This window comes from Dendrobates tinctorius, unplaced genomic scaffold (assembly GCF_039654945.1).
Source record: "Dendrobates tinctorius isolate UK_male_01 unplaced genomic scaffold, ASM3965494v1 ptg000001l, whole genome shotgun sequence".
Classification (NCBI taxonomy): Eukaryota; Metazoa; Chordata; class Amphibia; order Anura; family Dendrobatidae; genus Dendrobates; species Dendrobates tinctorius.
The window spans coordinates 16,428,002-16,500,090 of NW_027361669.1; the positions used below are offsets into that span (position 1 = coordinate 16,428,002).

The window sequence follows — 72,089 nt, forward strand, 5'->3', positions numbered from 1 at the left end:
CATCAATGTGCACACAAAAGTGCAAAATGCATAGAAATGACTGCAGCTTATTTTTAGCGGTTTTATAGTGAAAACCGTGGTAAAAACTGCTAAAAAAACCGCTGTGTGTGAACACAGCCTTACAAGGAACTAAACAAGTTGGTATCTTGTCTGCCTGACCAGTCCATAAGAGCCAGTGATGACCTGATACCAGAGAGTCCAAGAATAGGGACATTCTACATGATTCCCAAAATCCACAAATCTGGAAATCTAGGAAGACCAATTATTTCACTGAGCAGGTATCTGGATGGGTAGAGGGTATTCTTAAACCACTGGTGAAGGATACACCTAGCTACATTCAGGACACAACTGACCTATTGAATAAACTAGCAGCAATAGGTCCTCTACCAGAAGGAACCATCCTGGCCACCATGCATGTGGAATCTTTGTACTCTAATATCCCACACCAAGATGGATTAAATGCCTGCAAATTCTTCATGGAAAACACAGGGACTGATGCTGATGCTGTGGTGAAACTTATAAAATTCATCCTCACCCACAATTACTTTGAATTTGACAACAAGATCTATCTACAGGAGACTGGCACAGCTATGGGAAGTAAAATAGCTCCACACTATGCAAATCTTTTCATGGCCAAGCTTGAAAGCAACTTTTTGTCATGCCCCATCAGGCCCCTGGCCTACTACCGCTGCATTGATGATATTTTAATCATCTGGACGGTGTCTGAGCAACTAAAGAAGTTCCACAAACAGTTTAATCAATTTCAACCCACCAACAATTTAACACTCAACTACTCCAGCACTGAGATTAACTTTTTGGACACCATCATTAAGCTAAAAAAACAATGAAATAGAGACATCCCTGTATCAGAAGCCAATCGACCGTCCAACATACCTTAAATGGGACAGTTTCCATCCAAAACACATAAAGAACTCTTAACTATAGCCAAGCCATCAGACACAATCGTATATGTTCCAACCCCATGGATAGAGACAAACACCTTGGTCGCCTCAAAAAGACCTTTTTGAATCAGGGCTACCATCCAAGAACAATTGAAAACCAAATTACAAGAGCCACCAGAATGTCAAGGAATCACCTGCTACATTACAAAGCTAAAGAAGAAAATAACCGGGTGTCTCTAGTAGTCACCTACAACCCAAATCTGGAAGTGCTAAGGGGAGCTGCACGGAAATTACAACCTTTACTACAAAAAGATGCCCGATTACAATCCATTTTTCCAGACCCCCCCACTACTGTGCTTTAGGCAGCCCCCAAATCTAAGAAGCATCATTGTCAGAAGCTCCCTATCCTCTCCAATAGCTGGAGGAACCTTTCCTCGCAACCAGAAAAAATGTAAAACCTGTCCATCTATAATGACCACGGACGAGATAAAGATCCCCAATTCACATCAAGACTACAAGATCTCAGGTACTTTCAGCTGCATTACATCTAATGTGGTGTACTTAATTGTTTGTACTAAATGTCCAACTGGGGGTCTGTATGTGGGGGAGACAGGGCAAAAGCTTAGAGCAAGGATGAATGCTCATAATCACACAATAAGAGAAAAAAGAATGGATCTACCTGTGGCAAAACATTTTTGTATGATGGACCACAACACCAGGGATATGAAATTACTGGTATTGAAAGGTAACTTCACATCTCAGAGAGAGAGAAGAGTCTGTGAGTATAAATTTATGACGACCTTTGACACTCTCAATGCTGGAATGAATGTGTCGCATGGATTTATGTCTTTTTTATATCAATTAAGGAATTTGCTCCTAAGACCTTGTGGGGCATCACAACACATTAGAAGACCCCAATCAGAGGACAATAAAACATCTGGACTCCTTATCTATGGACTAGAGCAATATTTATGTTTCTCCCTCTCCCATAATCATAATTCTGCTTCACGTCACTTGTCTCATCTATTGCATTTTTTCTGTGCTGTATTGTGCATAAATATGTGACCCTTCAGATTTTGTATTAGTCTCTGTCTGATGAAGAGACCTGAGTAGTCTCGAAAGCTTGCAATGTGTTACCATCTTTTCAGTTAGCCATTAAAAGGTATCAACCACTGAGGATTCTCAATTCTGAATATTTTTCTATCTACTGGCTAACACGGTACAAAGATATACATCTTTCCTGCATCCAATGAATGACATCTCAAATATTCTGGATTGGAATCGGCCCATCTTAAAGTCGAGTCTGAGTCAGATATGATTGGTTTATAATATATAATTGTATCATCCTGTTAATGGATGGAGACACCCTAATTGGAGACTCCAGAATTTCTTTCCACTCCTCCTTGTATATCAGGGATGAGCCTTTCCCATTTCCCTCTAACTGAATTCATGGCGGATTCTGCCCCTACTGACAGCATGTATGTATACAGAGAGATGAGACCCTGAGAACTTGCAATTTAAGGATTCCTATCAAGGGAAGAGATGAAATACTATTGTCTATACCCACACACCTCATGTGTGACTGAAAGGCTAACCTTACTTGCAGATAACGGAAAAATTGGGATCTCTGGACACCGCATTTAGCCTGTAATTGTTCAAAAGACAACAGGGTTCCATGGTTATGCAAGTCACCTATCGTGGAAACATTGTGTTGAGTTCAGAATTCGGCGGATGGATGTTCAAGCAATTCTGGAAAATAACCATTATTCCATAAGGGCATTTCTGCTATAATGTCCCCAAATCCAATCACTTTTAATCTGTCTCCACACTGATTGCGGGAGACATTTATTTTTTCCATTTCCAGAAAGCCCAGTCCGCAATTGGCACGTGCAGCATGAAGCAGGTGATTCTCAGAGATAGGGAGATAATCACCGGGTATCCACTCATAGCTCTGGCCTGTCCAGCCAGGTAATACAGAAAAAAGTCCGGTAACGCTGCCCCCCCCCTTCCTTTTAGGTCTTTGCAGGGTAGATAGCTTGAGTTTGGGTCTGGTTCCCCCCCACATAAAAGACGTAACTTGGGAGTTTAAATTCTCAAAAAAGGACCTAGGCACCACCACGGCACTGTGTTGAAGAGAATAGCTAAGCTTACTGAGTAATATTTTAACTAAGTTTATGCGTCCGGCTACAGATAGTGGGAGTTTACTCCAAATTGTGAATTTTAACTTTGACTATCTATAGCAATGGGTGTATGTTAAGCTGCAAATCAAATGTGCTGCTCTGAGAGACATGAACTGCCAGATATTTAAAACTGGGTACAATGTGCAATGAGAGAGTCTTAAGTCATGGCATCGGGGCAGATTTCTCCCAATTTATATACAAGCCGGAATATTTACTGAATTTATTTATAGTGGATATCACTCTTGTCAGTGTTTCCTCTGCTCGATCCTGCAAAAACTGTTATAAGTGCAAAAAATTAATGCATACGATGAGTACATTAAATGAGGTATTGGTATTTTGGCCAAAATAGATTAAGCCTGCAAGCCACGTCACAGCTCCTCATATTTGCGAATCTTAACACTAATATCAAAATGGCTAACCTAGAAAAAATTCAAAAAACCCATACCACAAGATATGGCGTCCTAAAACCCTGTCTGATGACAAATGCACATATAGCAGGATGCAGCAGGCCTCCACTAATAAAGGCAAGGTGCAGCACAGGTGCAGACTGATAAAACAACCACCCCACACCTACCAGACCATGGAGGGGTTGGCTGCCTAGTAGAAAAAATGCACAGATAAGGCTTGCATAGGACGCCAGTCACACAGGCAAGTGTAATGCAAAGTATCTGGCTTGCAACCTATATGTACTGCCCCTCAAGGAAGCCACAGCAAAACGCGTGTTGGGGCAACTGCGCTTTGGGTACGCATCCACCATGAGTAAGCACTGCATGAGGCTTTTTGGGCATTAGTGATATGTTAATTCTGTACTGTTTGATCATTGTTTAATGGGCACACTATGTGGGTCACTATATTTACTTAGCCCGAACAGTGCAGACACTGTGATTTGTTATCATCCTATCCTTTGTGCATTGCTTATATGGACACATGTTATATAAACATATAAATGGCAATGATGAATTGCACTATGCACTTTTATTATCTGTTATTTCATTGTAAATGGACAATTGATTGGTCCATTGTGATGGTGCTAACCATTATTTATAGTTATGAAGCTGCCCGCCTATTGATTGTACTGTATACATTTTTACCACTTGTGAATTGTTTGTACTCATGTAATTTTGAATAAAGACATTGATTTTTCTATATCGGTCTTTAATTATATGTAATTAAGTATTACTGATTTTTTTTGGACTTAAAAATGACTCTCTGGTAGTCCTTTTATGCATGATTTGGCATTTTTGAGAATATCCTTGTAATGAGGAATATGCATTTTGTAACCCAATTTTCCCTAAATGTATTTCTATATAGCAGGATGCAGCAGGCCTCCACTAATAAAGGCAAGGTGCAGCACAGGTGCAAACTACTGATAAAACAACCACACCACACCTACCAGACCATGGAGGGGTTGGCTGCCTAGTAGAAAAATTGCACATAGATAAGGCTTGCGTAGGATGCCAGTCACACAGGCAAGTGTGATGCAAAGTGTCTGGCTTGCAACCTATTAATGACGCCCATAGTATTATCAGGTGGGCTTCTCCAGCACTATAATATGCAACACACAGTGACAGATGCCCCAATAGACCAAGCCAACAGAAAGAGGCCCGGCTGCATCCTGCAAAAACTGATATAAGTGCAAAAAATTAATGCATACAGTGAGTACATTAAATAAGGTATTTGGTTAGTATTTTGGCCAAAATAGATCAAGCCACGTCACGGGCTCCTCATATTTGCGAGTCCTAACACTAGTATCAAAACAGCTAACATACCCCCCCCCCCCCCCCCCATACCCTCTTCTCTTTCCTATACCTATCTCTTTCTTCCCTCTTTTCTCTTTCTGATCTTCACTCAGTCTTTCTAGTTAAAATAGTTTCTATAATACTATTTTGAGAAGTCTTACCATGACACGGTATAATCTGAATTGATTTGCTTTCTCTGTTTTTTCTGTTTTCTTGTCGTATTTTACCATTCCTATCTTGGTAAAAGTATTCACAATACAGTGCTATTTGCCTGATCCACATGTTTGAATTAACTTTAACCGATGTACATTTACATTTTATATGTGATATGAGCGATACTTTGTTCACTTTGCCTTAAACGTAATAAAATTATTTACTGAAAAAAAAAAAAAACAGCTAACATAGAAAAAATTTAAAAAAAACTCATACAAGATATGGACTTCCCAAAACCCTGTCTGATGACAAATGCACACATAGCAGGATGCACCAGGCCTCCACTAATAAAGGCAAGGTGCAGCACAGGTGCAAACTACTGATAAAACAACCACCCCACACAGTCTTATAAAGTTATCAAGGCATAAACTTCTATTTTCCTATCGCCACAACAGCACCCAACGAGAGAGGGGATCCACCCACCATCAGGACAGGAACCTACATGTTAGAAGGGGGGGCGGTCCCCCTCACCTCCTCAGTTGGGTTCCTGTCCTGATGGGAACCTGCGGGAAAGCAAGACTTACCCGGGTCTAAGCAGCCTCTGTGTGGTGTCTGAGGGAACGGCAGAGACTGGGATGCCGGAAGCAGTGTTAGGCCTCTTTCACACTTCAGTTTTTTACAATCAGTCACAATCCGCCAGGTTTTGAAAAAAAACGGATCCTCAATTTTTTTTTGAGGATCCGTTTTTTTCCCCATTGACTTGCATTGATGGCGGATTGTGACGGATTGCTGTCCGTTGCATCCGTTTTTTTTGAGGATCCGTCAAAAGTTGGTGTCCGTCATCATCCTCAAAGATTTCAAAACGGAGCTTGTAACGTTTTTTTCTCTGGCGGATCCTCCAGACACTGATTTAACCCGAAATTCTTTCTGGGTGCTGGACAAAAAAAAAAAAAAAAAATTCTCTCTCTCTCTCCTCATCCCGGCCAGCGTTTCCTTTAAATTTCCTGATTTTCAGGATCCGTCTCAAAACTGATCCTGTGCCATCCGTTCACATCAGCTAAGAACGGATCCGCTTCTCTGACTTTTTGGCGGATTTCAACTGATGCAAAAAACTGAAGTGTGAAAGAGGCCTTAGGGGTGCTCTGCACGCAGACCCACCCCCCCATCTGGTGGATGGATGTTGCGATCCCAGGGTCCGGGGGAGGCCGCCCTGGGTTGCGCGGGCGCAGTGCAGGCAGAGTGAGGCTCCCTGCATTCATCCGCAAAGCCGGTCGGCACCGAACTTCCGGCAGCAGGAATAAAGTGCCTGTAACCCGGAAGTGGAAGGAGGTACTTCCAGGGGAGACCGGAGAGGATTCATCAGAGGAGGCGAGGCCGGGCCTTCTAAGGCCGGCATCAGATCTGCAGCAAGCGTGCAAGCAGAATGTCCTCTCTGGAGGATATGGAGCACCTACCAGTCACAGAGGTGCCTGAGCAGCACAGGAAAAGCAGAGGTCGCTCCAGATGTGATACTACCGAAGGCAAAGTTGAACGGGGGCGACAGCCTTCAGGGTCCCAGATGTTATGTGCTGGATTCTCTCCTCCGGAACCGGTACTCCGCTGAACACAACTTCAGGTGGTGAGTTTCGTTCGGTCACCTAGTATCTGAATTTTCCCCTTGTTTCCAGGTTAAAAAATTGGCAAAAGCTAAGCACAAGCAGTGTGCCTTGTGCACATGGGTCAACCTCCCAGGGCTGTGGGGTACTCGGTACCGGGCCAGTATCAGCGGGACTTGTCACAGCAGCGGTAACCCAGACCGTGGGCCTGGGCGTCCAAGTAATAGGGGAAGATGTGAATGGTGGAATGTAGTTAGATGAATAGTTTGTGACGCCACCTGTGCTGTTCGGCAAGGAAGGTGTTAAGCCGACGCTGCAGACAGATCCTCTGGGACAGATGGTGTAGTGCAGCAATGATGTTATAGCCCTCCACAGGCAGGGCTGTAGTCCCAGGGCAGGATAGGTGAAGAGACACTTAGATGGTGTAGTTTGGCGCAGGGGATGTAGAAGTGCCAGGCGGAAGGACGCAGGAAGGAATGGAGGACACCAGGGCATGTAGTTCCAAAGCTTTACTCACAGTCTGTAGTGCCCGCTTCTGTGCTGTGTCCTCCGGGTCAGGGACTCAACCTCCAGGCAAGATGGAATGCTCCCTTCCACGCTCCGCCAACTTATGTGCCTTTTCTGATCGTCTCCTCTATAGCGCCTTTAAGTGTGAAGATCTCCTAGTACTAAGTTACACTGGAGTTCCTGCTGACAGATGTTCCCAAGAACTCTACTTGCACGGCAGACAGCTGTAGCCTACTTCGGGGACTCTCTACTCCTAAGTCCCGGCTCTCTATCCGTGTTGCTGTTGTGCCCTCAAGTCTTAGATGGGAGTAGTGCATTTACAGCCCACTACTCCACCGGTGTCTGCTGCAGAACCATTAGTGTCCATACAACCTCGGGGACCGGGCCCTGGCCTTGCTCTTAGAACTTCTAGGCAGGGTTCTTCCTCTAACCCACGTCCTCTGTGTTCCCTTTTACTCCTACGTTCCATACTTGTCTTTCTCTCCTATGGAAGCTCAGGCTTCAGTTCAATGTCCTTCTCCTTCTTTCCTTTCCCGTCCCAGCTGGCTCAGGTCACTGAGGCAGCTGCAGCACTCCTTCCTCCATCCCTCTTCCAGGTATCCCCACTCCTCTCCGAGTGACTTCCTCTCTCTGACTCCCCGTCTGACTGACTGACCTGTAATCCTAAACCATCCTGCTCTTTTATGTATTCTCAATTCCACCCACCTCCCAGCACGTTTAGTGTTCCAAGCAGGGAACCACCAAAGGTGCTCTGCTTCTCTCTAAGCAAGGAGCCGCAATGTGGTTTTGCTGAACTACTCTATTGTGTGGGGTGTGAGTGTTGGAGCGTGGTCAGGAGCCCCCAACCTACCTGGATGGTGGGGCACCACACCTTAGGAGAAGGTGCAGTACCTCTGTGGCGACTGAGCCTCAGGGGCGCTACACACACTGCCCTTACCTGACAGCTATGGTAAAAAGCTCTGTCAATCCAGCATATGTCAGACCCTGGAAGAGGAATCTCCTTTCCGTACATCAGATTTGCAGGCTGTCATCAGGGAGGAAATTAAGAGCTTCCTTAGGGGAGGCCATGGAAGAACTAGCATTGAGAGATTGACCTCAGGATCTAGTCTGTCAGTGGGGGGTCAGCAATTTGAGCCCTCAGTCCTCTTCATCATCATTATCCTCGGATGATAGACCGTGTTTCCCTGTGGAAAATATGGTCATGTTGGTGAGATCGGTGCGAGCCACCATGGGGGTCACAGATAATAAAGAGCCCAAATCGGCTCAGGACCTCATGTTTGCAGGCTTGTGTCAGAGAAGTCGCAAACCATTTCCAGTAAATGACAGTCAAAAATCTCATAAGGCGTGAAAGGGATAAGCAGGATAAGGGATTCCTGCCATCCGCCGCAAAACGTAGATACCCATTGGACGATGTGCTGACAGAGTGGGTGAAAATTCCTAAAGTGGATGCAGCTGTGGCCTCCACAATCAAAAAGATCTGCACTGCCCCTAGAGGACGGGGGTCTTAAGGATCCGTCTGACAGGAAGGCGGATATGCTCCTAAAGCGGGTATGGGAGTCCCCGTCTGGAGCCTTTAAGCCGGCGATTGCAAGTACCTGCACCGCAGCTCCATGATGGTCTGGCTGGACCAACTGGAGGAGCAGTTGCGTTCCAAGGTTCCTAGAGATAAGTTACTGGAATTCCGCTCACAAATCCACGGAGGGGCGGTTTACCTAGCAGATGCTTCAGTGGAATCTCTACAGTTGGCCGCCAGGTCTGTTGGCCTGTCGAAAGCTGCCTGCCGCGCAATCTGGCTGGAAAGGGGATGCTCATGCTAGAGCAAAATTGTGCCATTCCAGGCCGGGGTACTTGTTTGGCCCCGTGCTTGATGACATCCTCACGAAGGCAGATGATAGGAAGAAGGGGTTCCCTAAATTTAACCCTGCTTTCAAGAACACCTTCAGGAAGCGGTCGTCCGGAGGAAGTATGCAGAACAAGATTGGGAACCGGAGGACCCGAAGAGGAGAGGTGCTTACTTCGGTGGGGCCTCGGCGTCCAAGCGTAGACGCAACTATCACTAGCCCTGTCCTCCCGGTGGGAGGTAGATTAGGTTATTTTTATAATCAATGGGCTAAGTTAACATCCAGCACCTGGATCCTGGGTATCATATCATCCGGGCTAAAATTGGAGTTTTGGAGAAATCCTCCGGACTCCTTCCTGTTAACAACTTTGAAGGGTTCCCCAGACCAGCAGGCCCTGGAAATAGAAATTCTGCAGTTGAGAGAAATGAAGGTCCTGGTGGAAGTGCCTAGGGGCCAGGAAGGGAAGGGATTTCATTCTCCCTTATTTCTAGTTTCTAAACCTGATGGTTCTTTTAGAAACATTATAAATTTGCGGAAACTGAATAAATTCCTGCAGTATCGTACCTTTAAAATTGGAGTCCATCAAGTCTGCAACTAAACTTCTATTTCCCAGGAGTTTCATGACAGTTCTGGATCTAAAAGATGCCTACTACCATCTGTCTATTTACCGGGACCACCAACAATACCTCAGAGTGGCGGTACGGCTAGTAGACCAGGTTAGACATTTTCAATTCGCTGCTATGCCATTCGGTCTGTCTATGGCACCACGGATATTTACCAAAGTAATTGCGGAAGTGATGGCCCATCTGAGAACAGGATACCCTGGTTATACCATACCTACGATTTCCTAATACTAGGGGGGTCCACCATCCAGTGTAGGACCCGCCCAGGTACGGGCTGGGATTGAAATTCTGCCCTGGCATTTGCAATCACACAGGCCTAATATATTATTACCCTGGATGGAGGAAAGCAAGATTTACTACAAGACCAATATTTCTAATGATACCTGTGGCCTGCTGGGGTAAGTGACCGAGCCAGTGACTTTGTGCTCCATCACAACTGTTAACAGTATGGGTGTCTTGAGATCACCGATTCAGTTAACAATGTAGCAGACAAGGCAGCCCTCGACCAGACAGGCCCTTCTGGCATTTGCCAGAATTGCCAGTCCGGCCCTGCATAAATCGTATAATATCATCCCTGCAGAATCTCGGGTGGCTAGTCAATTTGAAGAAGTCAAGGCTAGTCCCCTCAACTCATTAAAGATTTCTCGGCATCCTCCTGGACTCAGAAGCCCAACAATGTTTTCTGCCGGAGAAGAAGTTGAGCATCATTCGCAGAGTCAGAGGAGTAAGGAACAATTCAAGTCTGACATTAAGAAAGGCAATGTCCCTGCTGGGTTCCTTAAAGGGAATCTGTCACCCTTTTTTTGGACTATCAGCCGCCGGCATTGACATCAGGGGCTTATCTACAGCATTCTGTAATGTAATGCTGTAGATAAGCCCCCGATGTAACCTGAAAGGTAAGAAAAACATGTTAGATTATCTTCACAGAGGGGGCGGTCCAGTCCAGCGCCTCTCATCTTCATACGACACCGTGCTCTTCTTCCTTTCCTGTAGTGGCTCCGGCGCAGGCGCACTGCTCTGCCCTGTTGAGGGCAAAGCAGAATACTGCTGTGTGCAGGCGCCAGACCTCTCCAGACGCCTGCACACTGCAGAGCAGTGCGCCTGCACCGGAGCCATGACAGGAAGGGAAGAGGACGGCATCGTATGAAGATGGGAGGCGTAGGAACAGACCGCCCCCTCCGGTGAGTATAATCTAGCGTGTTTTTCTTTCAGGTTACATCGGGGGCTTATCTACAGCATTACAGAATGCTGTAGATAAGCTTCTGATGTCAATGCTGGCATCTGATGGTCCAAAAAAAGGGTGACAGATTCCCTTTAAAGACTTGAATGTTAGCCGTTCAGTGGGTTCAGTTCCACACCAGGATGCTGCAGAGCGAAGTACTCAAGGCAGAAAAAAGGCTGCAAGGCCGCCTGGAAGGAAAATATGATTGTCGGTAGCCATGGTCAACAATCTAGTCTGGTGGTTGGACCCGCTACATTTGTCAAAAGGGGTGCTGTGGGGGATAAGACCAGACAATATAATTACGACTGATGCCAGCCCCCTGGGGTGTGGAGCCCAGGGGAGAAGGACGACCAGAGAACCACAAGGTTCTTCAAATTTAAAAGAGCTCACGGTGGTGAAGTATGCGCTTCTTTAATTTCTACCATCTCTGCGGGGTTCACACGTGCGGATACACACCAACAACACCTATTTAAACCATCAAGAGGGGACAAGGTCACAATCACTGATGTCCACCGCAGATGAGATACTTACCTTAGCCAGGACCTCCATTCCCTGTCGGCACTCCACATAAGGGGGGAGCACAATGTTCAGGCGGATTATCTCAGCCGACACTCCCTGCACAAAGGGGTATGATCCCTGGACCGACAGGTCTTCAGGCACATAGTATGCTTATGGGGCCTCCCAGTTATAGACCTTTGTGCCACAAGGAGCAACAGGCAGGTCAGGAGGTTTGCGTCACTACGGGTAGCAGACCAACCAGAGATGGGAGTGGTGGGATTTTTCTCTGGCGTATAAGTTTACCCCCAATGTGTCTGATCCCACTGGTCCTCAGGAAGAGGAGACAAGAGTGATACTAATTGCCCCTTTCTGGCCCAGGAGGCCATGGTTCTCATGGCTAATAGCGATGTCCGTGACCGGCCCTTGGATGTTACCAACGAGCCAAAAGCTTCTTTCTAAGGGTCCCTTCTGTCATCCTCAGCTGGAAGGTCTCTACTTGATGGCGTGGAATTTGAGAGAGAGCTGCTGAGGCGTAGAGGGTTTTCGGAAGCTTTGGTTACTACTTTATTAAAAAAGTAGGAAGGAAGTCATTACAAAGATTTATTGTAAAACCTGGAAGTTTTTAATAATCCATTCAGCTCCCCTGTCGGACCACGTTCCAAATTCCGGCGATTCTGGAGTTCTTGCGGGAGGGTCGAGAGTTGGGAATATCAGTCAACACCCTTAGAGTTCAGGTGTCAGAATTGGGGCCATTATACAACTATTATGTGGCAGGGAACAGGTGGGTCACTAGGTTCATCAAGACCTGTGAACACAGTGCATATTGCTAGATTGCTGCCATGAGACTTAAACCTTGTACTAGACGTATTGACAGGTCCCCCTTTGAACCTTTAGACTCAGCCTCAGTGAAAGTGCTGACCCTTAAAACAGCTCTGTTGGTAGCCTTAACTTCTGTAAGAAGGGTCAGTGACATCCAGGCGTTATCAGTAGATCCCCCTTTCCTGATGGTTTTTCAAGACAAGATAGTTTTGAAACCAGATCCAGCCAATTTACTGAAATTCGCTTCTAGATTCCATAGAAGCCAGGAAATCTATTAACCATCCTTTTTATGATTACCCTGTTACAGCTGAGGAACAAAGGTCCCATACACTAGATGTTAAGAGAGCGGTACTAGAGTACTTAAGCTGGAGTCACACATAGCAACTTACCAGCGATCCCGACGTTATCAACGTGTCAGGATCGTTGGTAAGTCGCTATGTGATTGCTGGTGAGCTGTCAAACAGACAGCTTCACCAGCGATGCCGAGCGCGCGGCAACGCTGTTCGTTAGCGCTGATGCCATGGATCCATGTAAAAAATAGAATTAAAATAAAAAATATTGTTATTCTCACCTTCCGACGTCCCGCGCAGCATTCCCGCCTCTCTCCACGCTCCGGTCCCAGTAATCCTTTGCGAGAATGACCGCAACGACGTCCGTTCTCGCAGGATCGCAAAGTCTCGCGGTCATTCTTGCAAAGGATTACTGGGACCGGGAGCGTGGAGAGAGGCGGGAAGACTGCGCGGGACGCCGGAAGGTGAGAATAACAATATTTTTTTTTAATTATTTTACAGCTGATCGCTGGTCTCCCGCCTGTCACACGCAGCGATGCGTGCTGGCCAGCGGGAGATCAGCGACGAAAAAAATGTCCAGAGGTTTCTTGCAGCGATCAGCGATACCGGCAGGGGGGGCCGATCGCTGTCACACACAGCGATCTCGCTGGTGAGATCGCTGTTGTATCACAAAAGTTGTGACTCAGCAGCGATCTCGCTAGCGAGATTGCTATGTGTGATGGGGCCTTTAGGAAGGACTAACAGTTGGAGGCAGAGTAGGGCGCTGTTTGTTTACTTCCACGGTCAAAGAAAGGGGTCGAGTGTCACAAAGAACTCTATCGCCCGATGGGTAATAGATGCGGTCTGCCTATCCTATTCGGTCAAAGGAGAATCTCCACCAGAGGAAGTAAGAGCTCACTCAGCATGAGCCATGGCGTCTTCTTGGGCAGAAAAGGCGGACATCTCCATTGATCTAATTTGTAAGGTGGCAACGTGGTCATCACCTTCCACCTTTTATAGACCCTACCGTCTTGATTGGTCAGCCACCTCCAGTTTAGGCTTTGGGCGATATGTACTTAGTGCTGTGGTCCCTCCCAGGTGATAGTCTCTGAAAGTCTCTCGTTGGGTGCTGTCATGGCGATAGGAAAACCCCCTGTAATTAATCACTGGATTTCCTGCACGCTGAAGGGAAGTGAGTTATATACATTTCACTCTATAGTGGTGATGGTATATTGTTATATAAATAGGATTATTGTGTACTAATGCAATGGGCGGTTCCTCTCATACTCTGAAACAAAACTGAGGAGGCGAGGGGAACCGTCGCCCTTTTAACCTGTAGGTTCCTGTCCTGATGGTGGGTGGATCCCCTCTCTCGTTGAGTGCTGTCCTGGAAGCTGTAGAATCCTATTACCGGTACGTAATAACCGGTTTCTAGTGTGAGGGAGGGCCAGGGACACCGGGACCTCTGTGCCCTGGCCTCCCATCACATGAAAACAATGTCCATTAGTCAGCATACCTGTGACTTCAGGTCCAGCATCATCAAGATCCCTTCTGCGCCACTGAAGGTTGTCTGAAAACTGTTTCACATTAAGTCACAGTCCATTTCAACTTTCAAAAGGACAACTTTACTGTATTTGTTTCAAAGCACATCCAAGTTTTTCACAGCATTAATCACATGTTCCACATTACACATCTCTTCCTCTTTCCCTGTACATCTCTCAGTCACACAGCACATACCCGGGCCGGACCGCCTCATTCGCTTCCTCAGCATCCTCCCAGTTTAGCTCTGACATGGTTAGACACTCCTCTGCCTGTTTCTCCCCAGACATAAGATCATCTGTTCCCGAAGTCAGTTGCCAAATGGCGAGTGATCTGCCCTTCTGTCTCCTGCGGTGACACAGCATCCTCCCCGTCCAAACTTGCTGCATCTGGAAGTTCCCTCAGCCGTTTCACCCTGGATCTGAGAGCATCAACCCATGCGATAAGTTGCCACATATTGGAGCCACCTGCGTCCTCGTGTTGCCACTGTTTCTGCCTTAAGCATCTGTTCCAACGCTGCTGTGATCCTCTGCTGTTCTGGCCTGTAGCTATGGATGGCTGGGCTTCTCCTTTAAACATTGCGTGGTCACTGCTACAATTCTGGGCACTTAGGTCCGTGCTATAATTCTGGGCACTTAAGCCTGTGCAGGCGGTTTGGGCACCGTGGTCCGTCTGTCTCCTATCTGGAAGTCCTCCCTTTCTTAGCTGCAGTTGACCCCTCCTAAATTAACTAGTTCATATCTATGTACCTGTCTCTATAGTATCTTAACATGCCCCCTCTAGTGGATGAACTAAGAACTGCACTTTCCCTTCATAACTATATACATATATATGGCAGTACATTTAACAGCATAAGGAACATCACATTATAATCAGGACGTATTCAAGGCATCAATATACATACAGCAACATATACATTTAAATACCAAATGAATGGAGCATTACACGGTGCCGGTACACCCCTTTCATCCCCCTATCTTTAATTATGGTCATCCCTGACCATAGCCCGAGTAAACTTTATTCTGTACATATTATACTCCACGCAGGGAAACAAACACATTTTACATGAGACAGAAATATTCCATTGGCTCACTATGAGCCAAGTCCTTATGCCGCCGCATAAGAGTCCATGCTCTTAAAACGAAATGCCTGGCTCACAGTCCTCCAGGTTGGGTCCATAGTAAGGTCCATTGTTCCTGGGAAGAGGTCTTCCCCCTTCCTTTGTGAAACGTACGGTTCCATATATTAAGACCAAACATTTATAAGCATGAGACCTTTTCCTTAGGGCAACAGTCCTCAAAAGGAGGAAGCCGTCCCCCTTCCTTTAGAGTGGCACTGCCTTTAATTATTAAACATCATGTGCATTGTCTGTCTGGAGAACAGTTTATTACAACAGTACACACAGTCCCAGGGCAAGTTCCTGCTTTCCAGCAGAAAGGGTGCAACAGACGTGTCCTTTGTGACCCGGTCTGGTCACATTACGCCGATCCTTGGGGTGATCAGAGCTCCTTTGCCAGCAGGGATGTGGAACAGTCCCGTAATATTGACTTCCTCATGGTGCAACAAGCACAATTTTTATATAGCAGAGCTTGTTTTTTTTTTCTTCTTACAATTCAATGGCACGTGTCCCATGCTGCATTGTCCCCTTTAGGACTCCATGTCCGGTTTCAGGCTTCTGCAGCCACAGGTGTCGCTGTTTGCCAGGAGACAGCAGAGGTAGTGTGGGTCTGAGATCCAGAAGGGGCATAGGGCACTGAACATTCCCGACCCAGGCCCGCATGAAGTTCTTTTTCTTCCTGCGTACACAGGGTTACTGCCACCGCAAAGTAATCCCTGGGATAGTCTTCTTTGTAAAAGGAGATCCAGTCCCCTTCCACTAGGGATCTCCCAAATTTCAGAGGCGGCATTTACATATATTTTATCGTTAGTCCCAACTTCCCTTATGAAGCTGTACCCCTAATTAATGTTGGTGTGAATGCTGTAATGCTGTAGATAAGCCCCCGATGTAACCTGAAAGAGAAGAAAAATGAGTTATATTATACTTGTTTTTCTTCTTTTTCAGGATACATCGGGGGCTTATCTACAGCTTACAGAATGCTATAGAAAAGCCCCTGATGGCAGTGTCGGCAGCTGATAGACAAAAAAATAGGTGACAGATTCCCTTTAAGATTCTGTTCCAAGTCTGCTGTGATTCTCCGCTGCTCTGGCCTGTAGCTATGGATGGCTGGGCTACTCCCTTAAACGTTGCGTTGTCACTACAATTCTGGGCACTTAAACCCGTGAAGCGGTTTGGGCACCGTGGCCCGTCTGTCTCCTATCAAGAAGTCCTCCCTATCTTAGTTGCAGTTGACCCCTCCTAAATTAACTAGTTCCTAACTATGTACCTGTCTATGAAGTATAATAACATGCCCTCCTCTAGTGGCTGAACTAAGCACTGCACTTTCCCTTCATAACTATATACATATATACAGTATATGGCAGTACATTTATCAGCATAAGGAACATTACATTATAATCAGGACATATTAAAGGCATCAATATACATACAGCAACATATACATTTAAATACCAAAGGAGTGGAGCATTACACGGTCCCGGTACAACCCTTACACTAGGGATACTATTGAGAGAAATAGCGCAATAGTGCATTATCCAGTGTAAGTATATGGATTTAAAAGTAATACACTCACCAGATGGAGGCTGTAAGGAGCATGGAGGATTCGCTGCTGCAGAACCAGATCCACGAGGGACCGATGCAGAAGATGCAGGATAGGAAAAATGTGGTCAAACAATCCGCGCTGTGAATCACTATAAAGGATTATTATTACAGTGGTCGAATAAAGACCACTGTAATAATGACCCTTACACTAGAACATAAGTACACATGTCCTCAAGTGATGTAATGAGACCAGACAATATATTGCCATGTGTAAAGATAAAATATAAATATTTAGATTATAAAAGAGAAAAAAAAGGATTAAAAATTATATCAAGATTATGGAACTTGAAGAAACGCATGAGCATGGGAGTAAATAACAAAAGGTAATTATACTAGCATTCTCAAATAATAACCACTAACCATGAGTGGAGAGAGAAAGACCAAGGAAGAAAAAATTCTGACCTTGGACGCAATAGTTCCTCCAAGGTCAGATCCCCCGCTTATTAACTAGTTAAATCCCGCTGTCAAACTGTGACAGCGGGCTTTGACTATCGCTCTCTGCAGCGGGTCCGGAAATACGCGCATCGCCGACCCGTCACGTGATCGGGGGTCAGCGATGCATTGCCATAACAACCAGAGGTCTCCTCGAGACCTCTATGGTTGTTGATGAGGCATTGCTATGAGCGCCACCCAGTGGTCGATCGAGTTGTGTATGATTCTAGCCTCCCATGGAGGCTACTGAAGCATGCCAAAATTTTTAAAAAAATGAAAAAAAAGTTTAAATCACCCCCCTTTTGTCCCATTCAAAATAAAATAAAAAAAAAAAAAATCACACATACACATATTAGGTATCGCCACGTTCAGAATCACCCAATCTACCAATAAAAAAAAGGATTAACCCGATCGGTAGACTGCGTAGCAGGAAAAAAAGTCAAAACGCCAGAGTTACGCTTTTTTGGTCGCCGTGACATTGCATTAAAATGCAATAACGGGCGATCAAAAGATTGTATCTGCACATAAATGGTATCCTTAAAAACAGCTTGGCATGCAAAAAATAAGCCCTCACCCAATCCCAGATCACGAAAAATGAAACCGCTACGGGTATGGAAAAATGGCGCAGTTTTATTTTTTTAGCAAACTTTGGACTTTTTTTTTACCACTTAGATCAGGGGTCTCAAACTCGGCAGAGTAAATGGGCCGCACATAAAAAAAATTTAAGCTGATGGGCCGCATTCCTTTCAAACTTAATACAGTCACAATTGATAGCGGTATCTAAGGGGTTAAACGGCCGCGATTGGCGCTAATACCAATCATGGCCGTTCAATAGGTTGTCAACTGTGATGTACAGCTTACCTCAGCAGATGTTAGTGTCAGCTCTGCATGTGAGCCGGCGCTATCATCTCGCTATACACGCACAGCCACAGTCACCTGCAAAATCCAGCAATGGGGGAAAGTCACACCTCCGCTCTCTGCGCACTGGCGTGATGTCATTACACAGCGCCAGAGGGATGTCATCATGCAGGGCCACAGCCACTACGGAGCGGTGCACTCCTCCTCTCTTCTAGCGTGAGCAGTGGCGTAACTACAAAGTTATGGGCCCTGGTGCGAACTTTCAAATGGGGTCCCCCCATGCCAAAATACACACACACACATCTCTGCTCCTCACACTTCGTACACACGTGGCTCCGCTCCGTCCACCTCGTACACACGCGGCTCCGCACACCTCGTACACACGTGGCTCCGCTCCGTACACTTCGTAAACAAACACGCGGCTCCGCTCCGTACACTTCGTAAACAAACACGCGGCTCCGCTCCGTACACCTCGTAAACACGCGGCTCCGCTCCATACACCTCGTAAACACGCGGCTCCACTCCGTACACCTTGTAAACACACCGTACACATGCAGCTCTGCTCCGTACACACACATCTCCGCTCTGTACACCTCGTACACGCACATCTCCGCTCCGTACAACTCGCACACACGCGCATCTCCACTCCTTCACCTTATACACACGCGGCTCCGCTCCGTACACACGCGCCTCTGCTATATCCACCCTGTAAACCCCTCCTGAACCCACACAGAAACATTACCTCATCCAGCACCATGGCAACCAGCAGCGTCTTGCAGAGGCCCCTAATCATATGACCACTGAGTCCTCCCCTCCTGTGACCTCATCCCAGGTCCTGTGCACACAGAACACACAGCCATCGTGCTCTCCTGAATACATGCTTTCCCCTTTCTACCTGCCTCAGGGAGTGAGCCATGTGGTGCACCGCGGGCCGCAGATGACTGCATCAGGGGCCGCACGTTTGAGACCTCTGACTTACATAAAGAAAAGAGCCTGGACATGTTTGGTGTCTATGAACTCGTAATGACCTGTAGAATCATATTGGCAGATCAGTTTCAGCATTTAGTGAACCTAGCAAAAAAGCCAAACAAAAATCAAGTGTGGGATTGCATTTTTTTTTATAATTTCACCGCACTTGGAATTTTTTTCCCGTTTTCGAGTACCAGACATGCTAAAACCAATGATGTTATTCAAAAGTACAACTTGTCAAGCAAAAAATAAGCCCTCACATTGAGGGAAAAATAAAAAAGTTATGGATCTGGGAAGAAGGGGAGCAAAAAACGAAAACACCAAAACCGAGAAAAGCTGGGGTCATTAAGCGGATATACAGCTCTGGCAAAAACCTAAGAGACCACTGAAAATTTTGCAGTGATCTGATTTTTCTCTTTATAGGTACATTTTTGATCAAAATGTAAACTGCTCTTTTATTCTATAAACTACTGACAACATGGCTTCGAATTTCCAAGCACTAAATTTTCTATTTATTTTCAGAAAATGAGAAATGGTCAAATTAACAAAAAAAAGGTAGTGCTTGCAGACCTCAAATAATGCTAAGAAAACAAATTCATAATCATTTAGAAACAATAATAATGTTTTAATGCAGGAAAAGTTCAGAAATCAATATTTTGTGGAATAAACATGACTTTTTAATTTCAGCTTCATGCGTCTTGGCATGCTTTCCATCAGTCTTTCACACTGCTTTTTGGGTGAACTTATGCCACTCCTAGTGCAAAAATTTAATCAGTTTTTCTTTGTTTGATGGCTTGTGACTATCCATCTTCCTCTTGATTACATTCCAGAGGTTTTCAATGGGGTTCAGGTCTGGAGATTGGGCTGGCCATGACAGGGATTTGATGTGGTGGTCCTTCATCCACACATTGATTGACCTAGCTGTGTGGCATGGCGCATTGTCCTGCTGGAAAAACCAGTTCTCAGAGTTGGGGAACATTGCCTGAGCAGAAGGAATCAACTGTTTTTCCAGGATAACCTTGTATTCGGTGTGATTCATACGTCCTTCGCAAAGATTAACCTGCCCAATTCCAGCCATCATCACCGATCCTCCACCAAATTTCACAGTGGGTGCAAGGCACTGTGGCTTGTATGCCTCTCCAGATCTCCGTCTAACCATTAGACGACCAGGTGTCGGTCAAAGCAGAAAATTAGACTCATCAGAGATTACCTTACTCCAGTCCTCTATGGTCCAATCCTTATGGTATTTGGCAAACTGCAGCCTGTCTCTCATTTGCTTCTCATTGATGAAAGGCTTTTTTTTAGCTTTACATGAGTTGAGCCCTGCCTCTAGGAGCCGGTTACGAACTGTTCTTGCCGTGCACTTCACCCCAGCTGCCATTCCTTTTGAAGGTCACTTGATAACATCCTACGGTTGCTGAGTGACATTCAAATAAGATGACGGTCATCTCGGTCAGTGGAGAGTCATTTTCGCCCTCTGCCGGTCTGTAGCTTCGTTGTCCCCAATGTCTGCTGATTAACGTTGTTGTAATGGACTGCCGTCTTAGAAATTTTAAGGATGGAGGCAACATGACGCTCACTGTATCCCTCTACTAGTAAAGCCAGAATTGAGCCCTTCTTTTCCTCACTCAGACTTTTCTTTTCAACTCCTTTGGCATGGTTAAGTTATTTTTTTTATTCCTATTTCTTTTGGGATATTACTAGCACTTGTTTTGCCATACAGCTTGTCCTATTGCAAGAGGATTGTAAACAGCACAGCAGGGTTTTTTTTTTTAATACTTTCCTTCCTTAAATAAGATTTGGTTCAGGTGATCACCTAAATCAGAAGCACATTAAGAATGAGGTGTACTCTGGTTGGAATTCAACTGACACTGGAATGGCTGTTAGACGTGTAGCAAAGCTGATTTTTATAAAACTGTGCAGTGGTCTCAATTTGTCAGAGCTGTGTGTGTGTGTGTGTGTGATATATATATATATATATATATATATATATATATATTTACACAGTATATATAAAATTTTTACATTTTAAAAATTACAAAAAGGAAAATGTACTGATGCAAAAGTTTAAGATTTGTGTTTAGATATCTTTGACCAAGGTTTCAGACCTTAAAGGGAGTTTGTAACCCCATTTTAGCCCTATCAGCTGCCGGCACCGCCATCAGGGGCTTACCTACAGCATTCTGTAATGCTGTAGATAAGCCCCCAGATGTAACCTGAAAGAGAAGAAAAACAAATTAAATTATACTCACCCTGACGTCCGGTCCAATGGGGGTCGCGGTCCGGCGCCTCCCATCTTCATACGATGCCGTCCTCCTTACTTCTGACGCGGCTCCGGCGCAGGCTTATTTTATCTGCCCTGTTGAGGGCAGAGTAAAGTACTGCAGTGCGCAGGCGCCGGGAAAGGTCAGAGAGGTCCGGCGCCTGCGCACTGCAGTACTTTACTCTGCCCTCAACAAGGCAGATAAAGTACGCCTGTGTAGGAGCCGCGGCAGAAGTAAGAAGGAGGACGGCATTGTATGAAGATGGGAGTCACCGGACCGCGACACCCACCGCACCCGACCCCCAGTGAGTATAATCTAACTTCTCCAGCGAGACTCTAGGAGTGCTGAACGCCTATGGAGAAAAACCCGCACACCAGAAGACTTCATCCACTTCAAATTTATGTTAAGAACCTACAACTCTGCCCTTCACCTCGCCAAACAGACCTACTTCACCACCCTGATCTCCTCACTAGCCAACAACCCCAAGAAACTTTTTGACACCTTTCACTCCCTCCTCAGGCCAAAAACACAAGCCCGTATCACTGACATTTGTGCTGATGACCTGGCCTCCCACTTTACAGAAGAAAGAGATAATATCCGTCAGGAAATCTGCTCCCAACCACCAAGTGCTGTGACTCCCATCCCTTCCTGCATCTCCCCTGTCTCACTTTCCACATTTGATCCCATCACAGAAGAAGTCTCCAGACTCCTCTCTTCTTCTCGTCCGACTACATGCACTACCGATCCCATTCCCTCACATCTCCTCCAGTCTCTCTCTCCAGTTGTCACAACCCACCTAACTACAATCTTTAATCTCTCCCTCTCCTCGGTCATTTTCCCATCCTCCTTCAAACACGCCATCGTTACTCCATTACTAAAGAAACCCGCTCTCGACCCATCCTGCACAAACTACAGACCAGTCTCCAATCTCCTTCATCTCTAAACTTTTGGAGCGCCTTGTCTACTCCCGCCTTACCCGCTACCTCTCCACTCACTCCGTTCTAGACCCTTCACAGTCTGGCTTCCGCCCCCTACATTCGACTGAAACTGCACTCAAAGTGACCAATGACCTTCTGACAGCAAAACGTAATAGTCACCACTCTGCTCATTCTTCTTGACCTATCTGCAGCTTTCGATACTGTTGACCACCATCTCCTACTCTCTAGGCTCCAGTCACTAGGCATTAAGGACACTGCTCTCTCCTGGTTCTCTTCCTATCTCTCTGACCGCTCCTTCAGTGTTTTGTTCTCTGGCTCCACTTCATCTCCTCTTCCTGTCGGGGTACCTCAGGGCTCAGTCCTTGGCCCCCTTCTCTCTCTACACAGCCCCGATTGGACAGACCATCAGCAGATTTGGCTTTCAGTACCCTCTTTATGCTGATGACACACAACTATACACGTCATTCCCCGACCTTACCCCCTCTGTACTACAGAACGCCAGTGACTATCTGTCCGCAGTCTCCAATATCATGTCCACTCTATCTGAAACTCAACCTCTCCAAAACTTAACTTCTTATGCTCCCACCGTCTACTAACCTCCCTAAATCTGATATTTCCCTCTCCGTGAGTGGCACCACAATAACAACCCGGCCGCAGGCGCGCTGTCTAGGTGTTATGTGTGACACCAATCTTTCCTTCACATCCCATATACAATCTATTGCCCGCTCTTGCCGCTTACACCTAAAGAATATCTCTAGAATCCGCCCTTTTCTCACCATGGAAACGACAAAAACCCTCACTGTAGCACTGATCCACTCCCGGCTGGATTACTGCAACGCTCTATTTATTGGCCTCCCCGTCACTCTACTATCCCCTCTCCAGTCCATACTTAATGCAGCAGCCAGTTGTCCATCTGGCTAATCGGTACTCGGACGTGTCCGCTCTTCGTCAGTCATTACACTGGCTGCCCATTCATTATAGGATCCACTTCAAAGTACTTGTTCTCACCCACAAAGCTCTACACGGTGCGGCACCCCCCTACATATCCTCCCTCATTTCTGTCTATCGGCCTAGCCGATCGCTGCGCTCTGCAAACGACTTTCAACTAACCTCTGCACTAATCCATACCTCCCACTCCCGACTCCAAGACTTCTCCCGTGCTGTTCCTATCCTCTGGAATGCTCTACCCCAAGAAATTAGGACTAACCACAATTTGCACAGTTTTAGGTGCTCCCTCAAAACACATTTGTTCAGAGCGGCTTATCACGTTCACTAATCAAAGTCATTGTATGTGTAAGGGTGCGTGTGTAGCCCACTCACTATCTCCATCCATCTTTCACTCCCTCAAGATGGCTGGACCATCACTATAAATACATCATTGTAAATACACCCCTGTACTCTGTATCTCCCCCACCTCATTGTAGATTGTAAGGTCTCACGAGCAGGGTCATCTTATTTCGTCTTATTTTGCTTTAATTATTGTATTGTTAATGTTGTTACTTATGACTTGTGTTTTGAAACTGTTAAACTGTAAAGCGCTGCGGAATATGTTGGCGCTATATAAAGATTATTATTATTAACTTGTTTTTCTTATCTTTCAGGTTACATTGGTGGGGGCTTATCTACAGCATTACAGAATGCTGTAGATAAGCCCCTGATGGGGGTGTCTGCAGCTGATAGAGCTAAAATAGGGTGACAGATTCCCTTTAATTAGCCTGTTAAGATTATGGCTTCACTATCATCGCTAGGAAAGGCCAGATTATGCAATTTTCCTAGCTTTATAAAAACCCAGCCTCCTTTACCCTTGTGCCAAAAAAAACAACAGCCATGGGTTCTACTAGACAGCTGCCCAACTCTCTGAAAATGCTGGAGACCCACAAAGCACGAGCAGGCTCTAAGTACATAGCAAAGCAGTTTTCAAATTGTGCCTTCCTCAGTTCAAAATATTATTACGAAATGGCAGTTAACAGGCACAGTGGACGTAAAGATAAGGTCTTGAAGACCAAGCAAAATTTCAGTGAGCTACTTGTAGGATTTCTACAGAGGCAAATCAGAACCCCCGTTTGACTGCAAAAGACCTTCCGAAAGATTTAGCAGACTCTGGAATTGTGGAACAGAGACACCTATAGAAGAAGAAAGCCACTCCTGCGTCATAAAATTCAGCATCAGAAGTATGCAAAAGAACATCTAAACAATCCTGATGCATTTTAGAAATATCATGTGGACCAATGAGGTTAAAATAGAACTCTTTGGAGGAAATAAAAGGCAGGCACAGAATTTCAGGAAAAGAATATCTTGTCAACCATTAAGCATGGGGGTGGATCAATCTTGCTTTGGGGTTGTGTTGCAGCCAATGACATGGGGAACATTTCATGGGTAGAGGGAAGAAGGGATTCAGTTAAATTTCAACAAATTCTTGATGCAAACAAAACACCATCTGTAAAAAAGCTGAAGCTGAAAAGAGGATGGTTTCTACAAATGGATAATGATTCTAAACACTTAAAAATTCAAAATAGACTACATAAAAAAGCACAAGTTGAAGGTTTTACAATGGCCCTCACAGTCCCCTATTCATCATAGAAAAGCTGTGGCTAGACCTCAAAATAGAAGTGCATGCAAGACGACCCAGGAATCTCACAGAAGTGGAAGTATTTCCCAAGAAAGAACGGATGGCTACAAGAAGTGTTTACAAACTGTGATACTTTCAGAAGGGGTTGCTTCTAGGTACTAATCATGCAGGGTACCCATTTTCCTTTTTGTAATTTTTAAAATGTAAAAGATTATTTATATATATATATATATATATATATATATATATAATCTCCTAAAATACAAATGAAATGTGTTATATTAAACTTTAGACCTTTTAGAAATCATTTAATCTTCACCTTGCATAATTGTTCACAATAACAGTAATTTTAACAAGGAGTGCTCAAACTTTTACATGCCACTGTATGGAGCTGACCTGTGCTTGCAATTGACCACTTTGTTAAGCTTGGTGCTGTATTCCTGTACTGGTGGTGGCTCTGGTGTTGCATTCACTTACTGACCTTGATAAATAAAAATGACAGACCACAAGGCTGAAACAGTATAACATCATATATTACATGTGGGTGCAGATGAAAAGAAAACCAACACAATCAGCCCATGGAAAATCAGTGTAGGACACACTGTAATCAATAAGCAGCAAAAGGAAATCAGTGCATAGATGTCCAAGGTATGATAAAATCACAAATCTTTATTAGATAACACAGGTAGAAAAGCACAAACAATGATAAACAAAGGGTGACACAAGCAGAAGCAGAGCAAAGGGGTATACAGTGTCAAAAACCTCACTCTGACCCTTATCGTGAGTAAACACCTGGTGGTAAAGATAAATAAGTATCCAAGTATAAACACCCAATATATAACAGGCAGACCAGTGAAAAGCAGTAAGGGGTAAAATCCCCAGCTGGACAGCCATATAATCAGGGGTGAAGTTACAAAGACACAAAAGCAAGGTAAACATACCAGGAGGGGAGAGACACTGAATCCCAAGCTCAGCTGACCCCGACGTACGTTTCGGAAATGATCTTCCTTCCTCAGGGACTGAGGAAGGAAGATCATTTCCGAAACGTACGTCGGGGTCAGCTGAGCTTGGGATTCAGATTTACTGACCTTGTACACACGTAGTAATCCATGACTGGTCAGAAGACATGCTAGCTCTAAACTTGGAATTTATAGAAGGCTTTGGAGAGTTTCTGCTCCAAAACTCAGTAAACTCTGCTCTAAAACTCAAAACTATGTTCTGGTGATGTATTCATGCAAGTACCTATTTACATTTTTTGTGGCCCTCCAGAGTGGTTCAGTGTAAGGGTACCGTTACACCTAGCGATGCACCAGCATTCCCGACTAGCGATATGACGCGGTCAGGATCGCTGGTGCATTGCTAGGTGGTCGCTAGTGAGCTGCCACTCAGGCAGATCTCACTAGCGACATCGCTGGGGACGGGGGTCGCTACTTACCTGTCAGACGCGGCGATCCTGCGTCCTCCCGCCCGGCTCCACGCGTCGCTCGTCGTCACAGCAGGAAGCGCCGCAGGAAGTGACCGACGAGAAATGATCCAGCAGCTTCTCGCGCGATCAGCGATAACCAGCGGGGGAGCCGGTCGGAGGTAAGTATCACATGCAGCGATATCGCTAGTAATATCGCTGCAACGTCACAAAATCGGTGACTTTGCAGCGATATTGCTAGCGATATCGCAGTGTGTAACGGGGGCTTTACAATGTGTGCTGCTCACTACTCTCAAATGTATGTAATCCAATTAATTCCCAACATCTAGAGAGGCCAAACACAATCTTTAGGCTGGCCTATCAGTGTCTCTTAATTAGCCCGTCCTGTTATTCCTCAGAATTCATCTCTTTGGGCTGGGACTACATGATCACATGGTGAAGATCACCATACGCAGCTACATCGTGGCATAATGTAGGCGATCGGGATCACATTGCATCCTGTAAGGTCCAGTGACAAGTAAATCATGAGAAAATTTAACCAGGCCCGGCTTCCCGCGACGTGCTGTCCGGTGGCTCGCCCGCTTACTCACGTTACGCAGCACTCAGTGATTGGGGTCGCATTTTCTGGTAATTAAGTAATTTTGCCCACACTGATTGCCCTTTATCGCTATACGCCCACATTTGGATAGGTAAGCGGCTCGAGTGCGGCTTTGTGTGCATGATGCCACATGCCAGTACCCCCCCCACTCACCATTCTTATGCCCACGTCTGGTATTGTGAAGTGCTGGGGAATGCTAGGACTATGAATTGTGAGGTAAAACCTGGGCAGGAGAAGCCCGGCTTCTTAGTAAAGAGATTAATATGGGGTGTATGGGGCCAGGTCGGTGCCCACCTCCCTCACACGGGCCAGACTGGTGCCCTCCACCTCCCTCACACGGTCCAGACCGCCGGCCGGTGCCCTCCACCTCCCCCCTCACACGGGCCAGGCCGGTGCCCTCCACCTCCCTCACACGGGCCAGGCCGGTACCCTCCACCTCCCTCACACGGGCCAGGCCGGTACCCTCCACCTCCCTCACACGGGCCAGGCCGGTACCCTCCACCTCCCTCACACGGGCCAGGCCGGTGCCCACCTCCCCCCTCACACGGGCCAGGCCGGTGCCCACCTCCCCCCTCACACGGGCCAGGCCGGTGCCCTCCACCTCCCTCACACGGGCCAGGCCGGTACCCTCCACCTCCCTCACACGGGCCAGGCCGGTGCCCTCCACCTCCCTCACACGGGCCAGGCCGGTGCCCTCCACCTCCCTCACACGGGCCAGGCCGGTGCCCTCCACCTCCCCCCTCACACGGCCCAGGCCGGTGCCCTCCACCTCCCCCCTCACACGGCCCAGGCCGATGCCCTCCACCTGCCTCACACGGCCCAGGCCGGTGCCCACCTCCCCCCTCACACGGGCCAGGCCGGTGCCCTCCACCTCCCTCACACGGGCCAGGCCGGTGCCCTCCACCTCCCCCCTCACACGGCCCAGGCCGGTACCCTCCACCTCCCCCCTCACACGGCCCAGGCCGGTGCCCTCCACCTCCCTCACACGGCCCAGGCCGGTGCCCTCCACCTCCCCCCTCACACGGCCCAGGCCGGTGCCCTCCACCTCCCCCCTCACACGGCCCAGGCCGGTGCCCTCCACCTCCCCCCTCACACGGCCCAGGCCGGTGCCCTCCACCTCCCCCCTCACACGGCCCAGGCCGGTGCCCTCCACCTCCCCCCTCACACGGCCCAGGCCGGTGCCCTCCACCTCCCCCCTCACACGGCCCAGGCCGGTGCCCTCCACCTCCCCCCTCACACGGCCCAGGCCGGTGCCCTCCACCTCCCCCCTCACACGGCCCAGGCCGGTGCCCTCCACCTCCCCCCTCACACGGCCCAGGCCGGTGCCCTCCACCTCCCCCCTCACACGGCCCAGGCCGATGCCCTCCACCTCCCCCCTCACACAGGCCAGGCCGAGCCGGGGCTGCCACCATTGTCCTTGCATTGAAATGGAGGATTTTGAAATTTGAAAGAATCCCTCGTTCCCGCCTGATTCTGTTGTGTTCCCCGATGACGTCACACGTATGGCCTCACCCACGACTCTCTCAGCCAATCATCATCATTATCCCGGAGTCTCCGCTCCTTTCAGGAAGCTTCGTGATAACGGAATATTGGGGTATTCAATGCCCAACCAAGCTTAGAGACAGGAGCCTCGGCTGTGCGGGCTCCCGGGCCTGTAGGGGACCGGTACTACGGCCACCGGGCTTGTCAGGAGCAGCGGGCACAGCATGAGTGGGTGTGTGACGTGTGGGCGTGTCCGGGGCGGAGCCAGCTACCTGCTTGCTCTTAGCTACATTGTGTAGGAAAACAGTGACCAGCCCCCTGGCTCTAGGCTGACGGGCCCAGGTCTCCGGGACTCGCAGTGTCTGTGGCGGGCGGCCTCGGAGCTCCGCAGCTTACTGTCCACACGACGCGGCCGGAGTGCAGGAAGAAGCTGGGTAGGCCCGGGCAGTGACCGCGCCAGATCTCCGTCCAGCCCGGCGATGGAGCAGCTGCCCACCAACCTGCAGGTCCTGCTCCAGGCGGCCGAGTATGTGGAGCGCAGGGAGAGAGGTAAGGAGAAAGGCTGGGGCACAGCTCCGCTCATGTCCTCCCCTCCCCCTGTTTACTTCACTATGGAGGGCGGATAACATGACACAGCTGATGGTCGAGACTATGGCAGCCCTTTGTGTGCCCATCCTCCTGCCCCCAGCACACACCTGTCAGTAGTGAGGCCTGTGCCACCATCAAGCCCAGAGCTGGCATAGGCCACAATGGCTCCATCTTCACCAGGCAGAGCTAATTCCATGGAGATTATGTATCACCAGATGAGATGGGCAACGCATCCTGGGGGCTGCCCCCTCCTCCGATCACTGCTGCCAGGCAGCATCATATGGCACATGCCCCCTCCTGTGTGCCCTGATCACTGCTGCCAGGGACCATCAGATGGCACATGCCCCCCCCCGTGTGCCCTGATCACTGCTGCCAGGCAGCATCATATGGCACATGTCCCCTCCTGTGTGCCCTGATCACTGCTGCCAGGGACCATCAGATGGCACATGCCCCCCCCCCCCCGTGTGCCCTGATCACTGCTGCCAGGCAGCATCATATGGCACATGTCCCCCCCTGTGTGCCCTGATCACTGCTGCCAGGGACCATCAGATGGCACATGCCCCCCCCCCGTGTGCCCTGATCACTGCTGCCAGGCAGCATCATGTGGCACATGCCCCCTCCTGTGTGCCCTGATCACTGCTGCCAAGGACCATCAGATGGCACATGCCCCCCCCCGTGTGCCCTGATTACTGCTGCCAGGCACCATTATATGGCACACGCCCCCCACTCCCCATGAGCCTTGATCACTTCTGCCAGGGACCATCAGATGTCACATGCCCCCCCCCCTCATATGTGGCCTGATCACTGCTGCCAGGGACCATCACATGGCACCCCCCCCCAAGTGTGCCCTGATTACTGCAGCTAAAGAGAACCATCAGATGTCACATTCCTCCCCCCCCTCCTCCTGTGTGGCCTGATTACTGCTGCCAGGGACCATCATATGGCTCATGCCTCTCTCCCTCCTGTCTACCCTAATCACTGCTGCCAGGGAACATCATATGGCACATGCTCCCCCCTCCTGTGTGGCCTGATCACTGCTGCCAGGGACCATCATATGGCATATGCCCCTTCTTCCTGTGTGGCCTGATCAATGCTGCCTGGGACCATCATATGGCATATGCTCCCTCCTCCTGTGTGGCCTGATCACTGCTGCCAGGGACTATCGTATGGCACATGCCACCCTCCTCCTGTGTGACCTGATCACTGCTGCCAGGGATCATCATACGGCACATGCCCGACCTCCTGTATGCCCTGATCACTGCTGCCGGGGACCATCATATGGCACATGCCCCCCTTCTGTGTATGGTTTGATTACTGCTGCCAGGGACCATCATATGGCACATGCCCCCTCCTGTGTAGCCTGATAACTGCTGCCAGGGACGATCAGATGGCACATGCCCCCCTTCCTGTGTGTGGTTTGATTACTGCTGCCAGGGGCCATCAGATGGCACATGTCCCCCCCCTCCTGTGTGGTGTGATTACTACTGCCAGGGACCATCATATGGCTCATGCCTCTTCTCCTATGTAACATAGTATTTAAAGGGAATCTGTCACCTATTTTTTTGCATATAAGATGCGGCCGCCATCAGGGGCTTATCTACAGCATTACAGAATGCTGTAGATAAGCCCCCGATGTAACCTGAAAGAGAAGAAAAGCGAGTTATATTATACATAAATAACTGTCAAATGTAAAGGGTCTCAGAACAGGAAATCATATGAAAAAACCCTAACAACGATACTTTATTATTAAAAGACCAAAGGTCACACCACAGAGTGAACAGAACAAAAAAACAACAAAAAAACGTGTCCAATCAGTACCCAAATAAAAACATGTAATGGGGGTTACCTAGGAGTCCCTATTATCGTCTAAGGCTCAATCCTTCCTTGCCGCGGAGGTTGGCACCCTAGGGGGAGCGTTGTGGCGCCCCCGCTCAACGATGGCTGTCCCTGTGGACCCTGATGTACCCTACAGCCCCTGGGGATCCCTTCCCCGATGCTAAGGGGGCCCCTATCAATAGACAGAGATCAACTGTGTTAAAGAGGACCCTAATCCCCAAATACAATTAAAAATCAAAAGGAACACATTTCTGTACTGGCATTAAGGTGATGGCATATCAGTGACACGAGTCAAGTAGATACAACAGATACAATAGATAAAGTCCACAGCATATAGAATATCATTAACCTGAGGTTAAATCAAAATGGCACAAAAATGCAACCTCCACAGATGATCAATCACTCAGTAGCCAAAGATTAGATGTATAGTGACCAATGCATGCCACCTGACTGGAGAAACAGTGCCAATGAATAAATAGTTCAAACCCTCAGTGATCAAATGCTGCAGATACTCATCGTGTCAAACGCCTTCTGCCATATACGTGAAGCGCTTCTAATCTTTGGCTACTGAGTGATTGATCATCTGTGGAGGTTGCATTTTTGTGCCATTTTGATTTAACCTCAGGTTAATGATATTCTATATGCTGTGGACTTTATCTATTGTATCTGTTGTATCTACTTGACTCGTGTCACTGATATGCCATCACCTTAATGCCAGTACAGAAATGTGTTCCTTTTGATTTTTAATTGTATTTGGGGATTAGGGTCCTCTTTAACACAGTTGATCTCTGTCTATTGATAGGGGCCCCCTTAGCATCGGGGAAGGGATCCCCAGGGGCTGTAGGGTACATCAGGGTCCACAGGGACAGCCATCGTTGAGCGGGGGCGCCACAACGCTCCCCCTAGGGTGCCAACCTCCGCGGCAAGGAAGGATTGAGCCTTAGACGATAATAGGGACTCCTAGGTAACCCCCATTACATGTTTTTATTTGGGTACTGATTGGACACGTTTTTTTGTTGTTTTTTTGTTCTGTTCACTCTGTGGTGTGACCTTTGGTCTTTTAATAATAAAGTATCGTTGTTAGGGTTTTTTCATATGATTTCCTTATATTATACATACCCAGGGGTGGTTCGGTCCGGCGCCTCCCATCTTCTAGCGATGACGTCCTCTTCTTTGCTTCCCGTTGCGGCTCCGGCGCAGGCGCACTGCTCTGCCCTGTTGAGGGCAGAGCAGAGTACTGCAGTGCGCAGGCGCCGGGCCCGGACTGCTCCTGGGTGAGTATAATATAACTCGTTTTTCTTCTTTTTCAGGTTACATCGGGGGCTTATCTACAGCATTACAGAATGCTGTAGATAAGCCCCTGATGGCGGTGGCCACATCTTATATACGAAAAAATAGGTGACAGATTCCCTTTAAGGTTGAGGAAGACTTTAAGTCCATCTAGTTCAACCCATAGCCTAACATGTTGATCCTGAGGAAGGCAAAAAAACCATGCGGCAAACACTAAGCTCCATATTGGGAGGAAAAAAATTCCTTTCCGACTCCACATACGGCAATCAGACTAGTTCCCTGGATCAACGCCCTATCAAGGAATCTAGTGTATATACCCTGTAATATTATACTTTTCAGGAAAGGCATCCAGGCCCTTCTTAAATTTTAGTAGGGAATCACTCATTACAACATCATATGGCAGAGAGTTCCATAGTCTCACTGCTCTTACAGTAAAGAATCCGCGTCTGTGAGTATGCTTAAACCTTCCTTCCTCCAGACGTAGAGGATGCCCTCTTGTCCCCATCACAGGTCTAAGAGTGAAAAGATCATTAGAAAGGTCTTTGTACTGTCCCCGCATATATTTATACATTATAATAAGATCACCCTGAAGCCTTCGATTTTCCAAACGAAATAACCCCAAGTGTAATAACCTGTCTTGTTATTGCAGACCCCCTAGTTCCCTAATAACCTTGGTCGCTCTTCTCTGCACCCGCTCCAGTTCAGCTATGTCTTTCTTATACACCGGAGACCAGAACTGTACACAGTATTCTAAGTGTGGTCACACTAGTGACTTATATAGAGGCAAAATTATGTTCTCCTCATGAGCATCTATGCCTCTTTTAATGCATCCCATTATTTTATTTGCCTTTGCAGCAGCTGCCTGACACTGGCCACTAAATGTGAGTTTGTCGTCCACCCATACACCCAGGTCTTTTTCAGTGACGGTTTTGTCCAGTGTTTTACAATTAAGCACATAATTATACATCTTGTTTGTTCTACCCAAGTACATGACCTTACATTTATCCTCATTAAAGCTCATTTGCCATTTATCAGCCCAAGCTTCTAGTTTATATAAATCTTCCTGTAATATAAAATTGTCCTCCTCTGTATTGATTACCCTGCAGAGTTTAGTGTCATCTGCAAATATTGAAACTCTACTCTCTATGCCCCCTACAAGGTCATTAATAAATATGTTAAAAAGAAGCGGGCCCAATACTGACCCCTGTGGTACCCCACTGCTAACCGTGACCCAGTCCAAGTGTGCTCCATTAATAACCACCCTTTGTTTTCTATCCCTGTGCCGCCTCTTAACCCACTTACACATATATTCGCCTTTCCCCATTGTTCTCATTTTATGTATCACCCTTTTGTGTGGCACCGTATCAAAATCTTTTGAAAAGTCCATGTACACCTCGTCCACTGCATTTCCTTAGTCCAGTCCGGAACTTACCTCTTCATAAAAGATTAGTCTGACAGGAACGGTCCCTCGTAAACCCATGTTGATATTGGGTCATAAGGTTATTCTTCTCCAGATACTCCAGTATAGTATCTCTTAGAAAACCCTCCAGGATTTTACCCGCAGTTGAGGTTAAGCTCACTTGCCTATAATTTCCAAGTTCAGTTTTTGTTCCCATTTTGAATATTGGCACCACACTTGCTATACGCCAGTCCTGTGGTACAGACCCTGTTGTTATGGTATCTTTAACCCCTTTACCCCCAAGGGAGGTTTGCACGTTCATGACCGGGCCAATTTTTACAATTCTGACCACTGTCCCTTTATGAGGTAATAACTGTGAAACGCTTCCATGGATCCCACTGATTCTGACATTGTTTTCTTGTGACATGTTGTACTTCATGGTAGTGGTAAAATTTCATTCATATGACTTGCGTTTATTTGTGGGAAAAAAACGGAAATTTGGCAAAAATTTTGAAAATTTCGCAATTTTCCAATGTTGAATTTTTATGCCCTTAAATCACAGAGATATGGCACACAGAAAACTTAAGTAACATTTCCCACATGTTTACTTTACATCAGCACAATTTTGGAACCAATATTTTTTTTTGTTAGGAAGTTATAAGGGTTAAAAGTTGACCAGCGATTTCTCATTTTTGCAACACCATTTTTTTTTTACAGACCACATCACATTTGAAGTCACTTTGAGGGGTCTATATGATAGAAAATACCCAAAAGTTAAACCATACTAAAAACTGCACCCCTCAAGGTGCTCAAAACCACATTCAAGAAGTTTATTAACCATTCAGGTGCTTCACAGGAATTTTTGAATGTTTTAAAAAAAAAAATAATAATAATGAACATTTAACCTTTTTTTCACAAAAAAATTACTTCAGGTCCAATTTTTTTTATTTTACCAAGGGTAATAGGAGAAATTGGACTGCAGAAGCTATTGTGCAATTTGTCCTGAGTACGCTGATACCTGATATGTGGAGGGGAACCACTGTTTCGGCACATGGCAGAGCTCAGAAGGGAAGGAGCGCCGTTTGACTTTTTCAATGCAAAATTGGCTGGAATTCAGATCGGACGCCATGTCACGTTTGGAGAGCCCCTGATGTGCCTAAACAGTGGAAACCCCCCACAAGTGACCCCATTTTGGAAACTAGACCCCCCTCAAGGAACTTATCTAGATATGTGGTGAGAACTTTGAACCCACAAGGGCTTCACAGAAGTTTATAATGTACAGCCGTACAAAAATGATCTTTTCACCCCCAATTTTTATTTTCCCAAGGGTAACAGGACCCTAAAAGTTATTGTGCAATTTGTCCTGAGTACGCTGATGCCCCACATGTGGGGGTAAACCACTATTTGGGCACATGGCAGAGCTCGGAAGGGAAGCAGCGCCATTTGACTTTTTTGGCTGGAATTGGGATTGGACGCCGCGCCGCGTTTGGAAAGCCCCTGATGTGTCTAAACAGTGGAAACCCCCCACAAATGACACCATTTTGGATACTAGACCCCCCAAGGAACTTATCTAGATGTGTGGTGAGCACTTTGAACCCCCAAGGGCTTCACAGAAGTTTATAACGCCCGGGCGTGAAAATAAAAAAATCATATTTTTTCCACAAACTTGATCTTTTAGTCCACAATTTTTTTATTTTCCCAAGGGTAACAGGCGAAATTGGACCCCAAAAGTTGTTGGCCAATTAGTCCTGAGTACGCTGATATCCCATTTGTGGGAGAAAACTACTGTATGGGGACATGTCGGGGCTCGGAAGGGAAGTAGTGATGTTTTGGAATGCAGACTTTGATGGAATGGTCTGCGGGTGTCATGTCGCGTTTGGAGAACCTCTGATGTGCGTAAACTGTTGAAACCTCCCCACAAATGACCCCATTTTGGAAACTAGACCCCCCACGGAACTTATCTAGATGTGTGGTGAGCACTTTGAACCCTCAAGTGCTTCACAGAAGTTTATAACGCCCGGGCGTGAAAATAAAAAAAATCATATTTTTTTTCCACAAAAATGATATTTTAAGGAATATTTTTTTTTTTAAACTTTATTACACTGTCCCAGGGGGGGACATCACTGTCATGTGTGAGATCGCTGATCTGACAGATCAGCGATCTGACACAGGCACTGCAGCAGGCTTCCTCATGCCTGCGCTCTGCAGGCAGTGAGGAAGCCGGCTCCCTGCAGGCCCCCGAAGGTCCCCGCCGCCATATTGGATCTGGGGACCTGCAGTGAAGGAGGCCCCCGGAGCAGCGCAACACATAGCTGCTGCGGGGGTCTCAGGGAAGCACGGAGGGAGCCCCCTCCCTGCCGATGCTTCCCTAAACCCCCCGGTACACTGCGATCGTGTTTGATCGCAGTGTGCCAGGGGTTAACGTGCCGGGGGCGGTCCGTGACACATAGTGCCGGTTGTCAGCTATGATAATCAGCTGACACCCGGCCACGATCAGCGGCGCTTCCCCTGTGAGCGCCGCTGATCGCTATGACATACTATCCAGTCCATGGGCATAGGGGCCTGGGTCCCATGGATGGGATAGTACGTTAGATGTCAGGAAGGGGTTAAAGATCTAATATATAATTACCTTGTAATGTCTTCACATCCTGTTCCGTCCAGATGTGTCCTGATCCCAGAATTCCAAGCGGCAGAAGTTCACCGACCACCATATTGGGACACCCAAGTGATGGGTGTCTCAATATGGAAACTGCTGATTGTACTAGCCTCTTGCGCGTATCACCAGCGGAACACCGTTGCGAATACGCCGCCGCCGGAATCAGCCGAATGATTCACTGACCGCCGCTATCGTTGTACAGGAGGAGTGCATGCGCAGTTTTAATGTGACCTCTGCTATGTCTGCACAAAGATGGTGACGGTCTGATTTGCTGCGCCTGCGCGAATTCCGCGCAATGAATCATTTAGTTGATCCCGGCGGAAGATGCGTGACGTGTCTACAGGCCGAGGAAGCCGGTCACATTAAAGGGGGTTTTCCCACAAACGAAAGTTTATTTTAAAAATTGTCTGTGTCTGACCGTGTACGGAGCACCCCACATCTCCTGGGCAGGGGAGGAAGCAAAAGACAATACTTTCATTACAGCAGGGGATCACAGAGGATTCATGTTGTGAGGTAAAATATTTCACTGACTGTTTTTAAACAATATTTTACCTCACAAAATGTATCCTCTGCGATCTCCTGCTGTAATGTCAGTATTGTCTTTTGCTTCCTCCCCTGGCCAGGAGCTGTGGTATGTTCTGTACATGGTCAGACACAGGGGTAAGTGAGATAGAGCACGGGGGAGACAGCTCATATGGGACAGCACAGGAAGGAGAGAGACAGCAGGCAAGGGGGATAGCACATGGAGTAGACAGGTCAAAAAAGAGAGCACAGACAGGAGAAGTCAGCACATGGGGAAAGAGAGAGTGGATAGGTGGGTGACTACATGGGGAAGGGGGAGATTCTCAATGCTGCAAAGCCTGCCCCACCGTGACATTACCGCCCTCCCGATGAGATAGCATCGGGCCTCCATCGAGTAACTTATAAACAGTGGATATCTGGTGACAGATGGACTTTGACACTATTTCTTAAAGTGCAGAGGACTTTGTAAAGCGTTTACCAGCTCATGGCCCTTAAAGAGTTAATTCGAAACCCAAACGTGCATTTCAGTTAATAACTCTTTAAAAACTAATAACTTTTGTAATTCAAGTCATGGTATAATTCCCTACCGTTCATTCTGTACTGCAACTTAGGGTCGTCACTTCCTTTGACAATTCGAATGAGAATCCCAGTGCATGATGGGATACTAAAACAAATCGTCATCTGCTGTCACTCCTCTTTCTGCCCTGAAACGAAGCGTCATCGAAGGGGAGGGGGCGGAGACATCCCGACACACCCTTTACTTTGTCGCCGCCCTGAAGCAAAGCCTGATCAGTGACGCTCTTTTCAGGAGCTGCACCCTGCGGTGTCTCCCCCAACGCCCTGTCCGTTCTGCTGTCTGCTTGGCTGAATAGTTATAAGCTGGCTGTACTTACAGTCAGAAATATAATACAGAAGTGCAGTTATCTCTACTTACTTCATGATTCAATAGCTGTTCAGTTGTTCCAAAAATAATTGATTTCATTAATAAAAGTAAACAAAAATCTGATAGGAGGAGCCAAACCCCATACAGGCCGGACATCCTCGGACACAAGGAAACAGCCATTGTTAGTAAGAGACTGGACAAGACTGGTTCACGCAGTAGGCGGGACAGATAGATGAGAAAAGCTCATTGTAAAGAGGTACTATTAATTAAGACTAGTTCATATTGTTTTATTTTATAGCTTGATGATTTAACTACTGTACTTTTCTTTTTAAAAAGGTGAAAAAGGACACATCTAGTGATGTAATAATAATAAAAAAAAAATTGTTACATATATATTTAAAAAGGTGTTAAAAAAAATCAATATTTTTATGTAACATTAAACATACCTTATATACTCGTGTATAAGTTGAGTTTTTCAGCACATTTTTTGTGTGCTGAAAACTCCCCCCTCGGCTTATACGTTAATCATTGTCTCAGAAAGCCAGCGGCGGAGCAGCGGGTCACAGGAGGCAGGAGTTGGCGGCTGCGGCTAAAGACTGTCCCGCTGCTAAAGAGAAATGAATATTCATTTCTCTGTAATAGCACACAGAGCCAGCCGCCGTTTGCCAGCACGCATCCTACTCGCCTTCCTGCGTGCCCTCGCTGCATCTCGTTGATTCCGGAGCGCGATCACGTGGCCCCGCTCATTACGGTAATGAATATTCACGCCTCTCCACTCCCATAGGAGTGGAGTGAATGACCTGGTGCAATTTTACAGTTGGTGCATGTGTCTTTTTCGCATAGTAAGTCTATCTAATACATGGTATTCATGGGATGCACAGCATATTATAGTGGATGGATAAGTATTCTTTTGGTGACATGGTGAGTTACTGATCCTCTCATTACAGAAGCAGAACACGGATATGCTTCCATATTACCCTGTGATACTGCTGCACCTGGCAGGAGAAAACGGCAGAGGACCACCAGCAACCCGGACAGTGTTAGGTAAGATGGCAGTCAGCAGCTGTTCAACATAATCTACATCCAATGGAAAATACTGGTAGAAACAATTACATTGTTGTTCCCATTATGTTCAGGATGGGCAAGCAGAAGAGACAAGCCTATCGGGTATTTAGCTGGCCACATAGTAAGATTGTAGTATTACCCCAGTTCATCTGTTTCAGTAAGCAGCAAGATGTTAGCCAGTGATGGCCAGTAGTGATGAGCGAATGTGCCCGAATAACGTGCTATCAAACAGGCAAGTCCCCGCATGTGTTCTGGCTGTCTAATAGCCGCAAATCATGCAGCCGCGCTGACTCGAACATACCCCGAGATGCTCGGATAGCACGTTATCCAAGCACGTTGGCTCACCACTACTGGCCAGCTTTTATCTTGTTTTTATGTTCTCCAGTAACACACGTTTATCTACAGGGTGGGCCATTTATATGGATACACCTAAATAAAATGGGAATGATTGGTGATATCAGCTTCCTGTTTGTGGCACATTAGTATATGGGAGGGGGGAAACTTTTCAAGATAGGTGGTGGCCATTTTGGATCCAACTTTATAAATGGCCCACCCTGTACAATATTTCTGCAGTTGTTCTCACTAGTCAGAATATTTCCCTCATGTATTTTCAGGTCTGTTCACAATGAGCTAGAGAAACACCGGTGAGTAATTTCGTATTTATTGATTTAAATTCAATTTATTGCATTTAATCCTTCCACACATTTACAGTATAGTTACAGCAGTGAGTACAGATCTGGTCCATAGTCAGCTGGTGTTGGCGCACTAGCTGGGAATAGAGAGAACTTTGATCTTGCCTCATTACCGACCAGTCGTTACCATCACTGATGCCGGGTGCACACGATCTGGAAGTGGCAGCGCTTTGGACACATCGCATGTTCGCTGTGTCCAAAGCTCTGCCGTCTATTAAGCGCAGGTGAATCCGCATGTCTTCACTGAATCATTCGGATTCACCGCGTTCAACACATTTTGTTGGTGAAATTTTTGTTGCGGAAATATTGACAAGCTGCGGTGTGTAGAGACGCTCCGCATGTCCATCTCTGCTGGTGATCTGCATGCGTCTGATCTGGTCCAGTCCATCTGAAGACATACTGATGGGGCTCACAATCTAAATTCCCTATCAGGGACAGTGCTAATAATGTCTGTAAAGCACTGTTGAATTAATGGCGCTATATAAATGAGTAAAATAAATAAAGTAATAGTGTAAAACATGCCCTAGTTGCAATGGCAGGCCCCATGGTAACCCTTGATGCCCCACAATTGTATGCAAGTGGGGCAGATGGTATCCAGCAACTGCTCCATTTAAACACTAATGTCAGAGATTGACAGCGGCATTTAAATGGTTAACAGTAGTCGGAGTTTAGCTCTGGCCACTGCTGGTGGACACAGATGCCGGCTGTGTAGCAGAGCTGACATCTGTCACATGTGGCGAGCACTCTGCTGCGGAGACCTCTTCACACGCTCACCTTAGTGCTGATTTACATTTGTCATGTTGTGCTAAGAGGCTAAAGGATTATGCATTTTTTTCCATGTTAAACTTAAATGCATGTACCGTATTTTTCGGATTATAAGACGCACCCCAAATTTTGAGGAGAAAAATTTGAACATTTTTTTTTTTTTTTTTTAATAAAATGGTGGTGCGTCTTATTGCTTACCGGTGGTGGCTGCGGTGAAGCAGGGTCGCTGCTGGATGAGGCAGGAGTGGGGGATGCTGCAGGCCACAGGCTGGGATGAAGGGGTGTTCGCCTCTGCTGCCCGGGGATTCCACTGCTGCTGCCTGGGGTGTCAGGTGCTGCGGGGGGGGGAAATGTTGACATTTCGTGAAAGGCCAGAGCCCCCCGCAGTTCCGTGGACTCCAGGAAAATGACCGCCGGGAGGTGGCGCATGCGCAGATGGAGATCTCGGCATCAAGATCTCGGGAGATGAGATTTCAGCCCCCCCTCAGCGTCCATTTTCCCCGGAGTCCACCGCACAGGAAACCACGGAACTGCGGGGGGCTCTGTCCTTTCACAAAATGGGGGCAGTCTCCCCCCAGCCTGCAGCGCCGGACACCCCCTCATCCCAGCCTGCAGCAACGGTACCGGTAAGGTATATATGCATTATAAGACGCACCCCCATTTTCCCCAAAAAAATTTGGGGTGGATAAAGTGCGTCAAACATCATGTTTGAATTTTGGGTTTAATTTAAAAAAATGTGCAGCATGATGTTAGATAATTTTGACTAATTCTTCTTTATTTTGACATAGTTAGGGTTGTGATTGTACCACTGTTTCCTTTATCCCTATATATAAAAGTGAATGTAGTGTATGTATGTGTGTGTATCACCAACCAATCACAAAGCATCTTTCATTTCACCCGAGATGTTTAAAAGAAGCTGAGGTGTGAATGGTTGCTATGAGCAACAGTTTTCCTTGCAACCAATCACTAAGCAAAGAAGCTGAGCTGTGATTGGTTGCTATGAGCAATAGTTTTCTCACTCCACGACAACACCTCAGCAGACACTGCCATGGTGGAGGAAATCTAGCATCCCTGGGAACATAAGCTCCCAGCCATTGTCTGCCCTCCAGAAAGGAGCAGAGCACATGACAGAAATGAATTCCCCCCCCGCCCATATACCCATCACACATCCTCCATCCCATAGGCACATCTTCCCTCTTAAAGGGATCTCTGGTATGGAAGTTGGGATGTGGGATATTAGTGGTAGTAGTCCGGTGGCTCTGGCTGACTGGTTGATGTGGGATAGTATAGTAAATGTGGCTATGCGGAGTGGGCAGAGCTATACACATATATAATAATTTGCTATAACTAACCGTAGATAGTTAGGGGTACTTCACACTAAGCGAGATCACCCCCGCCGGGTATCGCTGATCGTGCAGGAATGTCCTGGGCCATTTTTTGATCGTTGGTCTCCCGCTGGCCAGCATGCATCGCTGCGTGTGACAGCGGGAGAACAATGATCAGCGAGCTCCCAGCGCTGTAAGCAGACGCTGGGAGCTGGTATCCAAGGTAAACAGCGGGTAACTAAGTGCCGTGTGCGCTTAGTTACCCACTGTTTACCTTGGATACCAGCTCCCAACGCAAGCACGCTGGTATCCAGGGTACACAGCGGGTAACTAAGGCTGTGCACGCGTTTAGTTACCCGCTATTTACCCTGGTTACCAGCGTCCTCGCTGGTGCTGATCTCTGGTGAGATCTGCCTGTTTGAGAGCTCACCAGCGATCATGTAGCGACGCACCAGCGATCCTGACCAGGTCGTATTGTTGTCGGGATCGCTGGTGCTTCGTTTAGTGTAACGGGACCCTTACTATGCCCAGGCAGCGCCGGGCTCTTCAGCTAGTAAATCATTAAAGATTAAAAAAAGTGCAGCATTACCTCACATGCCCTCTGTATTGCTTGGTAAAGGGAGAATTAGAAAAATTACAATCTGTCTCTTTCTGAGTTCCTCTCTGATTTGCGACTGCACAACACATCAAAGTTGAATATACAAAGAGCCTGTAAAAGTCAAATGATGCAACATTTTTAATAAAACACAATTTCAAATCTTTTTAGCCTCAAATACACACATTTAACCCTTTAACCCTCGGGCCTTTTCCGTTTTTTGCTCCCCTTCTTCCCAGATCCATAACTTGTTTTTTTTTTTTTTTGGTCAATATGGCCATGCGAGGGCTTGTTTTTTGCAGGAAAAGTTGTACTTTTGAACGACACCGTTGGTTTTAACTTATCGTGTACTGAAAAATGGTTAAAAAAAAAAAAAAAATTCCAAGTGCAGTGAAATTGCAAATGGTATGCAATTCCACAGTTGTTTAAAAAAAAAAAAAAAAAGTTCACTAAATGCTAAAACTGACCTGTCATTATGATTCTCCTGGTCATTTTAAGTTCATAGACACCAAACATGTATAGTTTATTTTTTAAGTGGTGAAAAAAAAATCCATCATTTGTTTAAATAAATAAAAAATGGCGCCATTTTCCAAAATCTGTAGCGTCTCCATTTTTCGTGATGTGGGGCTGTGTGAGGGCTTATTTTTTGGGGGCCGAGCTGACTTTATACCATTTTGGGGTAGAAATGATTTTTTGATCTCCTGTTATTGCATTTTATTGCCGTGTAGCAGCGACTAGAAAACAACGTAATTCTGGCGTTTGAGTTTTTTTTTCTCGTTACGCCGTTTAGCGATCGGGTTAATTTTTTTTTATTGCTTGGGCGATTCTGAACCTGGCGATACCAAATGCTTATTTGAGTTTTATATATTTTTATTTTTGAAAGGGGCGGTGGTTTGAACTTTATTTATTTGTTTTTTTTTGTTTTTTTGCATGCTTCAATAGCCTCCATGGGAGACTAGAAGCTGCCATAACCCGATCGGCTCTGCCACACACAGGCGGTGATCAGATCGCCTGTGTGTAGCACAAATGCTCACTTGCTATGAGCGCCGACCACGCTCATAGCAATCTAGCAATAGCAACCAATCGGAGACCCGCAATCATGTGACAGGGTCACCAATGGGCAGGGTTAGTGACACGCTTCCTGTAAGCGCAAGTTTAATGCTGCTGAGATTGACAGCGACTTATATCTAGCTACCAGCTGCGGGCAGATCGCGATTCCACCCACAGCTGTTGCCGGCACATGTCGTCTATAGATCAGCTGTCCCATGCCTGGAAAGGTGCGGGCTCAGAGCTGGAGCCCGTACCAAACTGGGATTCCGACATGTGCAAACTATTATTAAAGTGGTGGTCCAGAACTAAAATGTGTTTTAATCCTAAATGCCTATCTATTTAATGTCATAATCTAATCTATCTTCTAATATAGATCTGTATAGAAGCTAGCACTCTTAGCTTCCATAAAAAATGATTTATTTGTTCAGATTAAAAAAATGGGTGACAGAGAGCAGCAAAAAAAAATAGGAGGCTATACTTAAACATGCAAATTGGAGTGGTGGTGTCTCTAGATACACATAAAGAATTTGACAGCGTGGAATGGAATTACCTGTGGTCTGTGCTGGGTCGCTTTGGGTTTGGGCCAGTGTTCACCTCGTGAGTAAAATTGCTGTACTCCTCTCCAACAGCCAGAACTAAAATGAATAATAACTGGAAAAGAGCCCTGTCCAGAAGTGGCAGCGAAATAGATAGCTACATGGCATATATCAATAATTACCCATCATGTTTAGAAGGTGGGCGCAGGAGACCCGGTCCCCGACGTACGTTTTGGTACAGATTTCCTTCCTTCTGGACAGGGCTCTTTTCCGGTTACTTGGGATCCCCATAGCTTGACTTGCCTTGATCATTATTTAGGACCAGTGTAATTGTATACACAGGTTCGGGGTGTCTTACTATTGGCAGCCAAATCATTGGGAAACCTTAGTATTAAACCTATACTTTTCCACTTTAGGATTTGCTTTCTATTTGGGTCCTTTTTGCTCAGTGGATACTATTACAACTTGTGGCTCTTGCTGTATACCCCACATGTTTTAATGTAGAAGCAGGGTACTCCTGCTACAATCTAGGGTATAAAGTCACTCTATGAAGTTCACATATATTCTATGCAATTGTTTCTGCTCATTCATATTCTAATTAATATCTTTTGCATAGTCATGAATTTCTATGTCATTTTAATATGTTAAATAAAATTTAGTATTTTTATAAAACGGCATAGACTCAAGTTCTCTGTTTTCTCATCTATGTGTATGAGCCGCTGCTGTAATGCAAATCTTTAAAAAAAAAAAAAAATGGTTGAAAATGGCACCATAATTAGATAAATAATTATTTGGAGATTTATTGTGTTATAATACATAAGATGTGGCAGAATATCAGGCAGATTAGGGAGGTAACTCACTTCAATAGGTTTTCGCCTATATGGGATAACCTCTATTTTCAGGAGTTCAATAACATGAAGGGATTTGGCGAGTGGAAACAAATGGGATCTGGCAGTTGATTTACCGAGGGAAGCTTAAAGCATATGAAATGTTGCAGGAGGAATTTCAATTCCCAAGGCTAAATCTTTCAGTATAGATGGGTTCAGCACGCATTTCAGACCCAAAGCAGAAGAGGGCCTATAGAAATACAAATAGACCACACGTTAGATCTTAAACTTGAAAACAGTAGAACGAAAGGGGCCATACAGTGGGGAAAAAAAGTATTTAGTCAGTCAGCAATAGTGCAAGTTCCACCACTTAAAAAGATGAGAGGCGTCTGTAATTTACATCATAGGTAGACCTCAACTATGGGAGACAAACTGAGAAAAAAAAATCCAGAAAATCACATTGTCTGTTTTGTTTTCATTTTATTTGCATATTATGGTGGAAAATAAGTATTGGGTCAGAAACAAGCAATCAAGATTTCTGGCTCTCACAGACCTGTAACTTCTTCTTTAAGAGTCTCCTCTTTCCTCCACTCATTACCTGTAGTAATGGCACCTGTTTAAACTTGTTATCAGTATAAAAAGACACCTGTGCACACCCTCAAACAGTCTGACTCCAAACTCCACTATGGTGAAGACCAAAGAGCTGTCAAAGGACACCAGAAACAAAATTGTAGCCCTGCACCAGGCTGGGAAGACTGAATCTGCAATAGCCAACCAGCTTGGAGTGAAGAAATCAACTGTGGGAGCAATAATTAGAAAATGGAAGACATACAAGACCACTGATAATCTCCCTCGATCTGGTGCTCCACGCAAAATCCCACCCCGTGGGGTCAGAATGATCACAAGAACGGTGAGCAAAAATCCCAGAACCACGCGGGGGGACCTAGTGAATGAACTGCAGAGAGCTGGGACCAATGTAACAAGGCCTACCATAAGTAACACACTACGCCACCATGGACTCAGATCCTGCAGTGCCAGACGTGTCCCACTGCTTAAGCCTGTACATGTCCGGGCCCGTCTGAAGTTTGCTAGAGAGCATTTGGATGATCCAGAGGAGTTTTGGGAGAATGTCCTATGGTCTGATGAAACCAAACTGGAACTGTTTGGTAGAAACACAACTTGTCGTGTTTGGAGGAAAAAGAATACTGAGTTGCATCCATCAAACACCATACCTACTGTAAAGCATGGTGGTGGAAACATCATGCTTTGGGGCTGTTTCTCTGCAAAGGGGCCAGGACGACTGATCCGGGTACATGAAAGAATGAATGGGGCCATGTATCGTGAGATTTTGAGTGCAAACCTCCTTCCATCAGCAAGGGCATTGAAGATGAAACGTGGCTGGGTCTTTCAACATGACAATGATCCAAAGCACACCGCCAGGGCAACGAAGGAGTGGCTTCGTAAGAAGCATTTCAAGGTCCTGGAGTGGCCTAGCCAGTCTCCAGATCTCAACCCTATAGAAAACCTTTGGAGGGAGTTGAAAGTCCGTGTTGCCAAGCGAAAAGCCAAAAACATCACTGCTCTAGAGGAGATCTGCATGGAGGAATGGGCCAAAATACCAACAACAGTGTGTGGCAACCTTGTGAAGACTTACAGAAAACGTTTGACCTCTGTCATTGCCAACAAAGGATATATCACAAAGTATTGAGATGAAATTTTGTTTCTGACCAAATACTTATTTTCCACCATAATATGCAAATAAAATGAAAACAAAACAGACAATGTGATTTTCTGGATTTTTTTTTCTCAGTTTGTCTCCCATAGTTGAGGTCTACCTATGATGTAAATTACAGACGCCTCTCATCTTTTTAAGTGGTGGAACTTGCACTATTGCTGACTGACTAAATACTTTTTTTCCCCACTGTATGTGAAGTGTATAGAGACCTGCTATACGCCTTTCTGGGAGGACACCCTATCAAAGCTAGAAGGAATTGGGAGACAGACTTGGGAGAGAGAAACGACGATAGGTGGGAGTCTATTCTTGAACATGTTCCCAAGATGTCCACGAGCGTGCCTGGGAGAATGTCACCGCATATGTGATCCACAGGGTGTATAGAACCCCTGATGTTAATCAAAGTAGGGTCGAAGTCTAACTCTGACTGCCCAAGGTGCTCGCAATCTCAGGCTGGTATACTGCATATGCTTGGGCATTGTCCTCTTTTTTGGATCGTAGTATTGAATCTTATTGGAATGGTGTATGGGTGCACTGTCCCTAGGGATCCACCGATATGTATATTAGGGTACGTTGAAGAAATAAAACAGACAACATGATCAAAATAGCTATTGCGAGATTGCTTATTGCCAGAAAATTGATTGCAAAATATTGGATTAGAGCGGAGCCCCTGTCCAGATGCGAGTTTATAGCTCAAACGAACTATATAATTCAACTTGAAAGAAGTATTTACACCAAGAGGAATAAGCTGGAATTCTTCCATAAACTGTGGCAGCCATGGTTGGAATGGATTAATTAGAGTAACACCTATATATATACTATGGTAGCGCAAACTCACGGTAAACTGTAATATTGTTGGATATTGTTAATAATGGACGGCGTTGTTTGTACTGGAAAAGGTCTCCATGGGGGTGGGTAAGTGAGGGGGGGGAATTTACTGTAGTATTATAAAATGAGTATTGTCATGTAATATCTATTCTAAGTTTTGTTATGTTTAATAAAAAATGTATAATTAAAAAAAGAAAAATACTGTGGCAGAGCATGAGGGCAAACCTAATGTCTAGCCCAGCCCCCGAAACTGACAGCACTGCTGACGCTTCGTTTTAGGGGGCTGTGACAGTGACCGCAGCCTCTGCCCCCTGGTGACACTTTGTTTTAGAGAGGGGCTGTGACAGTGACCGCAGCCTCCCAGTGCATGCTCGGACAGTTAAACAACATCCAAAATGAAGTAGTAGAAAAAATAATGCAAAGTAGTGAGGGAACAGTAGGGACTTCATAATTTAAAGTATATTCAAAAAGAGACAGGCATTTAGGATTAAAATCATTTTTAGTTCTGGACCACCCCTTTTAGGTAACTAAACTATTTGGCCTCAAAGGTGGGCTGTCCCTTTTCAATGTAAATGTTGGCTGGGCGAGAATACCGGGTAAGCTTCAACAACATGAAAATTTGTGTGGATTTTCTGAGAAACGCTGTATGTGAAACTTGTCTAAAGTTACAAAAAACTTTAAGGGTACATTTACATGCAGTAGATTTGTTGCAGGAATTTCGAGGACTATTAGGTTAAGTTTCCGCCATGAATTTTTGATGGATTTATAAAAATCTGATACCCACTGTGCTTTCTTGTGCAGTGTAAACTAACTAAATCTTTATTGCACTGAGCTTTATGTGCTGATTTTTCCCCATAGACTTACATTAGATTTGGAAAATTTTAGTGCCATAACACTAAAAAGCATATAATCCACACATGACTCAAAGTTTTGTCAAAGCCAAATACCAGGAAGTATAAAAAACAAAGCAGCTTTATTTAAAACACGACACACCAAAAAACACAATGAAAAAAGTGCAAGTAGGCTTGCAGAAAAGTACAGCCCTGATTCGTTAAAGTAATTACACCAGGAAAGTCACAATTTTTGAGCAACGCAGAGTTACCCAACAATTTTTGGCATCTTCACATCAGTTTCACTTAGCTCCACCAATATGGAGATCATTGGAACTCACCACTGCTTTCTGCAACATGTCTGCTATGTGTGAATATACTCTGAAGAATGAGAAAAGTCTCTGGATTGGTACAGTCCTAGCAGTCATCCTTTTTTTTTGTTTGTTTTTTTTATCCCTGAGATGAGAAATTAAGAGATTATCTGGACTTTTGCTACAAATCTGCATCCACTCTGTGACTGCAGACTTCTGTATCGTCACAGTGCGCACACCATACGCTGTCAGGATTCTCCAGTGTCTGCAGCAAGACCAGCCAGGCGGTCACGCGACATCAAGGATGTAATTTGCCTCTCCATTCACTTGTAATGAACGAGTCTGGTCGAATGTAGCCAAAAGAATAAAAATCATAGTTGTGGTCTTGTGACTGCAGACAACTTGCAGTGCTGGCAGTGTGAGGATTCAGAAGCGAAAGATTGGTAATCCCTTTAATTTCTGTAGTAAATTGCACAATCCTTTAAATCCCTTTTTAGTATGTTGCTATTTGTTGTACGGTATAAAGTAGAAACCATTCATTCAGCAATTCTATTTGTAGGAGAGCCCAGCTGCGGCGGTGTCTGGAACAACTGAAGCAGCAAGTTCCTCTAAGTGTGGATACGTCCCGTCACACCACCCTCAGCCTCCTGCATAGAGCCAGACAGCACATCAAAGTGAGTCCGTGCACATGGGAACACTTGTCTCTCCTATCATATAATGCATGCAATGCAATTCTTGAACCTGCACCAGCCATTCCTTTTCTAGATATTTTAGTTCCTTTTCTCAGTTTTTTCCTATGTGAGGGATGTTTTGGCACCCATTCATTGGTCCTGTCTGGCGTTAGGTTCGTAAAACAGCATAGGGGCATATGCACCAATAGCGCTATAGACTAGAATGGTGCTGAGAGCGAACGTGTGTGCATAATTCTTGTGTGTACACCTCCTGGATGCAGTAGACTGCATCTGAGTGTCCGTCTCCAGTACATGCCTGAAGATAATGCATGAGAGTACATGTTCACTCTTATGGCGCATACGCCCAAATTTTGTTTTGCGTGGGGTTCAGACGCAAGCCCCGAGCAGACCAATGAACGGGTGTCAAAATGCAGTGTGAAAGCACCCTTAGTTACAGTCAATGTGAAGTATAACCGTTTGTAATCTACTGCAGAAACTGGAGGATCAGGAACTAAGAGCAAAGAATATCAAAGAAAAACTGCGGTCCGAGCAACAGAGGCTACGACAGAGACTAAAGCAGCTTCTACCCTCGAGTAGCACTGAACGCATGAGAGCAGACAGCCTGGACTCCTCCACCTTATCATCTGAGCGCTCGGACTCTGACCAAGGTGAGGACCAGCAAGATGACCATGGTTGGTTTCCTGTAAAATTCTACTATATTATGGAATTATATTGTGTGTATATTCTTTTTCTTTGCAGAAGACTTGGAAATAGATGTGGAAGGCGTCATCCTGGAAGCTAATGAGGGGGACCTATTTGTGTCATTTAGCGCTGGCATGGAGCACAGTTACTCTACTCCAGCTCACGCCTGGCTATGACCACCGTGCCGGAAGCGTGACCAGCAATAACACAGCTTTATGATGATTCTCAACTAGCATACATTCAACTCCCAAAATGCCATGGCTCAGAAAACCTTCAAGGAACTTCCCATGAAGGCAGAGTCCAAATGATTTTCATCGCGCCTTTCTTCTTGTGGAAAGGTGGATGCTGTTTGTACGTAACTCCCCCCCTCTAAAGCTTTTATGATGGTTACCTATGAGGTCTACCATGAGCTCTACATCCTTCATCCACGTGCTCTCGTAGAGAGGAGGACTTTAGCATCGGATGTGACTCTCTTCAGGCATCATCAGGAGTTCTCATCACATGTTCAGTGCCATCATGATCATATATTTATTGTACATACATGAATGCTGGCGCTCCTGTCACCACATTGCTGTGCACTGGTTGTACGGCGCTCCTGGACATATGAGAAGCACTTTGGTATGTGTACACTTAAAGGAACCCCATGTAAACAACTATAAATATATTTTGTATCCTCTACAAAGGTCTAAGAACTATGCTGCAACACTTACAGGAAGAAAGCATGTGAGATTTCAATCAGTGGATTCGCCAGGGTTCTTAGTCTCACATTTTTTTCCAGTAAAATCGCAAAATGGATCCTTACAGTAATAACAAATGTGGCAAATATCTCTGGGAGGTTTAATGTTTACATGACTTGTATCACGTTGTAAAAAGTCCAGACGCTTACATGCACTTGCTGAAGAAGAGAAGCGTCTTGATCAAGCTGCCTTAGCTAATCTTCTCTTAGCACAGCACAAGCTTTTAGTTGGAAGGACGCCTCCACTCCCGCCAGCAGTAGGGATGGACGTTACACCCCGATTTCAGATGAGCAGCTTACTTACATTCCTAAGCCCGAGCACCATTTGTATTGTGAGTGTGTAACTTGGGCACAGAGGGGGAGATCCTCAGAATAAGATTTTTTTTTTTTTTTTTTTTTTTGTCTCCTCAATATTGTAACTTCTATTTTAGTAAATGTGTTTTTTTTTTTTTTTTTTGTTCTGTAGAAATGCTTGTACGTTCTCTTTCCTATCTAAATTCACATAGTAGCGTGAAACACTTACATAAGCCATCGTGAACAATGCTTACAAACACATAATGTGGATTTAGTCCATATTGAGGCAGTGTAATTATACAGGGTGGGACATTTATATGGATACACCTAAATAAAATGGGAATGGTTGGTGATATCAACTTCCTGTATGTGGAGGGGGGAAACTTTTCAAGATGGGTGGTGACCACGGCGGCCATTTTGTAGTCAGCTATTTTGGATCCAACTTTATTTTTTCCAATGGGAAGAGGGTCATGTGACACATCAAACTTACTGAGAATTTCACAAGAAAAACAATAGTGTGCTTGGTTTTAATGTAACTTTATTCTTTCATGAGTTATTTACAAGTTTATGGGTGTCGGGTCCGAGCATTCCTACAAGGAATCTGACCCCCTTAGACTAGTATTTCTTCTGCGGTGTTGTTATCAGTGTGTCAAGAGTGGGAGAAAAGGGTTGCATTGACAATCCAACACAATGGGCAGCACTTTGAACACATTTTATAAGTGGTCATAAACTTGTAAATAACTCATGAATGACTAAAGCTACATTAAAACTAAGCACACCATTGTTTTTCTTGTGAAATTCTCAAAATTTTTGATGTCACATGACCCTCTTCTCATTGCAAAAAATAGTTAGATCCAAAATGGCCGCCATGATCACCACCGATCTTGAAAAGTTTCCCCTCTCCCATATACTAATGTGCCACAAACAGGAAGTTGATATCACCAACCATTCCCATTTTATTTAGGTGTATCCATATAAATGGCCCACCCTGTACAACCAAAATTTAGGTGGAAAGCTATCATCAGAAAATGACAGATTGATTCCCCTTAAGCAATAAGGCATGAGACTTTTGGTATGTAATCTGGCAAAACCATGATGGTGAGGCAGAGATCCTGATTCCAGAGGTATTTGTCTACTGGGTGCAGCAATAGAATCGGTGTTCACTGTTGGATACCAACCAGAGCTTGAATGCTGAGCTGTATAATAACCCCTGTCCACACCACTGATTAGCAGCTATTTCTATATACGAAAAGCTGCCATCAGTGGTTGGACCATATGGTAGGAGACATCTAGTCCTCTACTGACAATCTTCTGCTGATAAAACGCTGATGATATTGAAACCGCATAACACAGATTAGTAAGTGACATCACTGGAATCTGACACACTGCCTCCTGCACCATGCTGCTCGTAGATTACATAGCAAAACCTGCTGACACATTCCCTTTCAATCGTTTTGTTTCCCCCGCATTTCACAATGTGTATTTAAAAAAAGAATTATTAATCTTGCAATTCCATACTAGCTTCAATGACATGTAAAAGTTTGGACACCCCTGGTCAAAATTACTGGTCTCATGAACAGTTAACCAAGTTGAAAGTGAAATGATCTTTAAAAGGCCTAAAGTTAAAGATGATACATTTCCTTTGAATTTTAGGCAACAAATATATATTTCCATCTTTTACATTTTACAAATATCAAAGAAAAATGTCTATGCAAAAGTTTGGGCACTCTGCATGATTAGTACCTAGTAGCACCACCTTTACTATCACAGCTTGTCAATGCGTTTTGTAGCCAGCCAAGAGACTTTCAATTCTTGTTGGAGGGATTTTCATCCATTCTTCCAGTTCTGTGAGATTCCTGGGGCGTCTTGCATACACTGCTATTGCTATTTTGAGGTCTAGCCACAGATTTTCAATGATGTTCAGATCAGGGGACTGAGTACCATTGTAAAACATTCAGCATGCACTTTTTGAGGTAGTTTGTTGATTTCAATTTGTGTTTAGGATCATTGTCTGCAGAAACCATTCTCTTTTCAACGTCAGCTTTTAATTTTTTTCCCCAGAAAGTGTTATGCTTGTATCAAGAATTTGTTGAAATGTCATTGAATCCTTTCCTCCTTCTACCTGTGAAGTGTTCCACCGTGCATTGTCTGGAACACAACCTCAAAGCAGGATTAATCCACAACAATGCTTAATGGTTGGCAAAATGTTTTTATCCTGAAACTCTGTGCCCTTTTTTCTCCACACATACCTTTGATCAATGTGGCAAAAGAGTTCTAGTTTAACCCAATCAGTCCACAGGACTCCTTTACAAAATGCATCAGGATTGTTTAGATGTTCTTTTGCATGCTTCTGTCTCTGAATTTTATAGTTAATAGACAGAAGAGGTTTTCTTCTGATGACTTCCACGAAGGCCATATTTCTGCAGGTGTCTCCGAATAGTAGAACAATGTACCACAACTCCAGAGTCTTAATCTTTCTAAAGGGTCTTTTGCAGTCAAGCGGAAGCTTTGATTCCCCCCCCCTCCTTTTTTTTTTTTTTTTTTAATTTTTGAAATTTTTCATTTTACAGGTTGTCAACCAATATTATATAATACTTTAACTTTTGGTTAAACACTTTCAAGTTTATAAAGTGTAAAAGAGAGCAAACACAGACTGATAAAAGGAAAAATGGGAAGGGGGGATATGATATAGAATATTGTGACCTACTAATATCCATTTCATATAGGTCATATATCTAATATATAAAGCTCAAGTGTATGTATGCATGTCCGGGATTGGCATCCGCACCGTCGCAGCTACAGCCACAAAATTTGGCACAGTCACACGTCTGGACCCCGAGAGTGTCCTAGACTATGTTGTGATGCGAAATTTTAACCCCGCGCGTTCCAATTCACCAAACAATTTTGCCCCCATCTACATAATGGGGGGGAAAAAGTGTGTATCAAGCCCCGCCCCTCATTATGATGTCATAATGGTTGACTATGGGATGGAGGATGTGTGATGGGTATATGGGCACTGGACTATGGGATTGAGGATATGTATGATGGGTATATGGGCACTGGACGATGGGGGGATGGAGGATATGTATGATGGGTATATGGGCACGGGACTATGGGGGGATGGAGGATATGTATGATGGGTATATGGGCATTGGACTATGAGATGAAGGATGTGTGATGGGTATATGGGCACTCGACTATGGGATGGAGGATATGTATGATGGGTATATGGGCACGGGACTATGGGATGGAGGATATGTATGATGGGTATATGGGCATTGGACTATGAGATGAAGGATGTGTGATGGGTATATGGGCACTCGACTATGGGATGGCGAATAAGTATGATGGGTATATGGGCATGGGACTATGGGATGGAGTATATGTGATGGGAATATGGGCATAGGACTATGAGATGGATGATGTGTGATGGGTATATGGGCACTCGACTATGGGATGGAGGATATGTATGATGGGTATATGGGCACGGGACTATGGGATGGAGGATAATTATAATTTGCTATAACTAACCACAGTTAGTTACTATGCCCGGGCTCTTTAGCTAGTGTGTGTATGTGTGTGTATGTATATATGTATATATAAAAATATGTAATCACCGGCCTTGGAGGATGCTCATTCAGGTGTTTAATTTTGTAGAAAAAAAAGCAGATCACAGACATGGCACAAAACTAAAGTCATTTCAAATGGCAACTTTCTGGCTTTAAGAAACAATAATAATACATATTATTTCTATAGTGCTGACATATTCCGCAGCACTTTACATTTCAGAGGGGACTTGTACAGACGTTAGACATTTACGGCATAATAATCACATAGATCATAACAGATACCAAGAGGAATGAGGGCCCTGCTCACAAGCTTACAATCTGAGGAATTTTTTTCCTCAGAATTGAGTGATTCCATAATTTTTCCCCTATGCTTGGTTAAAAAAGTAACCATTACTGACTACCACATTTTTTGCTCTTGATTTCTTTTCGTGTTTCTTAAAGCCAGAAAGTTGCCATTTGAAATGACTTTAGTTTTGTGCTATGTCTGTAATTTGCTTTTTCTTTCTACAAAATTAAACAACTGAATGAACATCCTCCCAGGGCCGGTGATTCCATAATTTTTGCCAGGGGTTGTATAATATGGCCCCAAGGAGACCAAATAAGGTTAAGTCTCAGCAGTGTTTCTCATCTCCAGTCCTCAAGACCCACCAACAAGTCAACTTTTCGGGATATTCTTAGTATTTCACAGGCGTACTGCTGACAAGGAGCGAACATTGTTTTCTGCCCAGGTGAGGATGCGAGTTGCTAGGTCTTGCAGTTTCCTGTGCCTTGGTCCCCCCTGATGCCTTAGGAAGGCTACTGTAGTCATGTTGTCCGACATGATCTTTATATGTTGATCCTATAGCTCTGAGCGGCTTCGTTTTAACGTCTCCCACACTGCTCGTAGCTCTCTGTAATATGATGACTGTGTCCTGATGTTCCTGGGCCATGTTCCCTGCAGGTACCTTCCTTCCAGATGGGCTCCCCATCTGTCTCTGCTGGCGTCCGTGACGATCGTTACGGATGGTGACAGGATCCAAGGCACTCCCTGGCTGATATTTCTGTGACTGATCCACCATCTTAGTGATGCTTTCACGGCTGGGGACGGCCGAATCTTCTTGTCCAGAGAGGACTGTTGTCTGTCCCATTTTGTTAGGATCTCCCTTTGTAGGCCTCTTGTGTGGGCCTGGCACCACCTTATGCAAGGTATACAAGCGGTCAGGGTACCCAGGATCTTCATAGCCGTCCTGATGGATATCTGCTCCCCCCCATAGCTGACGAACCTTGTCCCTGATGGGTTTCTTTTTCTCTTCTGGTAGAAACGAGATTCTTCTCCTGGAATCCAACATGACTCCCAGGAACTTCTGGGTACTGGGCTGCAGGTCCGACTTCTGCTTGTTCAAGACCCAACCTAGGCTTTCAAGCGTGATTATTATTGAGACCAGTTGCTGCTTTAACTCCGCCGTTGACTGGGATATTACCAGAAAGTCGTCTAGGTTTGGCACGATGATTATGTCGTTCTGCCTCAAGTGCGCCACCATCCATCACCTGTGCAATGCCAGCAAAATCCTGAAAACATGACCTGTTGGTGGGTCTTGAGAACTGGAGTTGGTGCCCGTTATACTGATTAAAATGATACCTTGGTTGTTGAAATCAGTCCTGTAGTTGTTGTTTAATCTGTATTTATTCTTTTTATTTGCAGTTTTCAGTTAATTGGTGTGTTTTGTCTTGGCGCTCTGCTTACGTATGTTTATGGACTTCTGACAGGTCACTGATCCCTCACTGACCTGTCCCCTATTTTACATACTGCACAGAATGTTTGAAAAAAAAAAAATCAACTTTATCAGGCAGGCGGTGACGCTGTAATATGATACGATGGATAATATGCACATTTTCTTTTTAGACATAGATTCGTTAGGGAAAAGTAAAAAAATTCTTAAATCGGTGCCCGCGGCCATGCCTGCGCAGTAGCACTATCCTGTTCCGATAGATGGTGGCAGGGTCTGAGTAGTAGCATTTATCTAGAGGAAAAAAATTAGGCTGCATCAATATGGTGTTGACGGCACTTACGCAGTAGCAACTATCTGAAGGCCGCTGTCGCCTTTTTTCTTTCCTCTAGCAAAATGGCGCTGTGATGGAACTTTTAATTTTTTTTTATTTTTGCAAAATGGCAGCACCTGTGCAGTAGTGGCAGCTATTTTGATTAAGAAATTTTAGTCCAACAAAACTGTCCAAATAAAATGAAAATATAAACATATTATCCATCATATCATGCTAGAGCGCAGGCGCCACCGCCTGCCTGATGAATGTGATTTTTAATTTTTTTCCCAAACAATGCTATGCTGTATGTAAAATAGGGGGCAGGTCAGTGATGGACCTGCCATAAAGATGAATATGTAAGCAGAGCACCCTATGAAGTCCCACCCACAGGCCGACCTAAGGCACAAGAATCTCATTAACTGAAAACTGCAAATAAAGACGATCACCCAAGGTATCATTTTAATCAGTATAACAGCGCCAACCTGACAGTGTCAGTAGTTTACAGAGCACAATCCTGCTGACAGGTTCACTTTAAGGGTTGCCCAGTACTCAAAATTCCTGATGTCCTTGATGTGAGAATATCGATCTAGTTGGGAAGGTGGAGAGGTTTGCTTCTAGTGGTAGGCAATCAAAGCAGTGTGATGCTGTCAATATATGTAAAAGCAATATAATGGCGCTCTTGGCCAAGGAAAATATTTAATAGAAAGAGCTGTGGGTCTAGAGAGACATCTACTCCTGATTTGCCTCTCTAGCAATTCTACAAGCAGCTCACTGAAGTTTTGCTTGCTCTTCCAGACCTTATCTTGACCTCCACTGTTCCTGTTAACTGCCATTTCCAGGACGTCCTATCCTGACAGCACCATGGGGTTGTCCTTTCATCCCTATAGGGACAGGAAATGCACGAGAGGTTAAAGGTCCCCTCCCACATCCACACTCCAGTGTTTTTCCTGTCCCTGTAAGAACAGGCACGAGAGCGCCGCAGAAGCGCGGCATCCAGCAAGAAACTTACCGAGGAGGAGCGGAATCCAAACGCCAGATCCTCCTGTCAGCTGGCCCGGGGCGGCACCCCCCTAAGGGGGGGTTCTCTGCCAGGTGTCCCGTGGAGCGCTGCTCCGGGACTCAGAGTCACTTCCCCTCAGTGGGGCTCTCGGCTTCCGCCGCATCACCCAGAGACGCTGGAAGCGTCAGCGGCCGCGTCACTTCCAGGCACCCGATGACAACTTCCGGCAGCGCCATGACAGATCAGCACGGCAGGGAAGATCGTCTGCAGGACAAGGTAGGATAAAACTGGGTAGGGGGGTGGCCAGGCAGAGCTGCGGTAAACACTCCCCACCATGGAAACCGCTGCACAGCCAGAGCAGCCAGCGTCCGTAAGTAGGACTCTGGAGGGGGCTGTACATTCCAAAGGCAGGAGCTTAATCAAACTCCTGTGCTTGTAGGAGAAGACTGCACCGCCAGCCACAGCATCGACTTCCAGGAGACCCAAGTGCCCAATCTGTACCACTAAATTGCCGGAGTCATGGAAAAAACCCTATGTGAGGAGTGCACCCTGAAGATCATCAGGGGCGAACAGGCCTCTCTGTGCGTAGAGATGCGTACAATGGTCAGAGAGTAGGTCCAGGCATCCGTCTCCGGACTGCTACCCGCTCAGTCTTCCAGCCAGCCCCAGGCTAAGAGGCCAAGATTGGAGTCTGATCAGTCGTCGGACGAGGAGATCCTTGACTGGGAGGAGGAGGGCGAGATCACCTCGGAACCCCTGGATATGGGGAAGAGATACCTCTTCTCAGACAACACGGACGAGCTTCTCAGCGCCGTGAGAAGCACCATGCAGATTGAGGAGGCCCCAAAGACTAAATCCATCCAGGACGAGATGTTCGGAGTCCTGAGAGCGAGGATCCTTCAAGTCTTTCCAGTTAACGACCATATCCGTTCGATGATTCTGTAGGAATGGAAGGATGCAGAGAAACGTCTAGTCATACCTCGAGACTTTAAACTTAGACTACCGTTTAGCCAGGAGGACATCAACACTTGGGACGAGGTGCCTAAAATTGACACCCCGGTGGCCAGGATATCGAGGAAGACTTCGATTCCCTTTGAAGATTCCTCCAGCCTCAAGGAACCCATGGACAAGAAGGCCGATGTACTCCTGAAAAGGGCTTGGGAGGCCTCTGCGGTGGTTATGAAGACAAACATAGCCGCCACATCGGTCGCCAGATCCATGCACCTATAGATCGACCACCTAGAACAACAGCTGAAAAGATAAGACCCCTAGGGGCGATATCTTAGGAGGCTTTCCCCTGTTAAAAATCGCAACCGGATTCCTGGTGGACGCCTCTGTTGAATCCGTACGATTCGCGGACAGGAATAATTCTTTGTCCAATGCGGCTTGTCGAGCCATTTGGATGAAGACCTGGTCAGGGGACTATCAGTCAAAAAATAAGTTGTGTGCCATACCCTTCTCAGGTGGGAAGGTATTAGGGCCGGCCTTAGATAAGATCCTGGAGAATGCCTTGGATGACAAAAAAGGTCTCCCAGAGGAAAAACCAAAAAAACCATTTCCCTTTCAGAGACCCCGGCCTAATCAGAGGCAAGAATATAGAGGGAAGGGGAAATCACCTCACTGGGATTACACAAAAGGGGGGAAAAGTAGGGCTCCCCCGTCCCACTAAAGGCAAAGCTCCAGGAGCAGGAGACAATGACGCCATACCTGTGGGGGGGGGGGTCACCTCAGACACTTCGCGGGGGCATGGGAACTCATCTCCCAAAACCGGTGGTTCCTCAATACGGTCTCCCAGGGCTATACCCTCGAATTCACAGAGCCCCCCCAGCACGGTTCGTCGTAACAAATCCTCGGTCCAGATCCCTTATAGATCCCATTTGGGCAGACATAAAAGACCTGCTAGAATCAGGGGTAGTAGTCCTGGTCCCAGAAAAGGAAAGAAGGCAGGGCCACTATTCAACCCTCTTCACCGTAAAAAAAACCATCGGGAGACAGTCGCACCATTATAAATCTAAAACCATTGAATCAGTGGATCTGATACAAAAGATTCTGTATGGAGTCTCTAAAGAACATCACCCTGCTGATAGACCGTAACGCAGCTATGTGCACAATAGATCTAAAATGCGCATACTATCACGTTTCCATCCACCCTCACTCTCAGAAATTCCTGCGCTTCGCACTAAAAAAAGGAAGCAGGTACTACCACTTTCAGTTTCAGGCTCTTCCCTTGAATATTTACGAAACTGGTCGCCGAGATGGTGGCGCACTTGAGGCAGAACGACATAATCATCGTGCCATACCTAGACGACTTCCTGGTAATATCCCAGTCAACAACGGAGTTAAAGCAGCAACTGGTCTCAGTAATAACCACGCTCGAAAGCCTAGGTTGGGTCTTGAACAAGCAGAAGTCGGTCCTGCAGCCCAGTACCCAGAAGTTCCTGGGAGTCATGTTGGATTCCAGGAGAAGAATCTAGTTTCTACCAGAAGAGAAAAACCCATCAGGGACAAGGTTCGTCAGCTATGGGGGGAGCAGATATCCATCAGGACGGCTATGAAGATCCTGGGTACCCTGACCGCTTGTATACCCTGCGTAATGTGGTGCCAGGCCCACACAAGAGGCCTACAAAGGGAGATCCTAACAAAATGGGACAGACAACAGTCCTCTCTGGAGAAGAAGATTCGTCCGTCCCCAGCCGTGAAAGCATCACTAAGATGGATCAGTCACAGAAATATCAACCAGGGAGTGCCTTGGATCCTGTCACCATCCGTAACGATTGTCACGGACGCCAGCAGAGACAGATGGGGACCCCATCTGGAAGGAAGGTACCTGCAAGCAACATGGCCCAGGAACATTAGGACACAGTCCTCAAATTACAGAGAGCTACGAGCAGTGTGGGAGATGTTAAAACGAAGCCGCTCAGAGCTACAGGATCAACATATAAAGATCATGTCAGACAACATGACTACAGTAGCCTTCCTATGGCATCAGGGGGGACCAAGGCACAGGAAACTGCAAGACCTAGCAACTGGCATCCTCACCTGGGCAGAAAACATTGTTTGCTCCTGTCAGCAGTACACCTAGAAGGCTCCCGGAACAGCATAGCCGATTATCTGAGCAGACAGGAAGTCCGAGCCACCAAGTGGGAATTGAAGGAAGAGATCTTCAGACATCTATGCCACCGGTGGGGAACTCCCCAGCTGGATCTTTTCGCGACAAGGAAGAACGCCAAACTGAAGAGATTCTTCTCCCTCAACCCAGCAGACCATCCAGAAGGAGTCGACGCCCTGAGTCAGAGTTGGAGAATGGAACTGCTGTACGGTTTTCCCCCTATCGCTCTAATTCGGAGAGACCTCAGGAAGATCCAAGAGGACCGGACATGGGTGATGCTAATCATACGTTTTGGCCCAAGCGAAGTTGGTTCCGTCTCCTGAAGAAGATGGCTCAGGAAGGGCCACTCCATTTGCTGATGACAGAGGATCTCCTGTCCCAGGGCCCAGTTCTGCACCCACATCCGGAGAACCTTCAGTTGGCAGCATGGATCCTGAGAGGGACATCTTAAAATCCAGAGGCCTCTCCGACCAGGTGATCTCAACGTTGCAGGCTAGCCGTAAACCCGTTACGAGGGCTATATATTGGAAAATTTGGAAGTTCTGCTCGGAAGGTGGTAGTACTCCCATAGACCCGTCTCGGCCGAATATCCCTCAGATCCTTGACTTCCTGCAGGAAGGATTTAATAAGGGCCTAACTCCAAGCACGGTACAAGTCCAGATAGCGGCTCTAAGTACTTTCTTTAATTTTTCCTTAGCCTCTCACCCATGGATAGCGCAATTTACAAAGGCCATCCAGAGATTAAGACCCACACTAAGAAAAACAGTTCCCCGTGGGACCTAAATCTGGTACTTAACGCCCTATGCAGTCCACCTTACGAGCTAATATCTGAAATAGACATCACAAGGCTCACACAGAAAACCGTCTTTCTGGTAGCCATCACCTCAGCCAGACGTCTGGGAGAAATCCGAGCCCTGACAGTCCAGAATCCCTACATACAGCTCTTTGAGGACCGCATAATGCTAAAACTGAACCAAGATTTCCTCCCCAAGGAAGTATCTCCCCAGAATTTAAACCAGGAGATAGTCCTACCCTCATTCTGCCCATTTCCAAAAAACGATAAAGAAAGGCTCTTTCACTCTTTGGACGTCAGACGTGCAGTCACACGCTACTTAGAAGTCACGCAAGAGTGGCACCAGGACACAAAATTGTTTGTCTAGTACGGAGGTAAAAATAGGGGTAGAGGCGCATCTACACACACCCTAGCTAGATGGATAACATCAGTTATTGCCTCAGTGTACGAAACCAAGGGGTTACCTATACCAGAGTGGCTTAGAGCCCATTCCACCAGGGCAATGGCAACATCATGGGCAGAGAGGGCGGGAGCCTCAATAGAGCAGATTTGCAGGGCCGCCACCTGGTCTACACTAAACACTTTCTGTAGACATTACAAATTGGACACGTTAACAGCCAACCAGACGACCTTTGGTCGTAAAGTGTTACAAGCTGTAGTCCCACCCTAAGCGAATTCCTACTTTGGTATTCCCCATGGTGCTGTCAGGATAGGACGTCCTGGAAAACGGAGATTAGACCTACCAGTAATGTTATTTGCAGGAGTCCATCCTGACAGCACTGGTAGTTCCCTCCTGATTATTTGTATTTGTGTTACTATGCTTGTACTAAATCTCAATAAATATTAATTGCATCCATACTAGTGTGGTACTTGGGAAAATCAGTGGAGTGTGGATGTGGGAGGGGACCTTTAACCTCTCGTGCATTTCCTGTCCCTGTAAGGATGAAAGGACAACCCCATGGTGCTGTCAGGATGGACTCCTGGAAATAACATTACCGGTAGGTCTAATCTGTTTTGTTTTTTTTTTAAACAAGTACATTTTTATTAATTGTATAACAGCTTCACATACACAAATAACATTCTCAACCAAAAGTGTTTACCTCCCTCCCACCCACTGTGAACACCTCCCCCCCCCCAACATTTGTTATTAAGGATACTATATTATAGATATACGACTATACAAAACAGAATAAATCAGGCCGGTTAAGACCAGCCAAGTTGAAAGGTACACAGCAGATTGGCATTTGTAAACGCAATGTGTAGTGATTCCATAGGAACTGATACACATCTAACAAGATCCTATCAAGGCTGATCACTGGTTACCTCCAAGCCAGGGACCCCATAATTTATCAAAATATTTACTTTTATCCCTTTTGAGATATACCCCCTTTTTCCAGTGATATGAGGGACTCTACTTGATTAATAAACTCTGCCTGTCGGGGTAACTGCCATTTCTTAATTACATTTTGAACTGAGGAAAGGGCAACTTGAAAATGCTTTGCTATCTTCTTATAGCCTTCTCCTGCTTTGTGGGCCTCCACCATTTTCATTTTCAGAGTGCTAGGCAGCTGCTCAGAACAACCCGTGTGCTGTATTTTGGCCCAAGGTTGGAGGAGGCTGGGTTTTTATATGGCTGAGAAATTGCATCACCTGGCCTTTCCTAACTATGGTAGTGAACAAGCCATAACCGTAACAGGGTAATGTCTGAAATCTTGGTCAAAGTTATCTGAGCACACACATCTCCATGAGTGCCCAAAATTTGCATCGGCCTGGTTTCATTTTTAAAATAAAAAAAATATATTTTTTCTAAAATACAAAGGAAATGTGTCATCTTCACCTTTTAGCTCTTTTAGAGATACTTTCATCTTTAACTTACTGTTATTGTCAACAGTTAAGCATTTTTTTCACCAAACACAGTCCTTTTATAACAAAACCACCTCAATTCAATTTAAACAACATCCCCAAACATGAACGGGGATACAGAGGCATTGACACAGTATTAATTAAAATAATTTTATTCAAGCATGTTGAAATAATGACTCCTAAACAAGGAATCCTCATAGGTAAAAAAAAAAAATGGAGGTATAGAAAAACCAGGAATACTATAATATCATGAGATATATAATTAATTGCACACGTAGCAAAGGTGTACAAGAAAATATATTATGTAACTAACAGAGGAATAAAAAGTGCGCCGTGCACTTGTGCCACATAATCAGTACAAAAGATATCAGAAAAATTACACATACTGTAAATTAATACAATCCAAATAAGCAATATAAAGTGCACCGTGCAAATGGGCTACATGAGGGCCAGTTAATGAAATGCAGTGTATAGTACACCATTCCTTAAGTTAAGCAATTTTGCCCAGGGGTGTCCAAACTTTTACATGAACTGTATTAGGCTTTGTAAAGCCCCTGTTACACACTGCGATATCGCTAGCAATATCGCTGTAAAGTCAACGATTTTGTGACGTTGCAGAGATATTGCTAGTGATATCGCTGCATGTGATACTTACCTCCGACCGGCTCCCCCCGCTGCTTATCGCTGATCGCGCGAGAACGTCCTGGACCATTTCTCGTCGGCCACTTCCTGCTGGGCTTCCTGTGGCGCTGACGAGCGAGGCATGGAGGCGGGCGGGAGGACGTCAGGATCGCCGCGTCTGACAGGTAGGTAGCGACCCCCGACCCCAGCGATGTCGCTGGTGAGATCTGCCTGTGTGGAGCTCACTAGCGATCACTTAGCGATGCACCAGCGATCCATATCGTCGGGATCGCTGGTGCATCGCTATGTGTAACGGTACCCTTAGACTTTCTGTCTTGTCACCAGAGGCAGGACTATAATAACAGGTAACACCTCTATACACAACTGATGCCACAGGTCCACTAATCACAATAAGCGGTGTCACAACTGACCCTGCACCCTCTCCTCTCCACAATGACCTTTGCTCACACTCATTAGATGCTGCAATAAAAAGGGGGTTGGAGTCTTTTCATGGTGGCTAATATTCAGTGGCCGGGTTAAGATTTTTACTTTTTTTAATCTTTATTAATTTTTTGGTTCATTCTTACAATCTGTATTAAAAATTAAGTGGATTTAACACAAAAACCTTATTCAAACAATAGGTAATTTTCTGATGACCAAATGGGTTTTCTATTAACAAATTAAAGAAATGAAACGCTCTTCTTTTTAAGTATTTATACCTAAGTCGGCCAATATCAGCCAAAAGTGCAATGTGTAAGGGGTGGGCAATGCTCCCTTAGATGATGTCAGGGGAGAGCAGGATTTGGCTTCTAAGGCCGGGGTCACACTAACCGACGCAAAATACGGTCAGTATTTTACATGCGTAATACGGATGAATGGCCACTAAACAGTGCTCCGTATGTCATCCGTAAGCAAGGTGTGGTCGCGTATTTTGCGCATATAAGCATCCGTATGGCGAGGTTTTCTCGCAGGCTTGCAAGATGGACATATAATGGAGCCCTATGACAGGGTTTCTAAACATAAACGAAAGAATAGATATAGACACATAGAATGCATATATATATATATTGTATTCTATGTGTCTATATCTATTCTTTCGTTTCTTTATTAAACCTGTCAGTGTGAGTTTACTGTATAGCGCACTGAATTGCCGGCTTTGCTAAAAGACACCTGGTGCGTATTTCTCGCAAGTCACGTGTGGTCCGTGTGTAATCCGTATTTTTTGCGCACCCATAGATTTGCATTGCCGTACTACGGCTGTAGTACGCTGACAATCGCAGCATGCTGCGATTGGCACGGAGCGTAGAATACGGATGAGAAATATACGCCTGGTGCGAGGGACCCCATAGAGAATCATTGGTCCGTGTCTAATGCGTGCTTTTAGCGCCTCTCACTCGTCCTTATTCCTCGCCAGTGTGACCATGGCCTAAGGGTGAGTCTCTATGGGCTGTATTTTCAGCGCTTTGGACGGAGCGGAAACCTGGCTCCGCCCAAAGCGCCGCCCCCTTTTGTACGCGCTGTGATTCCAGATGTGCTCATTGAACACATCCGGAATCGCTGCAGCGTATACATAGAGTAGGCTATTTACCTTGCGGAGACTGAGCGTATCCGCAAGGTAAACAGACATGCTGCGATCTAAAAAGACGCGCCGCATGTCTAGAAACGCAGAGCCGCCGGATGCGTTTTCGCACGTATAGTGGAGTCGAGATTTCATAAAATCCCCTCCACTATGCTGTAACATCTGCACGCTGCTGATTGATCGCTGCGGCTGTACAAAACGTTCAACCCACAGCTAATCCGGATGTAATCTGGCAAATGGAAATATACCATTAGATCTCCAGTGGCTGCTGCCTGAGGACTGAGGGGAAGCTCTCACAGGAGCACCGAGCCGGGTTTTCCTGTGAATGGAAGATTTGGGGAATGCAGCTGGTGGGTGAGCCATTGTTCTACTGTTAACTGTCTAATGTGTATAGGGGGCATTATTCCAGCTCATCGATACTGAACAACGGTAAGTTAATTATATGTAAGCATCATTATTAATAAAGAACAGCTATAGGATGGGTAATGGGATCATCAGTAAGCATCTAGCACCACTCGGTCTGCTTGGCATAGTAGCCCACTGTGATACATGGCGAGTCCGGCCGCCTGTCATCTGCTGTGTATCGTGGCCTTTTAAGCTTTTGGACTGCTCAACTAAATTTTGCATTGATTATATAACAAAAGCTTCTCCGCTAAAAATGTTGTGAAACAAATGGCCGTCTTTAGTTTTGAGATGGATATATTACAAACTTAAAAATACATTTTAAAAAATTGTACAAAGTAACAAGTACTAAAAATAGATTTCACCTACGCCTCATTGGGGGACACAGAGACAGTGGGTGTTATGCTGCTGGCCACTAGGAGGACACTAAGTAAACCAGAAAAAAGTTAACTCCTCCCCTGCAGCATACACCCTCTCGCTGGATGAGATATCACCAGTTCTTGCTTAGTGCCTGTAGGAGGCACTTGGGTCTGGTTTCACACCCCACCGTTTTTATTTTATTTTTTATTTTTCTGTAAATTTTTATTTTTTAATTAACGGAGTGAAGGGGGCGACGGTTCCTTTCTATGGCCTGCTCTCCCCTGAACCAACAACAGGCAAGCACACGGAGTATACCTCCCCGTACACTTTCCTGCAACAATTGGGGCTGATTCCTCTGGCGACGATCCTTACGGTCCCAGTAATCCACGGATACGAGGGCAAGTGCATGGAGTGCAATGGAGAAGACTGGAACAGCGCTTCCAAATGCCCTGAATCAGGCCCATAGCTCTCCATCCCCCTGCCATAGGGAGGATCGATTGAGCATACCCATTTAAGAACTCCTCCAGCTCTGCTACATCAGCCCAGGAGGATGAGACCTGCAGGGATTGCCCCGGACAGCGCGGCCTGCCTGAGCACTGGAGTAGAGGTATGGGGTCGGGTCCTGGTCCCCGGGAGAAGCGTTGACTTAGCCTCAGTGGCGGTGCACCGGCGCCCCTTCGCATGCCCTCCCCCCGCTCTCAGCGATTTCCACGGGTAGGCCAAAAATTTAGTCCCCGGCTTTTCCGGCCTACTAGGCCGCAATTTGAATAGCGCCGCCCCCCGGCGCCTACCGTGGGTAGTCCAAGAATTTAGTCCCCGGCCTTTCCGGCCTACTAGGCTGCAATTTGAATAGCGCCGCCCACGCTAACATCACCGCCCCCTCCTCTTGGCGCCTCTCATTCCTTACGAGACGCGCAATCCTAATCTCGGGGGACATCTCTTTTACCTCAGCCTGTTCTGGACACGAGCTGTGAGGCGTGCAGCCGGACACCGGGTGACACCTCAGGGCCACAGCTTTCCTCCCGGGGGACACAGCACAGGACCGTGGGTAAGCTGCATCTGCCCTCAGATTAAAGCTTAACCCCTTCCCGGCACATTCCCTGTAGCTGCAGACTCTGCCGCTAACCCTTTCAGGAGCGCTATGTCTCAATCTAAGGAGGCTAAACGGGCTGCTAAGAAGCACACTGTGTTTTTTACCGTGTGTACCACTTGCAAGTCTGCCTTACCCAGTGCACAGACAAATCCGTTATGCACGGACTGCGACCTGGCCTGCGCTCAAACGCCCCTCGCCGCCGCTGCTGACAGGCTTCCTGCGTTTAGTACCCCTGAGTGGGCTGTGTCCCTGTCACGGTCGGTGGAGTCTCTGACCCAGGCTATATTCTCCCTCTGGGAGGACTCTTTAAGTCAGAAAGCGTTATTACCTCCCGAGGAGGGCTCTGGCGTCGGCCGGGAACCGTCCACCAGCAGGGACCGTACTCATTCAAGGGATGGTCAGGTCTCTAGAAAGCAGACCCCTAGTCACGTTCGCGACTCAGCATCTGCGACTCCTGTCTCTCGCTCTCCCTCTCCTGAGGTTCACAGCGAGTACGACTCTGAATTTGAATCTGACACGTCAGCCCCTCAGAATCCCCCAACTGATCAAGAGTCGCTTGATTCTCTTATAGAATCAGTCAACAGGATTCTGAAGTTGGATGAGGAAAATATTCCCGCTCCAGCACATTTAAGAAAACCAAGTGTGTGCGCAGGTTATTTACCAGCCATCTGGAGTTTAAGGAAATTGTCCAGAAACATGGGGATTGTCCACATAAGCGGTTCACAGGGCAAAAGTCTACTCAGGCTAAATACCCCTTTGATCCAGACCTAATGAAGGATTGGTTACATTCCCCTCCGGTGGACCCTCCTGTATCGCGTCTTGCTTCTAAAACGCTCCTATCCGTTTCTGAGGGTTCCTCAGTCAGAAACCCCTCTGATCGTTAAATTGACTACCTTGCCCGTTCAGTTTTTGAGGCTTCAGGAGCAGCGCTTTTTCCATCTTTCGCGGCAATTTGGGTCACTAAGGCAATGGCCGCTTGGGAAGAAGTCTTGATTACTTCCTTCCAGGGCACCAATCTTCCTCCGTAGGCAACCACTGTCGCCAGGCAGATAATTCACGCAGCGGACTTTGTAGTGGACGATTCTTTTGATGCCGCCAATTGCGCTGCTCAAACTGCCGCTAATGCGATCTCCATTAGAAGAGCCCTATGGCTCCGCGACTGGTGGGCAGATGCTACATCTAAAAGATCGTTGACTTCTCTCCCCTTTCAAATGGGTCATCTTTTTGGAGAGAAACTAGACCAGCTCATTTCTAATACTACCGGAGGAAAAAGTAAATTCCTTCCTCTACAAAAGGCTGCTTGGCCGTTTCGCAACCAACAGCCGACGTGTTTTCGATCTTTTCACAACAATGCCGGTTGGTCCTTCTCTACCTACTTTTCTGGATCAGGTCGGTCCCCACACGGAGACAGAGGCTCCCAGGTCTCATACAGACCTAACCGTTCTTGGAAACCCAGGCCTAGGGCTTCTGGATCTAGGGAAGCCAGATCTCATAGATCTACCCAATGACTTGTTGCGGTATCCGGCGGACACCGACAAAGTAGGCGGTCGCCTTTCCTTCAGCCACGCCTGGCTCGCTGTCGTCCTCCGGATACAAGATAGAATTTTCTTCCCCCCCTCCAACTCGGTTTTTCCCTCCCTTTCCCCCCAAGAAAAAGACAAGAGCCTTCCTTCGGGCTGTTCAGGCTCTGCTAAGGGACTGAGTGATCATTCAGGTCCCTCATCACGAAAGGATCAGGGGATTTTATTCAAACCTTTTTGTGGTTCCAAAAAAGGACGGGACGATGCGACCCATTCTGGATCTCAAACTGTTAAATCAGTTTGCCAAGGTACGGCTATTCCGAATGGAATCTCTCCGATCAGTTGTCGCTTCCATGGAAAAAGGAGAGTTCCTAGCATCCATCGACATCAAGGACGCTTACCTTCACATTCCGATCTGCCCATCCCACCAGCAGTTCCTGCGTTTTGCAATTCATGAGAAACACTTCCAGTTCGTTGCCTTGCCCTTCAGAGTCGCCACCGCTCCCAGGGTCTTTACCAAGGTTATGGCGGCTGTCATGGCCATTCTCCACTCTCGGGGAGTAGTGGTGTTACCGTATCTGGATGACCTGCTCATCAAGGGTCCGTCACTTCCACCCTGTGAGGAATCCGTGGATATAACAGTAAATACACTTTCTCACCTGGGGTGGAAGATAAACTTCGAAAAGTCTTTCCCAAAACCGGCTCACCAGATTTCCTTTTTACGAATGATCTTGGACACGTCCAGCGGGGTGGGTCATTCTCCCTCCAGAAAAGACCCAAGCCTTACAACAGGCAGCGCGGACTCTTTCCCGACCAGTTTCTCTCTCCATTCGTTTCAGCATGAGAGTTCTCGGAAAGATGGTGGCGGCGATGGAAGCAGTTCCATTTGCACAGTTCCAGCTCCACCCCTTACAACATGCGTTGCTGTTAGCTTGGGACAAGAACCCGTTCTCCCAGGACCGTCGGATCCTTCTGTCCCTACGGGTCAGGCAAGCCCTCAGGTGGTGGACACTGAGGTTCTCCCTGAATCAAGGGAGGTCTTTTCTCCCAGTAAGATGGTTGGTAGTAACCACCGATGCAAGTCTTCTCGGCTGGGGTGCGGTCTTTCGTCACCACACGGCACAGGGTCGTTGGTCAACCTGAGAGTCGCGTCTCCCCATCCACATTTTGGAGATGCGAGCGATCAGATTAGCTCTACGGAGTTTCCACCATCTCCTCGCAGGTCACCCCATCAGGATCCAATCCGACAACGCCACGGCTGTAGCGTATGTCAACCGCCAGGGAGGTACCCAGAGCAGGATGGCCATGCACGAAGTGAGTCATATCCTCCATTGGGCCAAGACCAACCACTCATCCATCTCAGCAATCCACATCCCGGGCGTAGAAAATTGAGCGGCAGATTTTCTCAGTCACCAAGGCATTGCCTCGGGGGAGTGGTCGCTTCATCTGGAAGTTTTTCAACAGATTTGTCATCGTTGGGGGACTCCAGATGTGGATCTCATGGCCTCAAGATGAAACAACAAGGTTCCTCGGTTCATTGCCCGATCGCGCGATCCATGTGCCATCGGAGCGGACGCCCTAGTTCTGCCATGGCACCGGTTCCGGCTCCCGTACATCTTTCCCCCTCTTCCCTTGCTTCCGAGGGTCATCAAGAAGATCAGAGTGGAAGGAGTACCAGTGATCCTGAGAAAAAAAAAAAGGGGGCTTACCAATTCACTTGAAAACAGCCTGTGGTGTGTGGGAGCAAGGAATCACGTCGTCCAGCGTGTAGTTACTCCAGAAAAAAAGAAAAAATTCCTGCTACTATAAGATCCATTTATTGAGTGAAAAGTAAGATAGAGTTCACATGATAGTCTCTATTACACGTCATGTGAACTCTGTCTTACTTTTCATTCAATAAATGGATCTTATAGTAACTGGAATTTTTTCTTTTTTTTCTGCAGTACCAGTGATCCTAGTTGCACCAGATTGGCCACACCAAGCATGGTACGCAGAACTAATACAACTAGTCGCCGACGTCCCCTGGTGACATCCAGATCGCATGGATCTACTCTCTCAGGGCCCGATTTACCACCAGAACTCCGGGGCCCTGTCTTTGACGGCGTGGCCGTTGAATCCTGGATTTTAGCACAGGCTGGGTTCTCTCACAACGTAATTTCGACCATGATTAGTGCTAGGAAGCCTGTGTCCATGCGCATCTTTCACCACACCTGGAAAACCTTCTTTTCGTGGTGCAAGGATCATGGTCGATCCCCTCTGGTGTTTTCCATTCCGGCCATATTTGAATTCCTTCAATCCGGATTAAAGTCAGGCCTCGCGCTTAGCTCGCTCAAGGGCCAAATTTCGGCCTTGTCAGTGCTTTTCCAACGCAAAATTGCCACCAAGCTTCAGGTTAAGACGTTCATTCAGGGAGTTTCCCATGTGGCGCCTCCTTATAGAAGGCCATTGAAATCATGGGACCTTAACCTGGTCCTCGGGGCCTTACAGGAGGCTCCTTTCGAAACGCTGCAGGATGTTTCTCTGACCGTCAATTCTTGGATGGTGGTCTTTCTAGTGGCAATTACGTCAATTAGACAAGTTTCGGAATTGGCGGCCCTGTCCTGCCGTTCTCCGTTCCTGAATTTTTATCAGGGCAAGGCAGTTCTCAGGATGTCCCCATCCTTCCTGCCCAAGGTCGTCTCCTCTTTCCATCTCAACGAGGAAATCGTTTTGCCTTCCTTTTGTCCGGCACCAGTCCATCGCATTGAGAAGGCCCTCCACACCCTGGATGTGGTTAGGGCTCTGAGACGGTACATTTTGCGGTCGGCTCCCTTCCGCAAGTCAGATGCCCTGTTCATACTTCCAGAGGGGCATACGAAGGGTCTAGCCACTTCAAAAGCAACGCTAGCCAGGTGGATTCGCTTGGCGATTCAGGAATCCTCCCGTGTCAGGAACGCGCCTGTCCCAGCGGAGATTAAGGCGCACTCTACCCGGTCAGTGGGCGCCTCTTGGGCCATTCGGCACCAGGCCTCGGCAGAACAGGTCTGCAAGGCTGCGACTTGTTCCAGTCTGCATACTTTTACAAAACATTACCAAATTCATTCTCAGGCCTCTGTGGATGCAGCTCTCGGCAGGCGCATCCTGCAATTGGCAGAACCTCAGTGTTGACTCAGTGGTACATGGGGTATTAGCAGATGTATGCTCCCACCCAGGGACTGCTTTAGGACGTCCCACTATCTGTGTCCCCCAATGAGGCGTAAGAGAAATAGGGATTTTTGTGTACTCACCGTAAAATCCTTTTCTCCGAGCCCTTCATTGGGGGACATAGCACCCACCCTGTTTAGCCTACTGGCTCATTGTAGCATTCTTAGGTTGTGACATAGTTATGGTTATTGTTGACTGTTTAAGCTCCTACTGCTTTTTTCACCGAACTGGAGAAATCTCATCCAGCGAGAGGGTGTATACTGCAGGGGAGGAGTTAACTTTTTTCTGGTTTACTTAGTGTCCTCCTAGTAGCAAGCAGCATAACACCCCTCTGTCTCTGTGTCCCCCAATGAATGGCTCAGAGAAAAGGATTTTTCGGTGAGTACACAAAAATCCTTATTTCCCCTTATTTAGGTGATTTTTTTTTTGATACGACAGTTCCTGCTGATCTGGGCTTTACTTACAGATTATTTTTTCTTTTAATTCTAATGCCCAGTTTTTGCGTTTTTTTTAGCTTTCAATTATCATAGCCACAAGACAACTTTTTTTTTTGAGGGAAAATCTGTAGAGTTGAATAATATGCATTGGAAGATGGGTAAATAAAAACCCAAGTCCAATCCAAGTCCAATGGGTGGTTGTGGGTGGGAAAGAATACTGACATTGATTTTTGGGCTTTGTTTGGAGAGTGTTCAATGTGTGGTAAAAA

The 72,089-nt window shown here is 46.2% G+C and overlaps 1 protein-coding gene and 1 long non-coding RNA gene across 2 annotated transcripts; one reads left to right on the forward strand and one right to left on the reverse strand.

Annotated features, from left to right (window-relative positions):
• Positions 1 to 13,956: 13,956 nt before the first annotated feature.
• On the reverse strand, positions 13,957 to 29,022 carry LOC141084346 (uncharacterized). Its single transcript, XR_012230987.1, has 2 exons — positions 28,835 to 29,022; positions 13,957 to 15,897 (listed from the first exon to the last, which is right to left on the reverse strand). It is a non-coding gene; the product is annotated as an uncharacterized lncRNA (long non-coding RNA).
• On the forward strand, positions 28,214 to 50,427 carry MXD3 (MAX dimerization protein 3). The gene is made up of 6 exons (XM_073568946.1): positions 28,214 to 28,688; positions 38,261 to 38,357; positions 38,993 to 39,022; positions 48,429 to 48,543; positions 49,034 to 49,208; positions 49,300 to 50,427. Exons 1-6 carry the CDS (start codon positions 28,619 to 28,621, stop codon positions 49,416 to 49,418), a joined length of 606 nt encoding a protein of 201 aa, XP_073425047.1. The 5' UTR covers positions 28,214 to 28,618; the 3' UTR covers positions 49,419 to 50,427.
• Positions 50,428 to 72,089: the final 21,662 nt, after the last annotated feature.

Bases quoted from the DNA above. Each gene is read 5' to 3' on its own strand.
- MXD3 (XM_073568946.1), top strand. From the start codon at position 28,619: ATGGAGCAGCTGCCCACCAACCTGCAGGTCCTGCTCCAGGCGGCCGAG. The intron at 39,023-48,428 runs GTGAGTAATTTC...TTCTATTTGTAG, and splicing joins AATGAGCTAGAGAAACACCG to GAGAGCCCAGCTGCGGCGGT. The intron at 48,544-49,033 runs GTGAGTCCGTGC...AATCTACTGCAG, and splicing joins GAGCCAGACAGCACATCAAA to AAACTGGAGGATCAGGAACT.